Source organism: Primulina tabacum, chromosome 5 (assembly GCF_025594145.1).
Source record: "Primulina tabacum isolate GXHZ01 chromosome 5, ASM2559414v2, whole genome shotgun sequence".
Classification (NCBI taxonomy): domain Eukaryota; kingdom Viridiplantae; phylum Streptophyta; class Magnoliopsida; order Lamiales; family Gesneriaceae; genus Primulina; species Primulina tabacum.
In genome coordinates, this window is record NC_134554.1 from 13,569,550 (window position 1) to 13,638,771 (window position 69,222).

General features: G+C 35.0%; 9 protein-coding genes, 1 long non-coding RNA gene and 2 pseudogenes across 32 annotated transcripts in view; 6 read left to right on the forward strand and 6 right to left on the reverse strand.

Moving 5' to 3' along the window:
- Nucleotides 1-1,802, forward strand: part of LOC142546812 (peroxisome biogenesis protein 16-like) — a 4,112-nt gene extending 2,310 nt beyond the window's left edge. For both annotated transcript variants that reach the window (XM_075654733.1, XM_075654734.1), the window contains 5 exons: nt 26-327; nt 418-674; nt 1,225-1,292; nt 1,390-1,451; nt 1,534-1,802. In XM_075654733.1, the coding sequence (XP_075510848.1) occupies nt 26-327; nt 418-674; nt 1,225-1,292; nt 1,390-1,451; nt 1,534-1,595 (751 nt within the window). In that variant the 3' untranslated portion in view covers nt 1,596-1,802. The remainder of the gene's footprint in view (nt 1-25; nt 328-417; nt 675-1,224; nt 1,293-1,389; nt 1,452-1,533) is intronic.
- Nucleotides 1,803-2,876: 1,074 nt separating this feature from the next.
- Nucleotides 2,877-6,453, reverse strand: LOC142546813 (UTP:RNA uridylyltransferase 1-like). Of its 2 annotated transcripts, none has more exons than XM_075654735.1 (6): nt 5,273-6,453; nt 4,530-4,898; nt 4,187-4,410; nt 4,033-4,096; nt 3,422-3,618; nt 2,877-3,178 (listed from the first exon to the last, which is right to left on the reverse strand). In XM_075654735.1, the coding sequence occupies exons 1-6, from the start codon at nt 6,401-6,403 to the stop codon at nt 2,971-2,973; spliced, it is 2,193 nt and encodes a 730-aa protein (XP_075510850.1). In that variant the 5' UTR covers nt 6,404-6,453; the 3' UTR covers nt 2,877-2,970. The 2 variants fall into 2 exon arrangements, with proteins under 2 accessions (XP_075510850.1, XP_075510851.1); XM_075654736.1 differs by having other exon boundaries at nt 2,985-3,178; nt 3,374-3,618.
- A 5,085-nt stretch (nt 6,454-11,538) lies between these two features.
- On the reverse strand, nt 11,539-12,625 carry LOC142544814 (putative carboxylesterase 9; annotated as a pseudogene).
- A 963-nt stretch (nt 12,626-13,588) lies between these two features.
- On the reverse strand, nt 13,589-15,903 carry LOC142546814 (receptor-like serine/threonine-protein kinase At2g45590). The gene has a single exon (XM_075654737.1). The coding sequence runs from the start codon at nt 15,735-15,737 to the stop codon at nt 13,755-13,757; it is 1,983 nt and encodes a 660-aa protein (XP_075510852.1). The 5' UTR covers nt 15,738-15,903; the 3' UTR covers nt 13,589-13,754.
- A 7,561-nt stretch (nt 15,904-23,464) lies between these two features.
- On the forward strand, nt 23,465-26,961 carry LOC142546815 (uncharacterized). 2 transcript variants are annotated; one of them, XM_075654738.1, is made up of 8 exons: nt 23,465-23,593; nt 24,476-24,729; nt 25,051-25,148; nt 25,228-25,308; nt 25,530-25,605; nt 25,698-25,790; nt 26,045-26,122; nt 26,620-26,961. In XM_075654738.1, exons 2-8 carry the CDS (start codon nt 24,477-24,479, stop codon nt 26,766-26,768), a joined length of 828 nt encoding a protein of 275 aa, XP_075510853.1. In that variant the 5' UTR covers nt 23,465-23,593; nt 24,476; the 3' UTR covers nt 26,769-26,961. The 2 variants fall into 2 exon arrangements, with proteins under 2 accessions (XP_075510853.1, XP_075510854.1); XM_075654739.1 differs by having other exon boundaries at nt 26,629-26,961.
- A 948-nt stretch (nt 26,962-27,909) lies between these two features.
- LOC142546817 (actin-related protein 2-like) lies at nt 27,910-32,678 on the forward strand. Of its 17 annotated transcripts, none has more exons than XR_012820521.1 (12): nt 27,910-28,027; nt 28,147-28,257; nt 28,726-28,860; nt 29,018-29,089; nt 29,180-29,258; nt 29,469-29,518; nt 30,729-30,832; nt 30,934-31,002; nt 31,079-31,142; nt 31,422-31,490; nt 31,726-32,019; nt 32,161-32,678. XR_012820521.1 is itself a non-coding variant. In XM_075654744.1 (11 exons), the coding sequence occupies exons 1-11, from the start codon at nt 27,986-27,988 to the stop codon at nt 32,209-32,211; spliced, it is 897 nt and encodes a 298-aa protein (XP_075510859.1). In that variant the 5' UTR covers nt 27,910-27,985; the 3' UTR covers nt 32,212-32,678. The 17 variants fall into 17 exon arrangements, 13 of the variants coding, with proteins under 13 accessions (XP_075510859.1, XP_075510858.1, XP_075510863.1 ...); XR_012820524.1 differs by lacking the exon at nt 31,726-32,019 and adding an exon at nt 31,278-31,346 and having other exon boundaries at nt 32,161-32,209; XR_012820522.1 differs by lacking the exon at nt 31,079-31,142.
- A 259-nt stretch (nt 32,679-32,937) lies between these two features.
- Nucleotides 32,938-36,198, forward strand: LOC142546816 (uncharacterized). 2 transcript variants are annotated; one of them, XM_075654742.1, is made up of 7 exons: nt 32,938-33,341; nt 33,440-33,562; nt 34,032-34,201; nt 34,595-34,738; nt 35,010-35,227; nt 35,604-35,862; nt 35,987-36,198. In XM_075654742.1, the coding sequence occupies exons 1-7, from the start codon at nt 33,257-33,259 to the stop codon at nt 36,113-36,115; spliced, it is 1,128 nt and encodes a 375-aa protein (XP_075510857.1). In that variant the 5' UTR covers nt 32,938-33,256; the 3' UTR covers nt 36,116-36,198. The 2 variants fall into 2 exon arrangements, with proteins under 2 accessions (XP_075510857.1, XP_075510855.1); XM_075654740.1 differs by having other exon boundaries at nt 32,942-33,341; nt 34,032-34,249.
- Nucleotides 36,199-36,994: 796 nt separating this feature from the next.
- LOC142546819 (putative tRNA N6-adenosine threonylcarbamoyltransferase, mitochondrial) lies at nt 36,995-43,910 on the reverse strand. Of its 2 annotated transcripts, XM_075654757.1 has the most exons (13): nt 43,616-43,910; nt 43,363-43,407; nt 41,148-41,222; nt 40,840-40,936; nt 40,533-40,623; nt 39,743-39,792; nt 39,327-39,517; nt 39,149-39,234; nt 38,333-38,408; nt 38,150-38,233; nt 37,899-38,013; nt 37,660-37,748; nt 36,995-37,303 (listed from the first exon to the last, which is right to left on the reverse strand). In XM_075654757.1, the coding sequence occupies exons 1-13, from the start codon at nt 43,859-43,861 to the stop codon at nt 37,172-37,174; spliced, it is 1,377 nt and encodes a 458-aa protein (XP_075510872.1). In that variant the 5' UTR covers nt 43,862-43,910; the 3' UTR covers nt 36,995-37,171. The 2 variants fall into 2 exon arrangements, with proteins under 2 accessions (XP_075510872.1, XP_075510873.1); XM_075654758.1 differs by lacking the exon at nt 38,150-38,233.
- A 9,354-nt stretch (nt 43,911-53,264) lies between these two features.
- LOC142546821 (protein NRT1/ PTR FAMILY 7.3-like) lies at nt 53,265-56,210 on the forward strand (annotated as a pseudogene).
- Nucleotides 56,211-56,496: 286 nt separating this feature from the next.
- LOC142546820 (uncharacterized) lies at nt 56,497-64,547 on the forward strand. The gene is made up of 3 exons (XM_075654759.1): nt 56,497-58,194; nt 59,425-59,614; nt 64,161-64,547. The coding sequence occupies exons 1-3, from the start codon at nt 56,620-56,622 to the stop codon at nt 64,286-64,288; spliced, it is 1,893 nt and encodes a 630-aa protein (XP_075510874.1). The 5' UTR covers nt 56,497-56,619; the 3' UTR covers nt 64,289-64,547.
- On the reverse strand, nt 59,676-60,355 carry LOC142546822 (uncharacterized). Its single transcript, XR_012820525.1, has 2 exons — nt 60,120-60,355; nt 59,676-59,975 (listed from the first exon to the last, which is right to left on the reverse strand). It is a non-coding gene; the product is annotated as an uncharacterized LOC142546822 (long non-coding RNA).
- Nucleotides 64,548-65,626: 1,079 nt separating the features above from the next.
- Nucleotides 65,627-67,909, reverse strand: LOC142546823 (plasmodesmata-located protein 8). Of its 2 annotated transcripts, XM_075654761.1 has the most exons (3): nt 67,044-67,909; nt 65,995-66,102; nt 65,627-65,780 (listed from the first exon to the last, which is right to left on the reverse strand). In XM_075654761.1, the coding sequence occupies exons 1-3, from the start codon at nt 67,810-67,812 to the stop codon at nt 65,776-65,778; spliced, it is 882 nt and encodes a 293-aa protein (XP_075510876.1). In that variant the 5' UTR covers nt 67,813-67,909; the 3' UTR covers nt 65,627-65,775. The 2 variants fall into 2 exon arrangements, with proteins under 2 accessions (XP_075510876.1, XP_075510875.1); XM_075654760.1 differs by lacking the exon at nt 65,627-65,780 and having other exon boundaries at nt 65,852-66,102.
- Nucleotides 67,910-69,222: the final 1,313 nt, after the last annotated feature.

A 69,222-nucleotide genomic window follows, 5' to 3' on the forward strand; every position in this document is an offset into this window, starting at 1 on the left:
TCTTGATTAATAACATCACTTACAGGGTATTGCTTAGATTGGCTAAATTGCAAAAGAGCGGATATAAAATGCTTCTGCATGGTGGGGAGAGTACGAATGACGGTAGGGATTCTGATGATCTTGATGCCCGCAGAAATGAGTTTGCATCCAAGCCTGGCCAGCACGGGGTTTCTGGTATTTTAAGCAATAATCAGGGGCAGAATCCATATAACCTTGAAGGGAGGGCTTTGTTTGCATTAAATAGATTCGGCGAAAATGCCCGTACGGTTACTGGCTCCTCGTGGTTGCACAGGGTTCCGCACCAGCAGCAGATGTTGGAGCCTCCGAGTAATTTTTTCCCTATACCCCTCGTTTGCGAGATGCAGGCTTAATTTTTTGCTACTTTTAAGCTAGATTTGTGTTTTTATTTCATCTCAGCAGCAGTGCCAGAGACTGCTCTCTACACGACCTTGTCCGATAAGGGTGCTCCTTGCTTGTTTTTTATGGGAGAAGTATTGTTTATCTTAAGACCTCTCATTTATGTACTGTTAATAAGAAAGTATGGGGTGCGATCATGGCTCCCTTGGCTTGCTTCGTTGGTAGTGGACGTCATTGGAAATGGCAGTAGTTCAATGGTATCGGTTTTGTGGCACAATAGCAAGGGTTTTCATTTTTCCAACCTCGAAAATAATGAGGTTAGATTTTCATTTTTGTTGATGTGGTTTTTCTTTTTTCTTTTTTCTTTAGTTTGTCTATCTCTATTATGCGAATAAGTGACCTCATAGAAAAAAGTTTTCCTTGTTTTTCTTTTTCTTAACAATCTAAATGGAAGAGTGAAGAAAGAATGTGCGACTCTAGCGCAAAAGTGAGATTCTTTGGTTGATAAATTTATATAAGTTGTTATTTGTCCCACGCTTTAGCATTCAAGATACATATATAGTAGTCCCCTTCTAATATAAACTGATTTCACATTCCTTTCCAATATGCTATGATTCCAAGCAGACGCTATGGAGCAACTTGTAAGTTTGATGGCTCTCCGAATTGATAGACTAGTCTTTTGAATTTGACTCTTCTCTTGCGTTCAGTTTGGGTTTGTATAAACTAAGACAATTTGCATCATGTTGAGATTAAATGTGATGTGATTTTCCCATGTTTTGAAAATGATATCGAGTGGCTAGAGATGAAATGTACTGCAACCTTTGTAACGAAAAGTGCTAAATTTACTACTTCTGAAAATGGGTGCAGTTGAAAAGGAGGAGGCTGCTATGGGCGCTTTATCTCATGAGAGAACCTTTTTTCACAAAATATACCAGGTAACACGGCGAGCCATGGAATTTTTCTTCGTATTTTCTTTTTCGCCCCGTCTCATTCACCCCCAAAAATTACATTAATGCTCTTTAAATCCTTCAGCCAAAGACTCGCTGGCGCTCAAAAGCTACTAGAACCGGTTCCCATCATTGGCCTTCTTACTGGTATGCTTGGTGATTACAGTTTCTGCAAATGCTGAATTTTTTTAAAAAAAAAACATGGTTTGAATATTTCCTTGACATGCAGAGAAACTTGTTGAACTTCTTGTCGGAGCCCAGACACGATACACTTACATGTCTGGATCATGAGATCAAATTTTCCCCAGAGTTCTTTTCATTTATATACTAGCTGGTTATTATAAGCGTAGGTTAGTGTCTCATCTATCTGGCTGTGGATCCTTTTCGCTATTGATATTCACCAAAATAGTGTATTCGAGCAATGTCTGAACTCATTGCGTTGTATCATCATAAACTTACGATGTAGATTAGTTGAATGTTATATTCTCTGTTGGTTCTTGGGGATCGCGTCGTTATTCTGTTACTACACCTGCATGCAGCAAAGATTGGAGTAAAATAAAAATCTGATTGGGTGATATATGATATATATGAAAACACACTAATGTTTAGTGACATAAGATGATGAATATTTATATCTATAATCTCCGTAAAATTTGAGTAAACGTTGATGGAACAAATATATATAATCATCTTATATCTTTACACTATTATATAAAGAATTTGATACGTAGAAGCCATCGTCTTTATTTTCAAAATCGTAATCATGTCAAATATTGTTAATGCAACTTATTTTCAATATTAACCCTTCAAATTGCACTATGATCCTTCATCTGTATTATTATATAAAGAATTTGGCACTTAAACACCATATTTTGTTTTCAAAATTAATACATACCCAACATTTTTTTCAATATTGTTATTGTAACTTATTTTCAATGTTATCTTTTCAAATTGTTTTATGACCTCTCACTAATTTCTGCCAATTATTATTAAATTAAAGATAAAACTAAACATTAATAAAATTTAAAAAATATTATATAAATACGATTATAATTTTATACATACAGCGTGTGTATAGTTTATTAGTTATTATAGACTTTTTATAATGAGACAGTTGAGTGATTATTTAATAATTGTATAATTTTATTTAATACATAAATAATTAGGTTTTATGTTTTTATACTATTCGTTACTTCTTCATGGATAAAGTACCGACTAAAAAAATAATTCTAGTTATTATGACTTTGTCTTACATATTTCTTTATTATTTTAGTTATAAGTTAATATGACTTTATATTGAAATCAGGAGGAAGAAGCAGTGTTCCACGATTTTCTCTTGAAATCGTGATCGATAGCTAAAAAACATTCCCATTGAGAGAAAATCATGCCCCAAGGAATGATTCCTTACTGGTCAAGTTATTTCTTGATCTTTCATATTATTACTATTTAGTGAATGATTCATGATATTTTTATTATGATGTTCATAACACAGATCACAAAATCCTCTAAATAATTGTGTACTATACTGGCTAAAACTTCCAAATAATCATTAAACAAGAAAACCAAACGACGTAGAGAAACTTTGATACATCATAAGCGAGGAATTTACAAGCTGCGGACGGTTACTATGTAATAATCTAGTACAAACCACATTAGGGAACATTAATTAGCCTACATAAGGCTCAAACAAAGTCACGCATGGATTGGAGTCATACTGCATTATTTGTGCAGCTCGTTCGAACTCTTCCCGCAGTACTCTAATGCTGTACTTGTCCACAACTCTACCAAGATCATGGGATACCTCGAAAGGATCCTCGATACATATCAGGTGGCGGTCATTACCGACCCTTCTAGTCCAGTCTTTAGCTCTCTTGCTGGAAGGTAAAAACACAAATCATGATCAGTTGTTACAACAGACAGAGGGCAGGGTTTCACATGCACGACATTAAGAGTCTGGCCAGATCCGATATCCACCTATTTATCACATATTGAACCAACATATAACTTGGTGAGGCACTTATATTAAGAAGTAACATGTTGCCAAGCAATCAATTCTGCAAGTAAATTACCTCTTTTAACTAAATGGAGTATGTGTAGGTCTAGAAAGTGCTTCTCACCTCAGAGCGCATCCCATGCGGATCGATATAACATCATTTGCATAATCATGGCAATAAGCCCAATAAACGAAAAAGGCCCACACCAACTGCGCAATACTCTCTCCATTCAGGGCCCCGAAATTGGAAAGGTTTTCCACTTTATCAAAGTAAGTATATTCAACATTGTTTACAGTAGCAGAATAAGTAAAATTCATCGCCTGTCAAATTGGAAGAGATGAGAGTTGAGTAAAAAAGGCATATTATGTGCAAGCCATCATCAACACATTGCAGACCGAAAGTCGGGGCATATTTTCAAGCCAAAAGATATGCCATTCACACCTCATGACCAGAATGGCGCCAGTCTGTCAAAATCATACGAGAGAAAAGAACATGCAGATATGTGGCTGCACAAGTACTAACGACAAAATGATTATCTAGAAATTTCCAGATCGCAACTGCATATATTTGTACAAACAAATATCATAGACTACCTTAACAAAATATCAAACATCACGAAAAACCAAATCATCCAGAGTCACATATAAATGGATATCAGAAATTCGAAGGCATGAATAGAAACAAAACACTTCTGAAGGTACAGAGGGATACAACGGCAATCAAAAATCACACACCTGCAAGCACGGGAGGATAGCAGGCCTTCGCTGTTGTAAGAAATGAATGCACATCAACACATACCTGATAAAATATACTCAGGGAATTAGTCAAACACGAAAGGCAGGTGAAGGCAGAAAATGAAGGTTATTGAGGTAGTCAAAGGTGACTCACGCATAACTCGACAGCGTTCCTTGGTATGTTTCATTGACTGCACGTGATTTAGCCCAATGTTTCACAATGAAAGCCAGCTGTCGGAGTCTATCATCTATGTGAGCATAATCTCGAAGCAGCTTCGTGTTAACAACTGCCAGAACGTTGTTCACACAAATGTCACATGAAATACCAGTGTCTGGATCCATCATCTTAACTATAGGGACTCTAGCACGGGTAAGTGCCTGGATATAATACACGGATCGCAAAACTAAGACACTTATCCAAGGATAAGACCCCCATTTACTAGAAAATTGCATCCATAACAAAATCTAAGTAAAATAGAAGGGGGGAGATCATTGACCTGTACATTAAGAAAATGGTCAGACTTCAAAATATCAGCCAATTTCAACAAGATCTCACATTTGTCAACATTCTCGTCTTCCATTGCAAGGCAAATATCAAGATCACTTTTTGAAAATCCAAATGAGTTGGCACATGATCCATAAAGATATAATCGAGCCTCTGGCCATTCCTTACTTACAAGGTACTCCAATACTGTCAACAATTGCTTTTGCTTGACCTTTTCTTCCTCAGCTGGGATTAATGATTCATAAAGAGCTATAAGTGGAACATTCAGCCTGTTTATGTCATTTCGACATGCGGTCAGCCTTTTCTGATTTCTCATTCTCTGAGCCATTATCCACCGTCCTCTCTGGTCAGATCTATAATCCTGATCAATGGGAGAAAAGGTGAGTTAGCAAGAAAGGGAAGTTTCAGCATCTGGGATAGTTCCCCATACTGGCCATACACAACTATAATCTTTGAAAGCTCTAGAAAAAATATCATAGAAACTTATTTCTGCGGTCTCATATAGTAATGAACCTGTTGGGGTTCTGACCAGAAGAAACATTATACACCAACCAAAAAAAAAACTGGCAATAATTGAAATGTTATGGTATAACAAAATTTAATGACAAAAAAATACGTTTGCTTGTGTTTCAGTTATGATTTATGAACACTAGAAACAGCATTCAAAGAAAAGAAAGACAAACCATTGATATCCGTCCATACTCAAAATGTAAGCACAAGCAAATAAAACATTACCTTGTCACGGATGTAAGTTGTTTTGTCACTCTTCTCATCAGACTCATCCCCAAGTCCCAGAGAACTTACAAGCTGATCCTCCAAATCATCCAACTCGCTCCTCCTCTGATCCTTACTCACCTTAACCCACCCACCGTTCCTCGATTCTTCCTGATCATTAGCATCATCTTTATGAAGCCCCATCATTGACTCCTCAATATTAGAAACTGGAACAGAGTGAAAATTGCTTCCAGACGGTAATCCAGGGGAATCAAGTTGATGGCTAAATTTATCATTCTCATTTAAACCACCCAAACTGCCCTTACCCTTAACCCCATTATGGTCAAAAGTGTTATTTCCATGCTCCCAGTTTCTCACATCCCGCACCTTACTCGAAAATCCTTGCGGCTGTGGAGCCGTTGCCCTATAATTTCCATTATAACTTTGCTTCCCCTTGTTATTACCATAATTTCTTCTTTCTTTCTCGAAATCCCTCCATCCATTAGAATTTGCATGTTGCTTCCCATTGGTTTCGACTGAATTTCCAATAAACTCATTTGATCTTCTATCCATCCCAAAACCCTCCATCAAATATGAGTTTCCAAGTTTTCCCCTTTGAGCAAAGCTTTCATTCATAACATTCCCTCCCAAACTGGCACCATTACGTAGGATATGGGGATTTACAGACCCAAAAATTAAATTTTGCTCTGGCTGATAAGCTGAGGCATGTTTTGAATTGCCAATAGTAAACCCTAACCTACTCATATCCTCGCCGTGCAATGAACGATTCAACTGCACACCATGCTGATCCGTAGACTGATTGTCTCTCCGAGTTAGAGACATTAAATCAGGGTTTAAAACAGTGTGTGCGTTAGGGTTTTGTGGGAAGAAATTGTGTGGAGCAAAAGGTGGCGGTGGATTGTTACCCCATGGACGATAGGGGAAATCTCCGCCATACGGCGGCTGAGGTAGCGCAAAGGCCGGTATTGTAGAACCCACAGACGCGACAGCCGGGTCAAGCGAGAAGGCTTGTGAAGACTGCGGAAGCACGTGAGTTGGCGCGTGAGAATTCAATGGCTTACGGAGGAGTTGGAGGAGAAACTCGCCGCCATTCACGGGCTGAGCCGGCGGCGGCGTATCGCCTCTGTTCATGTGGAGAAATAGTATTTTTGGGTTTAGGATTCAATCGTCAGCGTCTATTTAAATTTATTGTCTTTTTACGACTATTATTGCGTTGACCAATGATATATCCAATCAAATTTATATAACAAGTTTAATTTATTAAAAATTCTAAAAAATTTATTTATCAAATCTTATAATATCTTATTTTATTTATAATTTTTGTAGAATCCTAATTGTAATTGAACTAGGATTCTAAATCATGTAGATAATGATAAAAACTTGTGTGAGACGGTCTCACGAGTCGTATTTTGTGAGACGGATCTCTTATTTGGGTCATCCATGAAAAATTATTACTTTTTATGCTAATAATATTATTTTTTATTGTAAATATCAGTAGGGTTAACCCGTCTCACAGATAAAGATTCGTGAGACCGTCTCACAAGAGATCTAATCATAAATAATTGAAATCGATGCTAGGGATTCTTGGATAAAAAACGTAATCTTTAGATATTTATTTGAATTTTCATCGAAATATATTTTTAACGTTGTATATTATGAAATGTGTCTGTTGATGAGTTTTCTATTTGTGTGAATGAAAATTAAGAAATGATGATTTTGTCTCACGTAAGATAATAAAAGTAATATAAGTGAGCTTATATTGAGTTACATTTTATAAAAATATAAGAATTATTGGTCAAAAGATTTTCTCTCGTGCACATGCACATGGATGCAAATCAAGGGCTCGATTTGCAATGAAAAAACTTGACTTGTCTGCAAGCGTATGGACGCAACCTAGTGCGTCGAATGTCAACATTTTCCTATTTATTTTATTTTTTCCAGAAGATAAACCTTTCACATATCCTGTGAGAAGTCTCTCCATTGGTGCTTCACATGGGACTGCCTATATAGAGGTTGGCCCAAACTCTAGAACACATTAGACAAAATTATTAATCTCCCGTTCTTACTTTCTTTTTTTTTGCTCTCGCTCTGCGCAAGTTGCTTGTGGTTTTGTGTGATTAGTTAATAAAATTCAGGTTCTGATTCAGTTCGTCGGCGTATTGATTTATGCTACTGCCGCTATTGCATCTTGGAAAATAAAATTTTGATTACCAAAACACATACCAAAGGAGATATATATGTTTTAAAAGAAGACTATACTTATCATAAGCCTCATTTCGTGTGGGGCTCTTAGCTCCTAATCGTTATTACAATGTAATTTGATTAGGGTTAATTAATTACAGCGGAAAACGAGTTTAAATTTTTTTTATAATGAGCCCAAAATATCTTATTTGAATACTAAAAATAGTATTTCATCTCATATCATAAAACATGCCCACACGTAATCAAAGCCAACCACATACAAACAACTCATATCATCTGGACATGTCCCGGTATATAGATACATATATACACTTGGAAAAACATAAAATCTCAGCTCAACCGTGACTCTGTGGCGCCCCAAACCTCGCCACTTAATCATACAACATGTGACGTCATATGCATAAAAATTTTTTCTTTTCGACGACGTAATAATATAATGCATATACGACAAAATAGTGCAATCACCCCACTATCTACGTCAGTGTAGCAGAAACAGTATAATAAATACACACATACAACTCAAATAAGACAATAAGCTATACTTCTCTATCTACTATCAACTACAAGATTGTTTGACTAGACACACCTAGTCCTTCACCACTATCATGTCTCACGCATAGTCCTGTAACCTGCCCAACAGAAACAGCCCTCAAAGGGTGAGCATATACAACAATCATCATCGTAATACATAACAGTTATATTAACAACATAAAATATAACTGAAATCATAATAGAAATACCCCCTTTGCCGTTTCTGGACAATCAGCCAACAACAATCCTCAACAACATCACAATGCAACAACATCGACGATACGTCGCACCCCAACACCGGCGACAGCAATATCGTCGAACGAACAACAACATCGACGATACGTCGCACCCCAACACCGGCGACAGCAATATCGTCGAACGAATAACAACATCCACGATACGTCGCACCCCAACACCGGCGACAGCAATATCGTTGAACGAACAACATCAACGTGACAACATCAACGAGACAACATCAACGAGACGTCTCCCAACAACGATAACCAACAACATCAACAATAATAAACAACAAATATAATACCAAATCACCAAATCCAGTGATTTATCGTCGTTCAACACAATAGTATTCATCAATACTAAACAATAACAACATATGCTCGTACGTCAACACGTACCTGATAATCGAGTATATATACAATATGGCTATTTCTTTGATCCTGAGGCTTGTGATGTATCTAAATAATTCAACAATAAATATCAGATCATTGTCACCGTATCAACACAGTTATAACAGCCTCAATATATAACATCAAATAGCCCAACAACAATTAATTCAACAAAATATAAAACTCGATTATAAATTCGTATTGTTCAACAATTTAATATTCTAGTGTATTTAATTCACAATATTACCATCAAATACACCCTAATTAATTTAACATCAAATAATAGGCTATTTTACAACATCCGTCAAATTACGAAAACTTTATATCAACGTGTAGCCTATACTTCGTAGACTCCGAATATATAATCAGAATTAATAACAACTGACAAACAACTCTCCAATCTCAATTCAACGATTAAAAATCCCTAATTATAGTAAATTAGGAATAATTCAAAACAACAACACAATAATCTTCTCTACTTCGTTAAAATCATACACTACTCAACAATCTTCAATTTCAGTATGATTTAACAATTTATTGGATTTATTCCAGAAATCGACGAATTTCAAACATCACCAAAAATATAAAATTTATACCTCAAATCGAAGGCCTCGTGTCAACGATCCCAGAACTGAAGTCGGTTCGTCGATTGGATAAACCGATAAATCGCAAGATCGAAAAAGAAAATCACAAACCCTATATTCTTCTCTCTCTTCGATACTGTATCTATTCATTTCTTTTGAACAGTACGGTAATTCCACTGTCTCAATCTTTTTTTTTTTAATATAATATAATATATAATATTTAACATTTTAACACCGGTATATCCATTTGGACCAGTCAAACGATAAAATTTTCCAAAGCTCAAAACATGAAACTTTATATCTTTGTGTTTTCTACGTTATATCCAAATTTAAAATCATTTGGACTTCATATGTACCAAAATATGTCATATTTCATTCTTTAAAAATCATTAATTATTTAGTAATCTCATATTACTAAATCAACAACTTGTGATATTACTTCAGGCATTACAGACTCCCTCCAGAAGCACCCTCTCCGGCCTCCTGATATCCTGGAGTACCTGTCATTGTCCACATATAAAGACAACAACAGCCCCCTCTGGAGTGAGCAAAGCTCAGTCTGAAACAACCACAATTATCTAAACAATGATATATGATATGAAATGCATGTATGTCGTGGAGGTATCAGATCAAATGCTCATCCACTGAGCATATATCAGAATCAATCGAATCGCTATCAAATCAATGCTCGAGCTGGCACACCGACCTCAATTAGGGATGCTCGTATGATAACGTCGACAAAGCGCTATCAAATCTCAAATCTCAATCAATCAACGGGGCCACTAATGACTATGCTTTAAAAGGCCACATAATGCCAAACATAGCACCGTGTTCACAAACCCAGAATCAAATCCAATCATATCAGGGTATCCAAGGATCATAGCTCAACGTGCATGTCATGTATGTCACATAAACTCAACAAATAAGGCATATAGATATGTATTCTCAATCCAATCATTCAAACATATATCATATAATACATATACATGTCGTATGTTACCCGAGTTGCAACATAACTCAATTTTTCGTTCCAGTCGATGTAGCTTGAAGATATCAAATAATAATCTATCTACATCAATAACATATTCATTTCAATCAATAGCATCATTCAAAGTCAACAATACGATTAAAATTCCTTAATTATAATAAATTGGGAATAATTCAAAATGGCATCACTATAATCATCTCTTCTTCGTTAAAATCATACGCTATTCAACAATCTTCAATTTCTGTATGATTTAACAATTTATCGGATTTATTCCAAAAATCGACGAATTTCAAACATCATCAAAATATAAAATTTATACCTAAAATCGAAGACCTCGTGTTAACGATCTCATAATTGAAGTCGGTTCATCGATTGGATAAACCGATAAATCGTAAGATCGAAAAAAAAAATAAAAAATGTATCCCCGTTTTTCTCGTCTCTCACTATCACCTCTCTGTCGAGAGAAGTATGATGTGGTGGAATTGTAAATTCAATTCCACCGCTTCAATGTTCAGTTTTTTCAAAAAAATTATATTATATTATATTAATAAAATAATATAATATAATATAATATATACTATTTAACATTTTAACACCGGTATTTTTTTTTGGACAAGTCAAATGATCAAAATTTTCAAAACTCAAAACATGAAAGTTTTAGTGCTATGTATTAGCTTTCTAATGAAATTGGTCTCATTTCATTTGGACTAATACTCAGATAATTATGCTAAAAACCATAACATGTGTCACTAATTACCATTTTGTCCTTAAAATTAATGCATTATTTTTCAATTTATTTACAAAAATGTCATCAAAATAAATATTCTTACAAAAATGCCATCAAAACTATTTTAAAAATTATCGTACTATTGTTTATTCTCGGTGTCTCACATTTTTTGATTTACTTTTTCTTTGCTTTTATATAAATTATATTTATACTTTCATTAACATATTTTTTGTTTTTGTTTTTTTAGCAAGAGCATATTGTTTGTTTCGTATTTTATCATATACAAAATTGACGTCGTTGACTGTTCTTACTTGTGATGTTTGAGACTTCAATTATCTATGGTAAATATTATTTTTGAGTGTTGGTTTTATTGTTTATTGCTTTTTGTTCAATAAAATAATCGAATCATTTAATCATTATTAGTGGATGGTAGGTAGAATAGAAATGCTCATTTGATGATAATAACTAACATCAGCATACTACTGTCTGATGCAAGATCTAACGACTAATCACATGTAAAAGAAATTTGGCTAAAATATGGACCGTTGATCAAATTAGGATAATCACATAAAAGAGTGTTGTATTATATTTCCAAGAATAATTTTATTTCCAATAAATTAGTGAAATCAAACAAACTCTTTTATACAATTAACAATGGCATTAGCCCGGCGCGTGTCGACCATATCAATCCCATGGAATCCGACGTCGTCGGGACGCGCCTCCACAAGCATCTGCACAAATTTCTGCTGTCGGTCAATCAACGGATCGCCGTCAAACCCTATAATAAGGCACCTCCCCACAGATTTAAGCTTCTCTTTCACTTGAATATCCATGAAAGGATTGCAGAATCGGTGGTTGCGATCCGTCCCCAGCGGCAGCGGCAGCGGCAGCTCCCATATCAATCGCCGGCAACAGAAAGTACTGATCAGTCGCTAGCTTCAGCTCACTCCTCGTCCGCGCCTTCCCACCAAAAAACGGTTGGTTCAGTATGATCTCGACGACAGTCAGCGGCGCGAGGTTTAGATCCTGTATCCGCATCGCGGCATTGAACGCGATGTTGGCGCCACAGCCCAACCCGTAGAGGTAGCATCTCGAGGAGTCGCCATAGTCTCTTATCCACTGGTCGCCATTACTGTCCATCAGCTGGTTTCTCCTTGATCTCATCTTCGTACTGAGCAGGGAGGCGATGCTCCGGCGCTAGATGGAAGTCCACGGCGACAAGGATGGCGGGGACGTCGCTTGAGATCTTGTTGCTCATCTCATGGAGCATGGTATTGGCGAGACTCGTCTGGATCCACCCGCCGGCATGGAAGAACAAGATGATGGGTAGACGGACGACGGTGTTGTCGTTGGATGAGTTTGGAGGGCCGGTAGATTCGCATCCAGGTTATCTTGTGGGTGTCGAGGGTGACGTCTTTGCTCAGCACCAGCGTGCCGGGTATTTGAGGTACTTCGCCGGTGGCGGGGGAGGTGGGGAGCTTCATGTTAACGGGTGAGTGAGCCATTGGGATTGAGTGACACGTTTACATGTTCGTAGGGATCAAATTTGGACATTATTGTTTGTTCTACGTTGTGTTGAGATACGAAGACAAGTGTGATTTGATTGATATTTTAATTTTTTGTTTGACGTTGGAATTGAATTTGATCAATTTTAGGGAAAATATTTTGTGGGCATCCATAAATTTTGATTTTCGAATGTTGAATTTCAGGGAGCATGCCAAAAACTTTTGGTAAGACTGTATTACGGGTCGTATTTTGTGAGACAAATATTTATTTGGGTTATCCATGAAAAAGTATTACTTTTTACTGTAAGAATATTAATTTTTATTGTGAATATCGATAGGATTGACCCGTCTCACAGATAAAGATTCGTGAGATCATCTCACAATGATACGTATTACGAAGAGTATTATTAGTTACCTGCAGATTTTACCAATTGGAACTTTTTTCTTGGTTTAAACACGTCCCCCATTAGCCAACAAGTATACATTATTTAGATGATTAGATGAGACAATGTAAATCATCTTAATAATATTCAGAATATTTAATCTGAAAAAGGTTTAGTTTGGGTTATTAGTAGATCATGGACTCATTTTGGGTTGCTAATTGATAAAATTGAAAATCTAAAGCCAAATAATTTTATGAGTCAAAAGAGTCGTAGCACCCATGTATCCGTACAACATGTATATACTAATCTTTTTCAATATTTGCTATTATTTTGAGTTGGATGTGTAATTTATTTTAATTGAATCTCGGATTCAATATCTCATCTAAAACTTGATATATCAATATCAGAAACTGTGTATAAGTCCTCCGTTTTCCCTACATCATTTGATGCCGTTTTATAATTTTGATGGGTCGTTTAATATGTATCCGATCACCAACATTTGCTAAACACACAAATATGAAGCAATGGCGGCTAATAAAAGTGGTAGACAACACTAAATTTCTTGGTAAGATGGGACCTCAACTTTCTAAAAGTGAGGGCAATGATCAAAGATACTCTGCTTACGCTCATGCATGGGATTTCTATATATCAAAAGCACGTGGGATCACATCATAATCCATTTGAAAAGTTGTGCATCCATCATCATTTCTCAAAAGTAAGTCGAAAGAGAATCAGATTTGAGTCAATTATGTATTGCCTAAAGAAATCATTGTGAAAAATTTGCCCGTCAATCAATTTCTTGAAGCAAATACTACACTAGACATGTATAGTATTCTTATGAAATTGTACTACATAAGAGCTCCACTCTTCCAACATCAGGCGTGGGAGCTTCCTTTCATCTGGCAGGAGTGGGTACACCAAATAAAGAAACTGAGTTCACCTACTCCTTTTTTGGGACTTGAAAGGAAACTTGGATGGTGGGGATGGAGAAAACTCAAATGGCAAGTGTGGCGCCTCTGATCTACCGGATAGCATTTCGACAATCTCTGCCATCGAGGGGCGCTTATTAGGTGATCTTTGCAGGCATAGAAGGGCAACTGTGATGCATAACAATGCCTGTTCTCTATCCAGTGATTGAATACTTGAATCTACAAGATCCAATAGCCTCCCATTCAGGGCAAGCTGCCGAGCCCAAGATATCAAATTTGCTCTTTCGAACTCTGAGATTGGTGAGGCCATTACTTGCAATGGCCTCCGGCCTGAAACTAAAACTAACAACAAAACCCCAAAGCTATAAACGTCGCACTTCTCTGACACCTGTGCACCACCACTATACTCAGGAGCAGCATAACAAACAGTTCCCCTCATACTTGGAGTGCTACTAATACCTCCACTTTTAGGGATTTCTCCACTAGCATAATCTTGGCTATTTCTTCTTCTTCCAATCTTGAAATCTCCACTGAAACCATCAAGCCACCGATCAACACTGGACCGACTACTCTTACTCTTACTCCGTTTTCTATCTTGCACAAGTTCTTCATCCCCTTGCCACCACAAGCCCCCTTCATCACCGGATTTGAGCCCTCTTTTCTTCATTTTCTTGGTCAATTCCTCACAAAACTCCTCCTTCCACCATTCTCTAGGTTTCCTATTCCTTCTATCCTTCCTCATCGTCTCTCTATCCAATGATCCCCACCATTCCAACTTCTTCCCCAGTTTCTTATGCTCAACTTCGGCGCTGTCTTTAATCGAACTTGTGAGCTTAATCTCCTTCGGCTTCTCCTTTTTAATCTCACTACCTATCCACTCCATTACATAGTCCTTCACTCGCCCGGACTCTGATAATCCACTCATATTATCTTGTTTCCACCACCAATCCCTCCCCGAATCACACTTTCCCCTAACCACAACCCCTTTTCTACTCCCACTATCAAAACTCATTCTTTCAAGAAACCCTTCAGAGAAACCAGCCAAATGCTCAGACGGTGACGCGGCACTGGCCTCAGTCCCGCCATCTAAAATCATCACACAAAAACTATCAGGCGACTGATCCACATTCACAACCACGACATCTTCTGTCATCAAGCTCTCGTTTTCCTCGACAATTGATCCACATTCATCGCATTTCCCCTCGATTACTTTCTCCTCTTCTTCCACAAACATATCCAAAATCTCGTCCCCTCTGTTTAGCACCTGGGCCAACCCAAAATCCGATATTTTTGCATTGAAATCAAAATCTAACAATATATTCGATGGCTTAATGTCGCCATGAACAATAGCTGGATCGGAACAGTTATGCAGGTAATCTAGACCCTTTGCAATGGACATTACAATGGCAAACCTCTTACTCCAAAGCATCAACTCCGCACACTTTCGATCTAACAATGCATCTTGCAGACTACCATTTTGCATGTACTCGTAAACGAGAACCAGTCTTCTCCCTCTCCTCTTCCTCCTCCGACTGTAATATCGCATTTTGCGGCTACTGTTAACATCAAATGTAGAAGAAAATCCGAGTATGCAAACAAAATGGGGGCAACACGAAGAATCTATACGCGCAGCAAGAGAGAGTTCATTTTGAAACTCACGTTCGCCTTGAATAGAAGCCTCGCTGGTGAGCTTCACCGCGATTTCCTGGCCAGAAGGAAGGACCCCCTTATAAACCGATCCGAACCCACCTTGCCCAAGGCGATTGGCGGTAGAGAACGAATCAGTGGCGCGGCGTAGGAGGGAGAAGGAGAACCGATGCGACGGCAACGGTGGCTTCAGATCTGCTGGTGCTGTTCTTTTGCGTGATATTTTGCGGTAAATGAAGGCGGAGAGCAGGAAAAAGACCAACGCTATGACAGCTGCGAGGAGGGGAGGAAAGAGAGAGATCAAACGGCGGTGCGACGGTGGCGGAGGTGGAGGCGGCGACATTTTAGCGGAAAAGAGTATGCTCAGATCATGGAAAGAGACTGGTGCGTGTGTGTGTGTTATATTTATCTCTATTCTTCGTCGTCTTCTACAGCTGAGTTCTGCATCTCTCAGCTGTGTTTTGTCAACTGGTGAGTCAAATGCTACAGCTACCGCCTGTGATGCTCGTAAATCCGACAACACGGAAATGTTTTAATGCAAAATTAAATTCAAAGCCAGTTGAAATTATTATATTATTTATGACAAAAGTTTATTTACGTGAGATATTTTCGCGTTATCATATTTTACTAGATGAATTTTTTATTTGGGTCATTCATGAAAAAATATTATTTTTTATACTAAGAGTATTACTTTTATTGTGAATATCGATAAGATTGACCCGTCTCATAAATAAAAATTCGTGAGATCGTCTTACAAAAAACATACTCATCATTTACTATTGAGTAATTTAATTTGTTGTGCATTGATTCAAACTCCAAAAAATATATTGATTTGACATACTAGTATTTTATATTATACCAATTTTTATGATACAACTGACATTATACTAATAGAGGTAAGATGTATGCTACTTTGAAAAATGACTTGTTTTTTGTAAGATGTCACAAAATTTTTTATGCCATCAGATGAATTATTTTGATCTATAATTATTATGAAAAATAATACTTTAACATACGAAGATATATTTTTATAATTTGTGTCGAAGATCCACTATCTCACAAGAATTTTTTTGTTAAAAAATCATATATATTATATTATGATCATTTTTAATTTTAAATTTAATTAATCAACCCAATTTTATTATTAAAAAAGAACTAAGGATATGTTCCTTGTTTTGAAAAATAATACTCATTTCGTCCCAATTACATAGTTCATACTCCATCAATCTTTTAAATTTGGTGACTAATTTAATCTATTGATCATTTAAAATTCATCAAAATAAATTTTTAATAATGCCATGTTATATATAAGATATCATATATCTTGTACAATTATTACACTTTATGTCAACTATGGAACTTATAATTAGTCAAATTTGATTTGAAAGAATTCGTGGGTTTGTTTACGTTAATGAAAAGTCAAATGATTTGGATCAAAATATAGAGGTAAAGGGTAAAAAGTACTGATATTTATTTCATTATATATTGTTCAAAGACAAAATAAAAGGGATATAAGTATGATAAAACAAATATTGATTAGTGTGATAAGATTGACTGAGGGATGATTATTGAGCTACAATAGCTCGATTTTTTAAATATTGAACATTGATTAATTAAATCGAGTTTGATTTTCAAACCAAGCTGAAGACACTCAAAATAATTATTCGTACAAATCGAATAATATTTTGATAAAACATTTAAAATATATGCAAGTTGAATGTGTAAAAATATTTTTGGTTGAAGCATTTTATAAAAAATTTGATATGCAGTATTTTGGTATTTGAAATATACAAAAAATGCTTCAACATTGCATCTTAAAAACAGTAGCAATAACAAGTAAATGCAATAAATTAATGGACACACATTTGTTTATGATGTTCAGATATTGACAACTCTTATGTCACCATTTCCATCCCTCTGGTAAGTTTCACTAGAGGACTTTGATTTAAATAATTCCTTGTACAAATCTATTTCGACTTAGAACTCATCTATTGTCTATTTGAAACTTCTAACACACTCTCGATTATAGGACGTAACCTCACAATATGCATAATATTTAACGTCTCTTATACCAAGACTTCAAATATAATCTTTATTGTTTTTATATGAAGACTCGCTCATCTAAACTTTGAAGTTCAACTATCATGTTTATGTGTGAATATTTTTACAGTGTATGTATATATCAAATGTATCATCACACTGGGGTTTGCTCTCATTCTAGCTCATTTCTTCATGTAAGTTGCTCATGCTTTGAATCCACTTTAAAAACTTGTATTTGATATTCAAAATGTTATATTTATATGCTCCAAGAATAATATATATGTTAGACACAAAAATAAGACCGTTTGAAAAGTTTTGTATTGTTTATGATATTGAAACGATCATTTTTGCCTTGTTGTTCACTTTTTACGAGCCTAACTGATTTTGAGGTCCGGTACGAGTTGGGCTTATAAGCTAGAATGATCATTCAGTTGGGCTCGTCAGCTAGTTTGAATAAACTGACGAGGTCTGCTGAAATCAGCAAAACTGTGCAGAATTAACAGTTTCATCGTCATTGTTAGAAAATTTCATGTTCGTAATATTGATTTTGATGTTAACAAAACTTGTTAGTGTATTTTTAACATATTCACTCACGTGTGAAATTGCAAATAGAAAAGGAAACTGAAACTGAATTTAGCCAAACTGAATTTTCTTGCGAGTTTTGGTGTTTTGATGATATCTCAGCTGGATGATCAGAAAACTTAATTTGGAACAAGTCGTATTTCACGTCAGTTGGGCAAATCTGTAAGGACCCGACGACACAGCCGCGGCCCCACTCACAGGACTCCCCAGTGGTTACCAAGATTCAAGAAACTATGTACTTAGCCTGGAGGTCATAGGTTCGAATCTTGGGGAGGCAAGGACTCCAGTGCAAGGGCTGGGGAGTCCTGTGAGTGGGGCCGCGGCTGTGTCGTCGGGTCCTTACAATAAAAGGCGCCTTTTATTGTAAGGACCCGACGACTCAGCCGCGGCCCCACTCACAGAACTCTCCAGCCCAGGTGCTGGAGTCACTGCCTCCCCAAGAATCGAACCTATGACTCCCTGGCTTAAGTCGCCTTTTATTGTAAGGACCCGACGACTCAGCCACGGGCCTACTCACAGAACTCCCCAGCCCAGGTGCTGGAGTCACTGCCTCCCCAAGAATCGAACCTATGATTCCCTGGCTTAAGTACATAATTCATTAATTCTTGGTAACCACTTGAGCTGGGCTGGGGAGTTCTGTGAGTGGGGCCGCGGCTGAGTCGTCGGGTCATCACACACAATCACTCATACATATACAAGAGAGTTGAACTCCAAATTTTAGTTGAGTGAATCTTCACATAAAGATATTAGAGATTATGTTTGTAGTCTTAGCATAAGAGACGTTAAACATTATGCGAATTGTGAGGTTGCGGCCTACAATTGAGAGTGTGCTAGGAGTTTTAATTAGGCAAGAGATAAGTCCTAAGTTGAAATGAGTTTGTACAAGGTGTTAAATAAATCAAAACCTTCTAGTGGATCATTCCAAAGGGAAAAAAGGGTGATGTAAGGAGCTGTTAATCTCCGAACATCTATAAAAAAATTTGTGTCTATTTATTTATTACATTTACTTATCATTTCCATTGTTTTTAAAGATGTGTTGTTGAAACATTCTATGTGTTTTTCAAATAACAAAATATTGTATATCAAGTGTTTGATAAAATGCTTCAACCAAAATATTTTTACTTATTCAACTTGCATATATTAAATATTTTACAAAATATTTAATTGATTTCTACGAAGAATTATTTTGAGTGTCTTCCACTTGGTTTGAATAACAAACTTGATTTAATTCATCGATATTCAATATTTCAATAAACGAGCTATTGTAGTTCAGTGATGATCCCCCTAATTGATCATGTCAGTCATTTATTAGCATCTTAAACTTTGATTCAAATTTTGTCTTGTGAAGATGATTTGTAAAATCATCGTCTTAGTTTCGTAACTCATACTTAATCGTTTCATTTGGATAATTGAGCAGACCAGACTAACTGCTCATGCCCAACTGATAATTACTAATCATCCAAACTGATGTGCCTTGCTCCCATTAGTTTGCCTAGACGTGGAATACAACTTGTCTCAAATTGTGTTTTCTATTCGGTAGTTTTGGAGGCTGGCCATTTACATCACGAAGTCGCGAGATCATCAAAAACTATAGCTCACCAGATTTTCAGTTTACTAAATTTGAGTTCAACTTTCATATTGAGTTAGCAACTTCACACTTGAATAAATATACTATAAATACAATAACTAGTTTTGTTATCATCAGAATCAAGATTGTTAGAACCCAAACACAATATCTTAATTTTAACAATCAATCTATATTATCAAATGAATTAGATCTTAATTTCCAATAAGTTTTGCGAATTAAAAACCCAACAGCCAAAAAAAACATAGATTCAAAAAATAACTTTTCGGAATGCATCCCACTGGCCACTAGCCCATTTGTTAACCATAACTATACATTTAAGTTTCTCGATATGCGTAATTACATCGGAATTAGTTTGATCACCAAAAACAATGCAAATTTTGAAAAAAGGAATGGTTATATAATTGTCTAATAGTGTGTGTGTGTTTAAAAATATTTTATATAGAACTAAACATAAACCCACCCTCAGATCACACATCTCCATAATAGAGTTATGTTTGATAACAAGTTGTATGACGCAATAGATATCATGAAGAAGATAAAAATTCACACACTCAGTTACACTCAGTTGCATTCTCATTCAATCAGTATTCTTTGATGTAATGCCATATTTGTTCTTAATATTGTTGTAGTACTTGAACTATTTATGATTTCTACTATCTCTGACCAGAGTACTTGTGAATTACACTTTGTATCGTCTTGAATAAAGGGTTCTTCATTAAAAAGAAAAAAAGAACTTATTCCGTATCATGAGGCCTGACCCAAAAACTGGCATAATGTTTGGACATTATAACCGGCCTTAATTAGGCCACAGCCGGACCAGGTTCCGCTCATTTGGAGATCCTCCCTACTCACAAGTATAAAAATTTTAATAGGACTTTATCGTTTTTGAATGGATTAATTACATCTACCTCAACTAAAATTTATCATATTACAAAAATTTCAATTATATTTATATATTACATATATTTCCTTTGAAATTTATGAAAATTAATAAATAAATCTAATAGTTTCTAACATTTCATACACCTCTGTTATGTTTCTATTTTTCTTACATTTAAACCCCTAAAATGTAAGATGATACCCCCGTAAGAGCTTGCATGATGGATTCTTCTGAAGCCGGGCAGGTGCAAGCCCGGGCTCTACTCCCCGAGCAACCAGACGCCCGGGCTCTTATGTAAACTCTCGGGAGGCATTCTACCCGGACTACCTCGATATCTGTACCGCACTCGAGTGATTCAGAAGATAAGATCTTGTCTCGAGAAGCGTACCTGACAGAATCCTATTGATGTGATATGATGGAAAAGTAGGGTGTCGTGACAGGAAGTCAACATCAAAGACTATGAGTGGTAGGTATACGCGCAAATCGAGGTAATCCTTGATTTTTCTTTCTATAAATAGCAGATATGTAATTCATTCGAGGGACTTTGGCTTCCTCTTCTTCTCTGGTTCTGGAGAATGATTCATTCACCAACATATGTTAACACACATATTTACACCAGTAGCCTTTACTTTTATCTAAGCTACACTGGTTATCATCTTCAACCTGCTGACTTAAGCATCGGAGTGGCCACGCCGGACACCCCTCCGGCGCCCATTCACGAGTTCTTTTCTTGTTTACAGGTTACAGCTGAAGCCATATTGCAGAGATATATCTTCATCACAGATATAGTCCTTGCTCAGCTTCCTTCATTATCTTGATAGCAGATCCGGTGGAGCACCCGACCCTGCTCACTCATTTCACCAAGATCGCATCATAAGATAAATATGAACATAAAGAAGTAAAATCTAAGATAAATACCAACTTGATTAAGATATTTGTAATTTTAGAAGCTATTGATTTTCATTTATCATTTTTCACAATTCTTAAAAAAGGTAGATGTAATAGTTGATTTTTTTTTTATTTTTATTTTTTTAACTATGACAAACCCGACACTGTAGTTGTAATTATCCCTTTTTAAATTGCATGCAATGAGTTGAACCTTAGAACTCAAGACTCAAGAGTAGATCTGGCTTATCCCTCAAATTCGAGTTTGTTCAAGCCACTAGATTATCTGCTGATATCCCAATCCACTAACTGTCTGGTATATATATGTAGGCAAAAACTTGTGTGAGACGGTCATCCATGAAAAAGTTTTACCTTTTATGCTAAGAATATTACTTTATTGTGAATATCGGTAGGGTTGACCCGTCGCACAGATAAAGATTCGTGAGACCGTCTCCCAAGAGACCTACTCATGTATGTAAAGATGGCAATTGATCGGAAGATCATATTATCCTATTATTTCTCATTGAAGATTTAAATTTTCCATTCATTAAAAAAAAAGATTGTAATTTTTCAACAGTAATTAAGATGAACTTTCACGAGTGTTCATGAAAATTTTCTAAACTAGTTCAAGAGTTCTGTGCATGCCAGTAGATAACAAAACAATTTCGATAAAAGATGCTGTATGTAAAAAAGAATCCACATTTTAAGACATTTTTAACTGCAAATAGGGTAAAGTAGCACCTAATACTTTCATTCAACTGGACCTTCAGCTTCAGACCCCTTTTCATGCTGCTTCTGCTTCGACCCTCATCTGCCAGAGGACGGTAAGGGGAGAAAAAGTTGGGTGAGATTATCCACGTACACTTGCCAACTCAACTTCATATACAAGCCACGAATTTGGAGGTACATTTTCTCCAGCTCCATGCTTTCCATAACTATACCGCAAAAAGGAAAACTTTCATGTATAAGCATATGGGTTGCGAATTGCGATAATCCAATTTCAGACAAAGATTTTAATGTATAGTGTCTATGGTTTGGAAGATTCAAAACATACCCCATCGATGGTGGGATATCGAGTCTCTTCTTATCCCCACCACGCATGTCTGCGTCTTCACGTAAAATTAAGGTTATGGTCCTAATTTAGCTCGATGAATATAGGATCAGTAATGATCCTATAAACCCGAAATCGACCCATTAAAAATATTCAGATATGGGTTATTTGAACCATACTAAATACCCCGGCTACCCGTCAATTTTCACATGACATGATGGGGTACGGGTCGGCACCCGAACCACCCAACTCGATTGCCCGATCCTAGATGAGTCAACTCAAACTTCACTCAAAATTCATAAAAAACAAGTTTTGTGGGTTGTCACATGTATCACGAACAAACGTCAAAAATCTCGTATTACCCATAGACAACTTTCTGACTCCAAATCATCGTTCATCCGATGAAATAATCTTGATAAAGCAAAAGTGCTTTAAATGTAAAATGAGACCCCTAAAATGCGAAAAATTTGAGTTATTTATAAGATTTTTTAGGAATTGTGTTGTCTTCGGTCTTATATGAACCTAACTCAAATTTTATCCATCCAAAATCTATTATTCGAGTGAGCTATAATAATTATAGCCGGACTATTAATTAGGCCAAAATAATTAAAATTAGACTTTTACTCATCAAGACGATTTAATAATATTTTATCCCAGAGTTTCGAGTGTTAATTGTGTTTAGAAAGTGTCCATCGATATATAGTATAAGATAAAATTAGGAATAAATATCAATGTTAAAAACAAAACAAAAAATAATGTTTCTGAATAACTTCAGCTAGTTTGCGCAATTTTTTTTGGAGTATGTTTTTTGTGAGACAATCTCACGAATATTTATCTGTGAGATGTGTCAACACTACCGATATTCACAATAAAAAGTAATACTTTTTCATGGATGACTCAAATAAGATATTCGTCTCACAAAATACGATCCGTGAGACTGTCTCACACAAGTTTTTGACTTTTTTTTTAAAGTGATGTCAAAATTATTACCCAAAATTTAGGTCAGATTTTTAAAAATGGATTTCATATTTACGAGCCCAGATGTTGTTGGGCCCAACTAACACAAATAACAATATAACAATGTCGGTGCTCTTATCTTCGATACACGGTAGAGAATTGAGAGCACTGGCAGTCACTTGATCGGTTGATTGGTCTCCTTTTCAGTTTCAGGAGGTGATCGATTCATTATTGCTTTCGTTAAATTTTCGTGGGTATTGTCTTATAAATTTACTTGTTTTGTCGGTATAATTTTTTCATGACTTGCTCGAGTAACGAGGAACAATCGAATGATTTTTATGGGCTTTCCTGACCAAATGCTTTATAATCGTACTATCTACTGAGATTGTACTGATTTTTTTGGTCCTCTGCATATTCTATGTTGTGTTTCTTTCTCGTGATAGCTTTGTGACAAGTAATCGAGATTTCTGTAGCATCTTTTATTATGTATTTCTTTTCCCCCTATTGCTCGACTATTTGATACAATTCACCACAAATTTATTGGGTTTAATCCTCGAATTTGGAATAACTTTAGTATACGCGCGCACTCAAGAAAGAGAGCTTTTTGGTGGTTGATGCTTGAATTGTTGGATAATTTATGCTTTACTCTGTATTAGTTGGTCGAAAAGTATGATATTTAGATATCTTACTTAACGCCCCACTTTATTTTTTTTTCCGAAGCTATATATGGCTTGCAAATAGATGTTTATGTGTAGTTGCTCACATATCGGGGACACTGATATTTCATTTAAAAAATATATATGTGATTTTATTTGGGTTTAATGAGATGCTACGGTGGGGGTGGTAATATCCCAATGCAGATCCAATGGTCATCATTGACCCAAACATACGTGCTTTGCCAAACATTAGAAAAAAATTTAGGCAATGGTAGCATTGGATCCACCCTGAGGTTAATACCTTAAGGAAGGTTGAAATCAGCCTTTGGGGCCACTATCCCACTCAATCGCTCCTGATAATGTGACATGTATGTGTGTGTGTGGCAGTATTATTTTGTGTTATTATTTATTTCATTGTTTGGGCTGTTATATAATTTTGTAGGATGTCCAAGTTCTTTGGAGGGAAAGATCCATTTGACCACCCATTTTTTGCTCAGCCATTTGGTGGTTTATTTGGTGCGAGAAGCCCATTTGATGATCCGTTTTTCACTCGCCCATTTGATGTCCATACTGATTCTAGGAAGCAAATCGCCATTGAGGAGCTGAGCCCAGATGATCAAGATGGCAATAATGCTACGCAGAACCAAATGGATAGCGAAGAACTTTCTGTTTGGAACCCGAATGAGTTTCAAACTGGTACATCTTTCACATTACCTCTATGTTTGTCACACACGTTCTATCCCCAATTAACTGGTTTATATGAGTGTGCTATGTGTGAGTTTTTTTGTCAGTGCTTCAATTGACACAATGATGTCTACTCTGCAATTCATTAACTTATCGAACAGTAGCTCTTAAGTGACTTGGTTTTACAATGATGTTACCATTCAGAATAGGTTACCAAAAGATTGCTTTACGGACAACATTTTGGGAAGATCATAGAAGTTGTCCATTGCACAGAGAGTGGAACTATATATCTTTCTTTTCATTTTATTATGCAAAAGTCGATATAAACTGCAGGGATCCAGAGCTTTAGCTTCCAGAAAATTGCATATGGTGGTCCAGATGGACCTTACTACTACACTTCTTCTGTTGGAAGAAGAACTGGGGGTGACGGGGTCAGTAACAATGCCTACCCAAGCGGAATTAACATTTTGTTTATGACATCTATAATTTTTATTTGTATAATTGTCAAAGGTGACTGTGATGGAGATGAAAGAAGAAGATCAATTGGCTGGTGAATCGCTGCATACAATTGCTAAAGGAATCCGTGATAAGGTAATATACTTGATGGAGTGCATGCCTGGTGCCGAAGTTCAAATTTAATATTTTCTATATTGATCGATTTTTTTGTTAGTTACTTGACTTTCATAATTAGTTGAATCTTCATCATGATTGGTAAAGTTCTGAAAAAAAGTAGCGCTTTTTTTTAAATTAACTGAGACCAGCTAAAGCTTTTACTTCTTTTGTCTAATTGCTTTTTACCTGTGATTACCAAGGGACACTCTGTTACGAAGAAAAAAACTTCCGGTGGCCAAGTTGACTCCTTACAAACTCTACACAATTTAAATGAAGGTTTGGTTCCTTCGCACAATATGATAGATGATAGGCTCTTTTCTTTCAAACTGTCCGTACCTGATATTTAGATTCCTTATTATTGGTTTTAGATGAGATTGCTGGTTTTGAAGAGAACTGGAAAACCCACGCTGATAAAGCTTTGCCTGGATGGAGCAATGGCTTCAATTCACTTGAGGATGCAGGTACATTACTTTAATGTCCAGTTTCAAAAGTGTTGTTATTTTTCTTTCTTTTTATTGGCTAGTTTTAGCGAGAATGCGTTTGTTTATCAATATTATCTTATTGTGTGATGAACTTGGTTTACGTATTTGAGATTCTGAATTGTGAATCTAGACGATTTAGAAAAATAATAAAATAAAATAAAGTAAATTGTCGCATTTATTCATCGATAATGCTTGCAATCATGTGGGGATATCACTTTTTATTTATTATGCAGGGACTTATGAAAGTGCGTGGAATAATCTAGCAAATTGGAGCGGTTGGCCTTTTCCTTCTCTGGACCACTATGGAAGTGGTGGAAATTCTTCATTTCTCTATCGTTTCTCAAATTATGCATTCAATGTTTCATTGTTCTGTTGGATTTTCTACAATTTTTTACTCCCAATAAGGATTTTTGATGATGAGATTTTTGAACTATTGCCCTTATTTGACAATCGAAGATTAAAGATTGATCAAATGTCTTACAAACCTTAGTTGTGAACTAGTTGGGGTTAGCAGAAACTTAAACATCATCAAACTGATACCGGGGAAAAAAAGATAACGAGCTTGTTTCCTTTAATGGTTGAAGTAAGTCGGCTCTAAATAATTTACATGTTCATCCCCAAATCCTATAAGTTTATATACAAGACCTTCGGAAAAAAAAACTGAAAATTTGAGCTCTGGTTTACTTTCAACTTGAGCGGTTGCTTTTAGATAGAAACTACAAATACTTTTAGAGTCGAATCCCTTTATGAGTGATCTTTACATATATCTCTAATGCTTTTATTCAGTTATGCATAACCTTCCTCTCAGATCATGCAGGGACTAGCCACTTAGCTAATTGGGGTGGTTGGCCATTTCCTTCTTTGGAGTTCGATGGATATGGTGGAGCTGAAACAAACAGTGAACCCACGGGGACCTCCGCTCGTGGAACCTCAAGAAAAGTAATCCCAATAGAGTAGAGCCTGCTGTTTTGGACTTGCTGGTAGCCGTGAGTCTGCAAGTGTTTGGATGTGTCTTTTGTATCTGGTTTTACTTCATGTTATGTAGTAGTTGCCTATGTGATGATCTCAGTCCTGGACGGTTTGTCTGCAGGTAAATTTATATATGTATGATACTGAAAAGTTATGTATGAGTGGCAGATTATGGCTACAATTGGTATTGTTTTTGGACTTTTTTAAAAAATGCATTTTGGAAAATATATGCATGGACATCGTAAATGACTTTTAAATTTTTCTGGATAATATAAAATAAGTTGAGTTGGTGATACTGCATTTTTTAATATATTTTATCCAGAAAATTAAAATCATGTTTTTTTTAAGACTAGGTATCTTGGGAGGCAGTTTCACTGAATTTTTATATGTGAGACGGGTCAATCCTATCGATATTCATAATAAAAGTTATATTTTTAACATAAAAAGTAATATTTTTTTATGGATGACTCAAATAAGATATATGTCTCACAAAATACGATCCATGAGATCGTTTCAAACAAATTTTTATCTTTTTTTAATCAATGTGGTTGATTAATATAAAGTCGTTTTAAATATTTATTTCAAATATTTCATCGAATCTAGATATAATTTTAGCACTTTGCTACTTGAGACGGGTATATATGTATTAAATATTAATGAAAAGTGTAATTTTATTAAGATAAATCATTATAAAAAATATAATTATGACAGTGTAATTTTTCTAGGTATCATTGAGTTATTTGAAGGAATGATTTGGAATGATTTCACGTTGAGATATTCGAAATTCATTTAATGACTAAGAAAAATTATTTTTGATTTGAAATTTATTTTCAACTGGATTTGTTAAAACAAACCAATAAATGAATAATGTGATTGTTTCAAGAATTAGTAAGTATGAAAGTAAATAACTTCTCATAGTCAAATAAGTCGATTTTGGCTAACCATAGAAAATTGACATGATGATAAATTCATTTCTCTAGGTTGTAATATTCTCAAAAACTTTAAATTATAATAATCTTTATATAATAATCCCATAGTCGCTTATTATTTAACAATAAAATATTGGATTTAGCTTAGTTAAATATGTGTCTTAATTTTTGATTTAATAAATTATTTGTACAAAAGCATTATTTTATAAATGATTTATTTCCCCATAGATTTATTACAGGCCAATTTCCCCGTCAGGGGTGCCAAGACTTGGATCGATGGACCACAGGAACGTCGTCGTATGTGACAATGGCACCGGAGTAATTATTCCCTGCTTTAACTTCCACATTTCAGAGTGATCGGTTCTACAATTATTCGATTTCATCTCTTCATTATCATTTAGTTTGCTTAATTCTGTGTTCTCTTTGATTCTGCTCAGTATGTCAAGTGTGGATTTGCGAGTGAAAATTTCCCCACGTCGGTATTTCCTTGTGTTGTTGGAAGGCCAATGCTTCGCTACGAAGAATCGTTGTTGGAGCAAGAGATCACGGTCAGATTTATTTCTTTCACTTATGGTTCAGATTGGTGTTTATTTACTTGTATATTTCGGAACTATACAAAGAAAATTCATTTCACTGGGAGATTACTCAGCGTACTTCGAAATTTCACAGGCACGATTTGAGCAGGGGAAAAATAACTTTCTTTCATCGATTTTCTTTACTTCACGACGCGTAGCTGAGCTACATAAATTGCATGTCGAAAAGTTATAGTTTTTATACTTGTTTTGTTTAAAATGAAGCCAAATTGATGGTTTTCTTGAAGTTCCACGTACTGGAAATTGGAATTGCATTCTTTGTATTCCGACTCACTTTATCTTGGAACACATTATAGCTCTGTAGTTGTGTTTGTATTTTCCTATACGTCGAGAGATCGTTGCACTTTTTTTAGCTCTTAAGTCAAACGTGGCAAACACTTGTTGCTTTCTACCACTTAATTTTCTTTTTTCGTGTGTCCACAGGATATTCTTGTTGGAGATGCTTGTTTGAAATGGAGGCATCAGTTAGACATATCTTACCCTGTTAACAATGGTATCGTGCAAAATTGGGATGATATGGAACATGTGTGGGATCATGCATTTTTTAGCGAACTAAAGGTTACTTTCCGTAGCTTTTAATCTCCAAATCAATGCAGAAAGTTTCATTTATCCAGTGTATTGTTTGAATTATTGGTACACACACACTCTCTCTCTCTCTCTCTCTCTCTGTTTCAAAGACATGGTTTTACTCTTCATTTCATTTTACTTTCTGAAGGTTGATCCCGCACAATGCAAAATTTTTCTCACTGACCCACCTTTGAATCCATCTAAAAACCGTGAAAAAATGGTAAACTGCCTAGTTCTAGAATTATAGATTTGGATTTCTATTGGTGGAACTAAGATGATATGATCCATATCTTAAATTGTCTGTATCCAGGTTGAAGTCATGTTTGAGAAATACAACTTTGCTGGTGTTTTCATTCAAATCCAAGCTGTTTTGACATTGTACGCTCAAGGTGCTTGTGATGCTAAATTAAAAAATTGTGGTTTCAGTCACTGGTCTGCACACTACTGTTAACAAGCTAGTCACTATGAATATGGTGTCTGCAAAAAACTTTGTCCATCACAGTACAGTTTATTTTATGGTTGTTTCTGTTCACTTTCTCCCTGGACTAGCATTGAATTTTCTATAATGTGCTATCCAACGCCATCTTGAGATGACTCAGGTCTGCTGACGGGACTAGTAATTGATTCTGGCGATGGAGTTACTCACGTGGTAAACTTTCTATCAAGACTTATCTGTGATGTGGATCATGGGTGGTTTGATAACTAGTTGTCATTTTTCTCTTAATCGATAAATTCCCAAACAGTTGTGTTTGTTTGCTAAATGATATTTGATAAGCATTCTGATCTGGAATGTCACACTGATAGAAAGAGAAAATATTTTTAAAGATTAAATTAAAGGGCTTTTTTTTAAAATAATATAAATTAAAAAACTATTTATTAAAATATTGCAAAAATAAAATTCTTATCAAAATAGTACAATCCGGGAGAGATTCTTCCGGATTCTAAATTTTTTTTTTTAAAAAAAGGGGACACAGATTTGAAATGAATCCGTGACATACTGTCACAGATTCAGAATCCGTGACATCTATGTCATTTGCGCAAAATTTTTAAAGGTTTTCACGAATTCTTGTTTTCAGTTGTGTTTTCCGACTACGTTGCGTTGGTTTATCGAGCATCAACAATTTTGAAGTATTTGACATGTATTAATTTATTTTTATTATTATTAAAATAATTTTTTTTATAATGTTATTTTTTTATAAGAATGTTTAACATTGTTAGGTAATAATATATTTCATTCGAACGACTCTTAAAAGGTAACGTTATTATTTTTGTTGATAATATTGAAATTATTTTCCTATTTAGTGTTGTTATTATTATGAGAACAATAAAAAATTTTATTTAGAGAGGTGTTAGTTGTACGAGATAAATTATCATTTTTTGTAGTCAGAAAACACAACCGAAAACAAGAATCTGTGACAACCTTTAAAAATTTTGCGCAAATGACATAGAATCCGTGACATCCTGTCACGGATTCTGAATCCGTGTCACGGATTCATTTCAAAGTTGTGACCTCTTTTTTTTTAAAAAAAAAAAATTAGAATCCGGAAGAATCTCTCCCGGATTGTACTATTTTGATAACATTTTCATTTTTGCAATATTTTAATAAATAGTTTTTAAATTTATATTATTTTTAAAAAAAGCCCTAAATTAAAGGAATAGATCAACCATTGAGTATTTATGTTGCCGGTTTCTTATCAATGCCAAAATTATGTTGCTGGAAATGATAAAAAAAAAGGTTCATCAAATGTTCTATCTTTCATTTATTTAATTGCATTGTCGGTTTTTTCATGTGAGATAATGAGTTTCTACTGTAGAGGAAGCTAGCTTGCTACTTGAAGAATGGTGATATTTATTGTCAGGTTCCAGTTGTTGATGGATACTCATTCCCTCATCTCACAAAGAGGATGAACGTGGCTGGGCGCCACATAACGTCATATCTTGTCGATTTACTTATGAGGAGAGGGTGAGATTTGTTAAAGCTTCTGAAATCATTTGAGAGAGTGTATAATTTTGTCTAAGGATTGATTTATTAATTGTGCCAATGGTTTTGCTTTTTCTGTGAAGGTATGCTATTAATAGAACAGCTGACTTTGAGACTGTCAGGACTATCAAAGAGAAGCTTTGCTATATAAGGTGGGTGAATTAATATTTGTTTTCAACGACTTATAAATTGATACACATGTTTTGACGTCTTTCTTAATTGATGAAGTTATGATTACAAAAGGGAATATCAATTGGGACTTGAAACTACTATCCTTGTTAAGAATTATACTGTAAGTTAATTCTCTGCGAGTTCATATCTTCTCAAGGCTACTGAAATAAAGTAACTACAATTGCTAGAACCAATGTATCTTGCTGTGAACTCGCAACTTAAATATTTTACCGCGGTCCTTACTTTTTCGATGCAGAAGTTTGTTTTAACTTTCATAGAAGAATAGTTAGATTTAACATTTTGCCTCAACATATCTTTTCTATGGGTATATTACCTTGCTATCTTTCAGGCGTGTTGGAAAAAAATTAACAAATTTAAAGTTATTACCTGTAATAAACAGCTGCCAGATGGAAGGGTCATTAAAGTTGGCACCGAACGCTTTCAAGCACCGGAGGCTCTTTTTACTCCAGTAAGCATGAATCTGTGTCCCGTGATTACTATATTAGGCTTTTCAAGTTAATATTAAGCGATCATTTACCTGTTTCTGGATGTTCATTGTCTAATTTATGAAGCACTGTTTGAATGTTTGTCAACATGCTTCGAGTGTATTTTTTGTTATCTATTGTGTCGTTGTCTACCAAAAGATGGATGTTGGTGGAAAAAACTCTAAATATAGAAATAATTTGTCTTTGACTCTCACTCAGGATAAATGCATGGAACATTTGGTTCATGTTGATTTATTGTTCCAATCCTGAGATGTCCGGAATTTTCTATCACCAATAGCTTTGCTTAGTTATATGACTTGTCTGGGAGAAGCGGTGCCTCCCTCACAAAGGGGATCTCGGTGACTAGGCTTGAACGATTGTGTACCAAACACATTTCTCTATAAAAATCATAAGATCATGAGCGGGGTTGTTGCTTGTCAAGTGCCGCGAATGTATGAGCGCTGATGTCTGTATTGGCGACCAAATGACAGGAAAGGGCCGCTGAAGCTCAGTGTAGGGCGGTCATAACTATAACAGTCTTCTTTTTTTTTTAGTTGCATGTTACTGAAGGCTCCTCGATATCATCTTCATTTGCTGTTTCATGCTGTTGTGACTGCTTAGATTCCGTAAATATGAAGTTTTTTACTTTTACAGGAACTCATAGATGTGGAAGGAGATGGAATGGCTGACATGGTATTTCATTAAATGCCTACTTCGATAAAAGTTTGAGCCTTTTGAATTCAAGCAACTCGATGCACATTTGGGTTGAGCTCCAGTGTAATGATTGCTCCTACTATGAGGTTGAGATCAAACAACGGTGATTTAGGTTCAACTGTTTATAAAAGACTTGAAATTCCAAATCTTTATAAACGTTGCAGGAAGCACCAGAGTTTTGGATCAACAGGCAAGATTATTTGGAAGGAGGACTCGCTTGTTTAAGCAAGTGTGGCGGGGCATGAGAACGAGTCTCACCATTTCGTGAACTCGATGCTCGAATTCTTGGCTACCGAAAGAAAGCATTAAAGACGTCAAGCATGCTTGTTTAGTTAGATACAAATAATTCTACAGTGTTAAGTAGTTTGATACTGAATCTTGTGGCCTGCGTAAAATGGATTTGACATGTTGTAGCTATTATTTGTATGCTGTCAAGTAATCAAACAAAATAAGCTGTATTCCCACTCTCTGCGTTTTTTGCTGGTACCAAATGTTTTGATTCATACTTCACAGATGCAACCATGGCAGACCTACGAAAGAAATCGAGGAAGCCATGTTGTTTCATTTTCAAACTTCATATTGTTTTGGGATTTTTTTTTAAAAAAAGGGAAAAAAATGCAAAATAGGTGGAAAATAAAAAGTTCCGTTCAATCTGTAAACACCATGGGCTAGTTTTAACCAACCCAGAAAAATAAAAAGGAGAAGGCGTAATGGGCTCTTTATTTCTAACAAATGGGCTTTCTTGTATTCTTCAGATCTGAGCCCATCATACGTTATGGGCTACGAGGCTCATTAATGCTTATCGCTCTCGATCTATCTAAACAAACGGCCCATCAGCTTCGATCCCCCGATCATTACGATCAGTAATCCAAGATTTACTCGATAAATTTTCTGAAATCAACTTTTAAATCTCCACTCTCCAGTTTCATGGATCAAAGTGCAGGACATTTTTGCGAATGAAATTGCAGTGATGGATTGAGATTCTCTCGTTGCTGGAGTTTTTGGAAGCTTCATTTGGTTTGAAGAGCGGGGTAATATGCAGTGGAAGATGATATGCGTCGGATGGAAGCGTTTGATTTTTTTGCTGCCTGCAGTTGTTATAATTCCTCATATGCTCTCAGGTTCCTAGTCTGATGCTTTCTGATTTCCTCAATCAATTTCTGATGTGTTGTTATTGTTATGTATGTTCAACGAAATGAGAAATGTATGTTCCTTTCAGTTTTGGAGTTCCAGAAGCTGACAAATTCGGGGGATTTGCGCAGTGAAAAGCGTATGAAATTTGATCGTCTTGTTCTTGGACCAGCAGCTGGTGAAGGCCTGCCTGATCGTCTCCATTGCCAAGGTATTTTTAGTTAGTCCCTTTACTTTCTAAGAGAGGAAAAGGATTTACTATTTCATTGTTAGTTCTTAATTTCTCTACTCGCAAATGATTAATATCCATGAATTCTTTTTTGGAACCTTCTTGCTACACTCTTGCTATTTTGCAATTATAGAATCAGATATCTACCTTAAGAAATCTCGCAATATCCACAGTATTTTTTTCCTTATTTATTCTTCATTAGCTACATTTGAGATATAAGCATGTGCAAGTTGTTTTTATCCTATTTTGTTTACGTCTTGATTACTTGTGGGCAAACATGTTGAATCATGCTATTGGCATGTATTTGTGGCGCTGAACTATGTCATTACCTAGTTTATTCTCGATTTCATGAGTTTGGACATTTTGCGATCAAATCAAGGTGCCCATGAAAAAAAAAGTTTTTTGGTATGGTTTGAACTGATTTGCCTAAATTGACAAAATTGTGAATCAGGAACCAAGGCTCTCAACAAGACAAGTTTTGGATTACTTCCTAACGATCCTAACTCTGGGGAACATGTTGCTTTTGTCTCGATGTTTGCTGCCTACGATTCTGCTGCTGATGGACTGGTCTCTGGTAGACCGTCTGACTATGTTACTGTAGGGAATACTTCATACAATAAGGTGGAGAGATCTATGGCAATCTTGAATGTGTTTATAAATTTCATCCAGGTGCATCCAAGTAATATATTATCTTCTCTTTTTTTTTTTGAAATTTTTTACCCATTCACATGATCCCCTAGTGTGACTTGCACTTGAGATTTCAAAAATGAAAAACTGACTGTTCAACAACTGAGATTGTTGGTTGTGATAAATAATATATTTTCTGTTGTGGAATGGCTTCAATCCTCTAAGAATATGTTTTTTTTTTTCATTTTATTTTCTAAACAAACTTATATGTTGAATCATGGGCCATGACATATTTTCCAACAATGTCTGAATTTATATTTGATTCAGCTTGTAAGGATAAGAACGACTAATCTAAACAAGGATAATTCATGTCTTATCAATGTGTAGGTGACTATGCCCAAAAGCAACATCTTCATCCTTACTGATCCAACGTCGGAGCTTCGTTTGCATCGAGACATGGTTACTATACAATCAATACAAGGTGAATATTCGCGAGACAAGTTGATGCTTCAAAGAATCAGGTTTTACATTGTAAGAGCATTAGGCATGCTTGAAAAATGGAGATAATTTTTCTATATATTTCTTATTTTACCTTAGTTCATCGTATATGTTGATGTTTTTTAATGTTTCCTGTGATATAAAATGCAATTGTTTTTATAAATATGTTATTTGACTTGATTTTGTTGGATTAGTACTATTTGGTGCATACTTTGTGTTAGTCCTGTGAGATTTTATTTGTTAATAGTATGTCATGTTTTTTTAAGAATGTAATTGTTTCCTTTTTGCAATGTGTTTTCTCGAGGCTTTTCTAGAAATACAGCTTAAAAAGATGACTCAGAAGCGGGAGCAAGTCAGTCATTTCATTTTTACTGACTCGGATATAGCAGTGGTGAATGACCTGGGACATATATTTACGGAATATCCAAATTTTGATCTGGCTCTTACCTTCCGGAACAACCAAAATCAACCTTTGAATTCAGGATTTATAGCAGTAAGGGGCACTGCTGAGGGAATTCGAAGGTGCACTTTCTATCATTTGTCCTCTACAACCTAACTAGAACTGGGAAAATATATTTAAGAAGTAACCAATCATCAAGGAGACACCTAGAAGAAACTTTTGTGGGCAGAAACTGCTCGATTGAGAGGCAATTTTTTTTGTTTTCGTGTGGTGATGAAGGGACACAAAGCAAGCATGACTTTAACTTGATAAGAAGCCCGAGAGTACTATGAAACTGCACATTGAAAAAACCGACCGTGTTTTCTCCTTTTTTCTGCTGAATCTCTCAATTTGCGAATATTTTTGTTGTAGTTGGTGTTAATATGTTTGAACTTGGAATTTTCGTTACTAAATTGTACTTCCCCCCCCGTGTATTAAGATAATTGTATGTTATTACAGGGGAATGACTTTCTTACATGAAGTGCTGGAAGTTTACAGTTTAAAATTCATGAAAGCTTCCCGGATGCTTGGAGATCAATTAGCGCTTGCATGGATAGTAAAATCTGAGCCTAATTTTAATGGAAGAAGGTTTTCTAGAAGAGAGGCTTTCCTAGATAAAATCAGTGGTGCTTCGGTCCTCTTCTTACCATGTTCTAGTTATAATTGGACACCACCTGAGGGTGCTGGTCAGTTTCATGGAATGCCCTTGGATGTGAAGGTAAGAACATATATATCACTTCTCAATGAATAAACAACTGATTAAAAATAAATTTTTTCTTCCCTTTGAGACGGGCTTCTTGAATAAGATTTACTGTAAAACTTCGTTTTGTTTTTGGTTTCAGGTAGTTCATTTCAAGGGATCACGGAAACGACTCATGCTGGAGGCTTGGAACTTCTGGTCATCATATTCCGACATGTCGGATATGTTGTGCCTAATTTTGAAGAGCGGAAGGACAAAATACGATTTCTAATAACGTACATGCTGAGATTTTGTTGGTTGTGTATCCAATTTGTTACATCATATAGTTTCTCCAATCTGGTGGAGTTATGGTAATTTGGATGCCAAACTTAGTTGATCCCTCTGAGGGGTTTTTTTTCTGTTGTTGCCAATTTGGAATGCTACAGTTTTTCACAGCAATAAAACCGTCATTGATATTTGAAGGAAAAAAAAAAAGCAAGAAAAAATTAGTTTAAAAAGTAATAACTCTATAAAATATTTTTTTGAACAATATAACATATTTTCGAGAAAATTTCTTATTCAGTCGCTCATTTATCATATTTTCCAGTATCGGTCCCTCTTTTTCAATTATCTCGATTTAGTATTTAATTTTATGTTATTTTTTCCTATTTAGTCATTTAACTCCACTGTTAAAAATGACAGAAAGTAAGCATATGATCCATTGATAATTCCCTATTTAATCTTCTATTTTATTGCATTTTCTGATTTAGTCTTTCGACTAAAAGAAGACCTCGCTCCAAGTTATTCAAAAATAGTGGCGTTGAGTTTCTCGGCTCTTTCATCACCTATTATCAGCTAATTTCCATGTTGGTGATTCTCCATTTTTAGACCCAACTCGAAGAAGAGGCTTTAAGACTACAATGAATGCTCACCAAAAAAAGCAAAAAAAAGGGTCTTATTCTCCACTTCTTCGGATTCGGATGCCCGCGAAACCATATGATAATGTAGAGTAGGTATGGAACTAAATAGGAACCTATCCCCATATTTTTCATATCAATAGTTTGTTAAAATCATTGAAGTTCATATGACCATAAACATGCTTGAGCAGTTAATATTAAATATATATATATTTAAGCCCAAACTTTTATGTTTGATAGTTAATGACTATATATGCTTTATAATTTTATGTGCATAACTAAAATTAAATGAATAAGTTAACAAAATGACGTCATAATTCAAACCTTTTCTTGTCACCTCTTGGAAATTAAACTGAGCGTCAGGGAACTTAAATTTGAGATGTCTCGCTAGCTAATTTTTTCCATCTCGTAAAAACCCATGACCGAGACCACTATTGTCGTTCCACAGATGCCTGGATTAAAGAGGTGAGGGATGGATGAATCCTCGCGGTCCTTAACGAACGAGCTTCGCTCCTTCCTTGGACAAATTCCTCCCCCAGCGGCCACCTCGGTCGAAGATCAAGCTGTTTCATTAAAAACACACTTTTCAGAAGTTCCAGATAGACAAAACTCGAGTGAAACTTGAATAATATTCTAGTCGTGAACAGATAATATACACCGTGATTACCAAAAAAACATAATACAGTCTTTGCAGAAACATAACATCTCATTAATCCAATGCCTATATTCAACAGAAATTGCAAACTTATAGCTGGGTTTAAAACATTCAGACTTCGGTTGACGTTTGAACGGGTGGAGGAGACAGACAACGTGAAAATTGTGCCGTTTGAGCGTGAGAGAGTTGGACATGTGAAAAGTGTTCGCAAACCAAATGCAGTCACATTATAAACTTCCAACAACCAAAAAAGAAGTCTCAAACCAAGGCATCCGCAGGTTCGCAGGCAGGTGGTGGAGGATCGTATCTTCCCATTTGAAAATGCTCGATTCCAGTCCAAGCAATCATTACACCTACCATAGATGACAGGTGTTACAACAATTTCGTAAATTTTGAATTTTACAACATAATGTCATATGTCTACTTTTAATCGGGACTATAACTGGCACAACTTAATATTGACATGGCTTACAAAGCGACAAATGCAAACAAGAATTTATCACCATTGTCTGTGCAAAGACTAGGAGGAGGGCAGACAAGTTGCAGACCAGTCCTTCCCACAACCTCGTTGAGCCGAGCTCGAACATGTTGGTTGGATGCAACACCACCAGAGACCACCTATCCAAGGCAAAATAGAGCATGGAGATCACAAACCAGAAAATTTAAGAATGGCCGAGTTACAAAACAAAAGAAAAATAGCTGCATTTTATGTAATGTGGTTGATAAAGAGTGGTTAAAACATATTTTGACAAACCAGATGCTTTATAGAAGGCTCGATCTTCAATGCCCATTCAATTGCTCGTTCACACTTTTCTTCTAAATGCAATACTGCAACTCTCTTCACGAGGCGTATTTAGGAGGTAAACAATTCAAGAAATCCAACTATGACGATAGACATGATAAAGATGTTATAAAGCAAAATCACAGACTTAATTACCTGGAAGGAGGCAGCAATATTGGCCCTGGCCAATTTGTCTTCAGTACTGGCTGAAGAGATTGGGATTCCAGAATCACTGCAGAACATCAATGATATACGAATTATGTGAAAGCTTGTAGATTAATACATGTATACTATCTGCATGAATTCGAGCACAAAATGTAACACGTAGAAAACTTTCATAATACGCCACCTCACATATGCCATATGCAGAATTGAGCATTTCCTGTTGTACCAAAAGTAGAACCCAAATTTTTTTAATCGTACATTAGTCCAAACACTACATTTTGACTGTTATGCCATGTAAACAGCCACATCTATCAGTAAGAGCAATTGCTACTTCCATACATTCCCTTCCTAATAATTGTGCCAATTTGCAATCCATGATAACCTAATAATATAAATTTGACTGAAATTCTAAGTGTAGAGCCGAACATCCACCGCTATACCATTATTAGTGGTGATAATGCAACCAAAATTTTTCCGACTGCACAACTGCTTAAGTACATATTTTAATTGCTATACTACATAGACAACCGCAAAAGACATGGATCCGATCCATAATTCCCAAGACCCAACACCATAAGTATGATAGCTACTACAATGTGTTAGCTTTTTGCTCACTAGGGGGACAATTTCTGAAGCGCTAGATACACCATTATTCTCAATTAAGGATAAAACGAGGACATAGATAGATATACATCATATTTTTGGCAATTAACCCTGGTCTTGAATCTTGATATATAAAAAAACAAAGATAAGAATATATGGTGATAAATGATGTCCAGAGTAAAATTAACGACAAGGATATACTACATGCTTTTGGATTCAATTGCCAGCCTCACTTGAGTCTTTAGACCTGCATAGGAGAAGTTGCAGTCTTTATGCTGTTTCATAGGGACCTGTGGCAGAACAAACTATTATCTTGTTAAAAAAAATAACAAGCACAACATAATAAAAAAAATTTAAGATTGATTTTAGGAAGATAGCTTGCCTTGAATTTAACGGAATTGGGATCACCCTCACGAGCTAGCTCCTCTAGTGCAGGGCCCCCACTCTTCCTCAGATCGAGACCAAGCCATTTTGCTGTCTTGTCATATGCCTCACCAATTGCATCATCAATCGTGGTTCCAAGTTGTATATAATGGCCAAGATCACGAGCAAGAATTAGAAGATTGTGGCCTCCTAAGAGAACACAGACCATACATATATGGTAAACTTCGTAAATTGATGCATACCAAAAGATAGGTGAAAGAGACTAAATGGCTGTCGTCGTAAGCAGTGTCCCATTTGCAGTAATCACCAACAATTTTTTTAAAAATTTGTACGAGTAGTAATGTACGAGAACTAAATTAATTGAAAAATGGAAAGGAAAAAAGAAAAAGAATCTTAGGGATTTAATTATCATACCTGAGATAAGCAAGGCCATGAAAGGAAATTTTAATTCTCTCTCCACCAACCTAGAAGTGAGCAATATGTAAGTTTTCAAATGTTCATAACCTTTTGTTATATTATAAAAACTTATCTCTTACCTATATAATTCATCCAGAATACGGATATTATTCAACAAAAGATTAAGTTCAGTTTGTTTCGATGCTTAAGAGCAAACAAACATACTCTACATTTAGAAATCATATCATATGACTATCATTATTATCAAGGTACATTTACGTAAAGACAAGGAACGAAGCACATTGTTGTTAAGCCTGTAGCATAATAGATTTTGGAAATAGTTAGCAAAATAACACCGGTCAAACTTAAAAAAAAAAAAAAAAACTAACCCTCTATCCAGAGTATTTGAATAAACTCAAATACACTTGAGGGGAGTTATTTTTCAAAAACTGAGTTTGACTAATGTTATTTTTTAAAATTTTCCGTCAAACAAGTTTGAGTTTATGGCATTTGTTAGATAATAGCACGAGGTTTGTGCATACAAGAAATATATCTTGTCATCAAAAGTGAGTCAAACTGAAACAATCACGAGATCACACTATAACCTTCACTGATAGAATCTTACCAAGCAATTTTAAAACTAAATGTTCCTTGGTCAATTGATTTAAGATGGAATAACTGACAAAACACTGATAAAAAGTAAGCATTAGGATTTAAAATAGAATAAGCAAGAGTTCGAAGGATGCTTTGATCCATTAATGCTATTCCTCCAGTGATTATGTGCAACTTTCACACAATCCACGGTTACCTAGCCACCAAAGCATGTGCTTCCATGTGATGGACACCAATGATTGGTAAAACATTAGTGCCAGCAAGTTTCCGAGCTTTCCTCACACCAACTGCATGAAAATCCAGTAAACTCAGGTGCTTCTCTCACCCATATCATTAAACAACCAGATATAATCTTATAAAACCAAACGAAACAATAATGTTTTGACTCTTTTTGTTTATACATTTAAAGAGTCGCATTTCTTAAATGTTTATCGAGAAGGAGAAACAAGGACAGTGTTCAAGATAGGCAGACAAAAGAGACTGAAGGCTTATCATGAAATTACCACGCAGACAAAGGCTTAAACCAGGACCAATAGTCACAGCAACTGCAGAAAGATCTTCCTCATTTAGTTTAGCTAAGTCAAGAGCCTCTTGCACCACCTGAAGTTAAGAAAGAATCATACCAGTCTGGGTGGATTTTATATTATATATATAGACATATAGATAGACAGAGAGAAAGAGAGAGAGCATTAAAATTCCACAATAACGACTTCTGTTACAGGTGTTGTGCTCAGTGTTCGGAAGGCTTTCTCTGGGTTGAGTATTTTGCAACAGATTATGAAAGCAATTATCTAGTAACTAAGTCCTATACCTGATCGATCACTTGAGCATGTGCTTCTTCTGCCATTTTAGGAGCAACTCCTCCATATCGGGCAAGCAGATCTGCCTTGATGAAGTTAAAAGAGGATAAAATTAGCCTGATTGGTAATTAAATTTTTGAAAAAGTAAAATAGGATAAATTTGTGAGACTGATCATCATATATAGAGTACATTGCAGAAAGTGAATGCAGTATAGTAGTATACAACCAGATTTTCCGTAGATGCTGACAATGCAGAGGACTTTTAAGGTTGCTTAAAAGGTAGAATAAAAAATGTAAGCTCCAAGTAAATGAAATATACGAACCCAAAGTCAAGATTGTTACTGAAATTCAAGTATATCCATAGCACCAACAGGAGAAAAATAGAACAAGCACTTAATGGCTCCTCGAGAGTGCGAATGCATGAATTATTGTGAAATCATTTATTTCTTCATGACAAGTTAGACAAGATAATTTTGTGCCCACACAACCAGCACAGTGAGTGATATTAAATGATTAAATCAAGCACAAGCAACCTTATATTGAGATTCAAACACCCATGTCAGACACTGGAAACTGGGACAAAGGTGTGTCACATGGACTATAATTTTAAGTTTAATGTTTTGGTCATGTGCATCAAGAATGTCAATCTGTCAGTAGCCTAAAAAAGTCTTAATTGAAAACAAGGTCAAAACTTACACCAAGTAAACTAATTTCTCCCAATGGTAATGCTTCATCTAGTATCTTCATTTTACCACCAGTTCATAAAAAGCAAATAGTTCTCTGATGAGAAATACTTAGGTCAATTTTTTCAATAAACTCGAAGGATCTGTCTGTCACAGAATAAACAATGCAGAAGTTTAAATTCACTCAATTCAAGTTTATGAATTTCAGAAGTACATATTTTAATCGTACCTAAAGTGTGTTTCATAGATAAAATTTTGGTGTACATGAAAAAACTAAACTCCATAATATTAAAGAATTATTCGCCCTTGAAGAAAACTCACACATAATATGTACCAAGAATGGATGACAGCAATGGGGGAATTAATTTATTATTATTATTTTAATCTGTAAATGTTCTCATCAGTTCATTGTTCTCCAAGGAAGAAGAATTGACGTCGCACTGAGGATATGGATCTATAGAGATGGAATTAATCATGCCATCATGGGTCAAATACATTTGGTCAAAAATCAATCAGACACCCTTCCTTTAATGGTCAAATTTTACAAGGTCTGATTCTGATACATGGGATTTAAGGAATGATATTAAAAAAAAAGGAAATCCTTACATCAAATAAAAATAGAACAATGGTTTTCGTGTTGCCAAAGATTTGAACAACGAAATTAGAAGATGAGCTTTGAGTGTCTGATCCAAGTGGCCAAGTCATATATGAATAAGGTTCAATAATCAGGATTATTATTGAATAAAAAAAACTTTTCTTACATTTAATTAAAATGGTAATGTAATGACCATGAGCTATCCAAATCTTGGGCTCCCTCGGGGGCCTTTTCCTGTCTTGGGTTCCCACTAGGGCCTTTTCACTCACGGGAGCTCAATTGATACCAAGTCTCTTTGAACTATGTACTTATGCCAGGAGTTCATGGATTCGAGAATTCGGGAGGTATAACTCCACCAACCTGGTGTGGAGAGTCCTATGAGTAATGCCGCATGGGAAAGCCCGTGAGGAAAAAGGCTCAGTGGAAACCCAAGACGGAAAAAGGTACCGAAGGAGCCCAAAATCGGAATAGCCTATGGTTATTACAAGTAATGAACAACTAAATGAAGGCAGGATAAGCATTCCACCAAGCTAGGTCACACCACATAATAAGTTTCACTTATCATGTATGGATTATGTGCAACAAGATAACACTTTAAAACAAGCTACTTACACTATCAGAATAATTGCACGATCTTAATTCTCCAACGAGTGAAAAGGTTTGAGTTCTTATATATTCTAAGTTTGTGAATGATGCATCACCTTGACTGTCTGTTGAGCATCTAAAAAGGCAAAGCACAAGCAATCATAACCACCACGCTAGAAAGGCTAAATTAAAATGATGCCAATATCTCTATAAACCATGCCGAAAAGCACAAACAAAATATCATCAAAGATTATCTTTACTCAAGAAAAATATAATTGATTCCCAATATCAGTCTTTCCACCCCAAAAGAAAATGCCAGAGTCCACGCAGATATGCAAGAAAATAATAATAATAAATGCATACCTGAGAAGACACAACTTGGCTGAGAATTTCACCATTGCTTCGAACCTATCATCTCACAAAAGTTCAAAAGAACCAAACTTTCATAATTTTTTCACAAATAACCAATACCCAGAAACAAATTACACAATATATCCAATATGAATAAAAGAATCATTAGAAAAAAAAAACACACGCACACACAATGTGAATATCAACCAAATTATGGGGTGCACTGTTCGTTGACAGCACTCTACTAGCATTAACGTCGTCTTACTATAGCTGCAGCAGTGTCGTCACAGCTAGTTTCAATGCCCAGAACAACTAAATCTTCATCTAGGCCTGATGAGTTTATTGCTTGAGCTTTTGAGAAAGAAGATAAATGGGCCGAAATTGGATTGAAAGAATTGCGGAGAAATGGGTATACGAGTCTGCTAAAGTTTGAGTGGGCATAAAGTGAGGGCTTGCGAAAAAGAGGTAAGCCGGAAACAATGGCAGATAGAGTGGAGACCATTGACGCCATTTCGTGCAGCTATGGATTAAATTATCAATGTTGGATTGATTGACAATTTGAATCTGCACCCCAAACTATACTCAAATATTATTTTTTTAAATCAATAACTTTATTTCTGTTAGAAAAATATATTTAAAATGTGTGTATTGAATATTTGAATGTTGAATATTTGAATGTTGAAAATAAGAGTTGTAAATATTGAAAATTAGTGTGTGATGATGTAGGTAATGATGTATTTTATTTTTGGATTATTTGTAAAGATTTTCTATAAATAGATCTCTCATTTGTGAAGAAAAACACAATTGAGTAGAGAGAAAAATATTATAAAGTGTGTAATTTGGTAAATTTTGAGAGTTTGAGATTTTTACTTTTTACCATAAATTTTTACTTTTTCACAACACGTTATCAGCACGAAGCTCTAAAAGTCCTCCATTCTTTTCCAAGCTCCAAACAGAAGAAAAAGTTAACAAAAGTAATAATATTTATTTTATTGTTATTTATTTATTGTGTATATATTTAATATATAATATAATGTTATTAGAAATAATAAAAATAAATTTTTCAAAAACTTGTTATAAATCCTGGGAGGATGGTAAGACGACATCCCACACTCCCGGTAAGGGATACGACAAGTATAAAAGTCTATAAGATTTTTAAATAAAATATCTTATGACACATCATTATAATAATATGATATGATATACATAATTATTTAAATATGTCTAATATTATATACACCATATTATTACCATAAAATTATACAAATACATACATTTATTTTTTTATACACCAACGGTCATAAACGGTAACAAAACGGCTAGTTTTTGCCCTATAAATATGATCTCATAAACACATTCAATCACTCCAACTTTCTCTTCTTCTCTAAAAATTATTCTTCACTAAATTTTCGAAGAAAAAGAAGATGGTTTTCTCAAGGTTATTTTTAATTATTTTGGTTATCATACTCACGAGTCTTTTATTTATCGGAGAATATCATCCTCGTGTGTTTTCTTTATTTTTACAAATGCTTGTACTTGTTGTTTATCCATTACTTTGTATTGCAATATTCATTAACTAATAAAATGCATCGTAATTTTTTTTAGTACCACCATGTCAAATTTGACAAAGCTCGAATTTGTTGCGCTCGACATCACGGGAAAAAAAATTATATGCCATGGACTCTCGATGTAGAAATGCATCTTGAGTCATTGGGTCTAAGTGAGACAATAAAAGAAAATGGCATATCGACATCACAAGAAAAGACAAAAGCCATTATATTTTTGCGTCGACATCTCGACGAGGGATTGAAATGTGAATGTTTAATTGAAAAAGATCACATGACTTTGTGGAAAGGATTGAAAGAAAGATTTGAACATATAAGGGAAGTTATACTTCCGACCGCCCGTGATGAATTGAATATGTTAAGATTCCAAGATTTTAAGAAAGTCAGCGATTATAATTCAGCGATGTATCGAATAATCTCGCAGCTAAAATTTTGTGGACATGAGGTCACAGAATCGGAAATGCTTGAAAAAACATTTTCCACGTTTCATGCATCAAATATTACTTTGCAGCAACAATATAGAGTACGTGGATTTGCGAGATATTCTGAACTCATCGTCTGTCTTCTTGTGGCGGAAAAAAACAACGATCTATTAATGAGAAATCATCAGTCCCGACCCACTGGATCAACAGCATTTCCAGAAGTAAATGCTGTAAGTAAAAATGAATTTAAACCTGGAAACCAAAATCAAATTCAAAGACAAGGTTTTGGTCGAGGTCGTGGACGTGGACGTGGACGTGGACGTGGACGTGGAATTGGCCGTGGTCGTGGTCGAGGCCGTGGTTTTGAAAACAATAGAGATAGTTATTTTTATAATTCATCTCAAAAGAGCGTCCCAAACCATCCACAGAAAAGGAATCATGAGAATACAAGTGTTAATGAGAATCACTCAAAAAGATATGAAAGTTCTTGTTTCAGATGTGGTACTCCAGGACATTGGTCCAAAATTTGTCGAGCCACTGAACACCTTTGTAAACTTTATAAAGAATCATTAAAGGGGAAAGAAAAGGAGACCAACTTCACTGAACGCAGTGACCATTTGAGTGATTCAACTCATTTTGATGCTGGTGATTTTATGAATGATTTCTCTGGAAATGATCAATATGTTGGTGGGATAGAAATGAACAATATTGATACTGCAGATTTTCTCAATGGTTTCTCTGAAAATGAACAATATAGTGGTAGAATATAAATGTACAATAATTTATTTTTAGTGTATCCATATAATGTTTTATTGTATAATTATGATATGTGTTATATTTAAATATATATTGCCAGTAATTTTATTTCATTGCATATTTTTTTGAAGTTCAAAAAATGGAAAATGCTATGAGCAAAGCTGAAGTTTGCATACCCGATAGTGGTACAACGCACACTATCCTCCGAGATAAAAGATATTTCTTGGAACTAAAACCAACAAAAACAACGGTGAATACAATATCAGGTCCTGTAGACTTGATTAAAGAATGTGATAAAGCACAATTTTTGTTACCTAATGGTACAAAATTTTTGATCAATGATGCTTTATATTCACCACAATCGAAAAGAAATTTGTTGAGTTTTAATGATATATATTCTCATGGGTATAATACTCAAACAATGAATGAAGGGAATAAGAAATATATGTGTCTTATCACATATAAATCAGGAAAGAAATATGTGATTGAAAAACTACCAATGCTCCCTACTGGATTGCATTATACACATATAAGTCCGATTGAACCAAACGTGGTAGTTGATAATTCTTCGATATTAACCAATTGGCATGATCGATTGGGACATCCTGGTTCAACAATGATGTGAAGAATTATAGAAAATACACATGGTCATCCGCTGAAAGACCAGAAGATCTTTCAGAATAATAAGTTTCAATGTAAAGCATGTTCTCTTGGAAAACTTATTATAAGACCATCACCAGCCAAAATCCAAACTGAATCACCAATGTTTCTTGAACGTATTCAGGATGATATTTTTGGACCAATCCATCCACCATGTGGACCATTCAGATACTTTATGGTATTGATTGATGCCTCCAGCAGATGGTCACATGTATGTTTATTGTCAACTCGAAATATTGCATTTGCAAGATTACTTGCTCAAATAATAAAATTGAGGAATCAATTTTCCGATTATACAATCAAGAAAATTAGACTTGATAATGCTGGTGAATTTACTTCCCAAACTTTCAATGATTATTGTATGTCTATGGGAATCATTGTTGAGCATCCTCCTGTTGCTCATGTACATACACAGAATGGATTGGCTGAATCGTTGATTAAACGTCTGCAAATGATTGCTAGACCAATGATTATGAAAACAAAGCTCCCTATTTCTATATGGGGACATGCAATTTTACACGCTGCTTCATTAATTCGCATCAGACCAAGTGCATATCATAAATACTCCCCATTGCAGCTTGCATTTGGTAAAGAACCAGACATTTCTCATCTGAGAATTTTTGGATGTATGATGTGTGTGCCTATTGCACCATCGCAACGAAAGAAAATGGGACCTCAAAGAAAGGTTGGAATTTATATCGGTTATGATAGTCCATCAATCATTCGATATCTTGAACCTCAGACAGGCGACGTGTTCACAGCACGTTTTGCTGATTGTCATTTTAATGAGGAAATCTTCCCAATGTTAGGGGGAGAACAGAAACATACCGAAAAGAAAATTACATGGCATGTATCATCATTGTTACATCTGGATCCAAGAATAAAACAATGTGAAAAAGATGTACAACAAATTGTACACTTGCAAAGAATAGCCAATCAAATACCAGATGCATTTGCTGACACAAAATGGGTAACTAAATCATATATACATGCTGCAAATGCCCCTGCTCGAACTGAAATTCCAAAGAAACAAATTGAAGATACTCATGATGTCATTAAACGCCTGAAGCGTGGAAGGCCAGTCGGTTCCAAGGATAAAAATCCTCGAAAAAGAAAATTTATAGAGAAACACGATGATCACAAAATAAAGAATGATGTTCCTGAAGAAACACATGATGATCACAAAATAGAGAATGATGTTCCTGAAGAAACACATGATGATGAAAATATTCTGTCAGAACCACAAACTGACGAGAATCATGAAATATCTATCAATTACATTAATACTGGAAAAATATGGAACCGAAAAGATATAGAAGAAATTGATGATATATTTTCTTATAATGTGGCAATCGACATCATAAATGATAATGAAGATCATGAACCAAAATCTTTTGGTGAATGTAAAAATCGGCAGGATTGGATAAAATGAAAAGAAGCCATCCAGGTTGAATTGGATTCGCTAAATAAACGTAATGTTTTTGGACCTATAGTCCTTACACCTGAAGGTGTAAAACCTGTTGGATACAAATGGGTTTTTATTCGAAAGCGAAATGAGAAAAATGAAATAGTGAGATATAAAGCTCGACTTGTTGCACAAGGTTTTTCTCAAAGGCCTGGAATTGATTATGAAGAAACGTATTCTCCCGTGATGGATGCAATTACGTTTCGGTATTTGATTAGCTTGGCGGTATCTGAAAATTTAGAAATGCGTCTTATGGATGTTGTTACAGCTTACTTATATGGATCACTTGATAGTAATATATATATGAAAATCCCTGAAGGATTTAAGATGCCTGAAGCACAAAGTTCAAAACCCAGAGAATGTTATTCTGTGAAATTACAAAGATCATTATATGGGTTAAAGCAATCTGGTCGAATGTGGTATAATCGACTAAGTGATCACTTGATGAAAAAGAGATATGTAAATAATTCAATATGCCCATGTGTTTTCATTAAGAAAACAACATCCGGATGCGTAATTATTGCTGTATATGTTGATGATTTAAACATCATTGGAACGAATAAGGAAATTCAAGAAGTTGTGTCATACTTGAAGGAAGAATTTGAAATGAAGGATCTTGGAAAAACCAAGTATTGTCTGGGTTTACAAATTGAACAAAAAGAATGTGGAATGTTTGTTCACCAGAAAAATTATACAGAAAAGATTCTTAAACGTTTTAATATGGATAAATCAAATTCTTTAAGTACTCCAATGGTTGTTAGATCATTAAACATAGAAAAGGATCTATTCCGATCATGTGAAGAAGATGAAGATATTCTTGGTCCAGAAGTACCATATCTAAGTGCTATCGGTGCCCTTATGTATCTTACAAATTGTACAAGGCCTGATATATCTTTTTCCGTAAATTTGTTGGCAAGATTTAGCACATATCCAACAAAGAGACACTGGAACAGAATTAAACATATATTCCGTTATCTACGAGGAACGACAGACTTGGGACTTTTGTATTCAAAATATGCTAATCCAAGTATAATTGGTTATGCCGATGCTGGATACTTATCTGATCCACACAAGGCACGTTCCCAAACTGGATATGTTTTTACTCGTGGAGGCACTGCAATTTCTTGGCGTTCACAGAAACAAACGCTCGTAACAACTTCATCAAATCATGCCGAGATTATTGCACTACATGAAGCAAGTCGTGAATGTGTGTGGTTAAAATCAATGACCCAACATATCCAAATCTCATGCGGATTATCATTCGACGAGAAGCCTGTGATACTATATGAAGATAATGCTGCATGTGTTGCTCAAATGAAAGAAGGATACATAAAAAGCGACATAACTAAACATATTCCTCCTAAGTTCTTCGCATTCACCAAGGAGCTTGAGAAGAATAAATGTATTGATGTTCGTCACATTCAATCAAGTGAAAATTCATCAGATCTCTTCACAAAGGCGCTTCCTACGTCAATATTCAGAAAGCATATATATAATATTGGGATGCGCAATCTACGAAATTTGTGAAGAATTGTTCGTGTCAACATGAGGGGGAGTTTACGTGACTGCACTCTTTTTCCCTTGCTATGGTTTTTATCCCAATGGGTTTTTCCTATTAAGGTTTTTAACGAGGCAGTATAAAAACACGTAATGAAGACAATCATTATGATCATCATCACAAGGGGGAGTGTTGAAAAATATATTTAAAATGTGTGTATTGAATATTTGAATGTTGAATATTTGAATGTTGAAAATAAGAGTTGTAAATATTGAAAATTAGTGTGTGATGATGTAGGTAATGCTGTATTTTATTTTTGGATTATTTGTAAAGATTTTCTATAAATAGATCTCTCATTTGTGAAGAAAATCACAATTGAGTAGAGAGAAAAATATTATAAAGTGTGTAGTTTGGTAAATTTTGAGAGTTTGAGATTTTTACCATAAATTTTTACTTTTTCACAACAATTTCACATATTTTAAAAAAATGAAAATTGAATCAACAATCATATTAAGCTAATATAAAAAAATTGGTGTACATTATATCCGAGTAATAACATCCGAATAATAACACCAAATATTAAAGTGGAGAAAATGTAATAATATAAAAACAAAATAATTCATTTATTTGTATGCAGGATTATCTGATCAACAAATTAATATCATCAAAAAAGAAATATTCAGACCAATATTTTCATAATCGGTCGGTGATCGAACCAACCTATCTTTAAAAAAATCCAATCAAGCAGATTGATTTAACCGGATGATTGCAATATTGTTATATATATAAATATTAATATAATATAATGAATAATATATATTGAAATTTAAAACCTAAAACGTGTATATAATAGACAAAAATATATATTTACCAAAACGTGTAGATATATATATATATATATATATATATATATATATATTCAAAATATCAATTATAAAATTATCATTAGAGTAAATATCTGGTGAGACAGTCTCACGAATCTTTATCTGTGAGACGGGTCAACCCCACTGATATTCACAATAAAAGTAAGAGGGGTGTATTCATTCTATACTTTCAAAGATTTTTAATGACTTTTTTAAATGATGGACTTTTGTGGAGTTGATAGATTTTTATTGACTTTTATGGAAGTCTCATATAATTGTAAAACAAATTTCATAGACTCTTATAGACTTTTTTTCAAGATTTTTGTAAACTTTTGTTAATAAACTTTTTCATAGAATTATGTGAATTTTGTAGTTTATAATTGTGATTTATTTTATTTTTTTATTTATGAATGTAAATGAATTTTACTTACTTAAAAGTTAAATCAATTTAATTTGTGAAAAATGACAAATGAACTATCCAATTTATTGAAATCAAAATTTCAATTCTTTATGTCAATTCAACATATTAATGAATAATATTTTTATAAGTTCATAATAAAATTTTATTAAAAGAACACTCAAAATAATGAGTAGTCCTTTATAAAAAAAATCTAATCATTACTGACAATTTGATCAACATCGTTCTACATTTCCATTGGCTATGATATCCCTCCATGCATTAGCATTTGCTCGTTGTTGTTTTTGAGTATTAAATAACTGATCAAAGTCGTCACCTTCATAAACTTGTGTTGATGAAGACAATCGAGCTTCATTATCTAGTTCAATTTGAAATTCATCAAATTGACACTTCTTTCAAAGAAAATTGTGCCAAAATAATTGATAAATGAATTATTTTTCAAGCTCAAAATTAAATTATGTTTTTTTTTATAAAAAAAACAATTTGGAAATACGATTGCTCTGCTAGACCGTTTGGGGTCTACCGGAAGATTTCACCCTACCTTGTGGGGCAGTGAGAAGATCAAATGCCCAATTTTAATCACGTATATGTGGGGTCCACCAATCAGATCCTATGGAGGACACTGCCCTCACATGTAGCATCGACACTACCAGGTCTACCTAAAACAAATGCACAACATAATCATTTGGTATTTGCATTTACTGCAGCTGGTGAAATCATTTTAATTAACTTTTTTTCCTAATTGTTGTTATCCAACTTTCCGTTTGTTAATTATTATTATTAATTAAGAAATGTAAAACACAATCATATTGCAAAATCTATATGCAATCAATTCATATACATATATATAATAGGAATGAACCCGTGCGATGCACGTAGGTGACTAATAATGAAAAATATAATCACGAGAATTAGATAATGTTTAAAGTCGTTTGAATAACATCATGTTTATAAGTATTTATCAATCTAAATATATCAAAACACAATACATAAAAATACATCATGACAATAAATCATATATATTCACTTATTTATATTACATTTTTCAATCCGCGACATAATATAGCTCTCTTAAATGATAAATCAGCAAAAATATTTTTCATTCAAATATCATTCAAAATGAAAAAAACAATAAAAATAAAATGAACAGAATAGTGAATTTTACGAAAATCAAAACTAAAATTTACTTAAATAGAGTATACATAGACAAACGTCAAATAAAATTCTCTTAATTTACTAAATTATCATAATAATGTTAAAATAAAATCATTAAACTTGTTATTAAGGTAAATATCACTTTTGCTTTTTCTAACTTTTAACACATTCCGGATTTTATTTAATTTGTATGTTTTTTTATAATACATATTATAGATAATTAATTTTATATCAGAATGAATCATTTATAAATTAATATTGATGATTAATAATTTAAGAGAAATAAAATTTTAATATAATACCACTCAAATATATATAGTAAAAAACATATATAAATAAAATAATATGTAATACTCAGTTAAAAAATTTTATATGTAAAATTATAATATATAACAAATTATAATAAATTATCAATATAATTTATATTTATTATAAGGATTATATTAATTAAATTTTTTTTAAAGATTATATCATAAATTTAGTTTAAAATATAGAAAAAAAGAAGAAGAATGTGTATTAATGTCCAAATATATCTAAGATGGACAATGAATCACAAAAATTGACTACGAAATGTAAATAAATAATTTTTTAAATTAAATTTAGAAAATAAAGAAGAATGTGAATTAATGTCCAAATCTATTTAAGATGGATAATGAATCACAAAAAAACCCTTAAAAAACATATTAATTTAATTTGCTAACTTAAATGAACAAGGAAATGTAAAAAAATAATTTTTTTGGCATAAAATTTAAGTAATAAAGAGGAATGTGTATTAATGTCAAAATTCATTTAAGATGAACAATGAATTAACAAAAAAAAACCCTTAAGATGGCCTAATAATTTAATTGGCCAACTTAAATGAACAAGGACATATAAGAAAATTCACAATTAAAGTGATATATTTATATGCATGTTAGATATGTTAGATATATACTTTATCAAGATTTGGTTTTTAAAAAAAATGTATGTTGAGCAGTATAATTATGAGTCGAAGAGGTATATTTCCCACTGTTATGATAAGAGTTTTTGCACTCTCTGTTCACTCACAAACCAACATAATCAAATGCAAGTTTTCCTTTGTCTTTTTTTCTTTCTTAACAAAAGTTGGTTGTAAGCTTGCCACAAAGAAGAAACATGGTAAGTATAGTAACATGTGTATGCAATGTTGTTGATCGAATGATTTAAAGGACGCGACTGAAAAAATAGAGAGAATTTATATTATATTATGTTATAAATTTGAAATTTTTGGATCTTAAATTTCTCTAAAAATTTCCAATCCAAATACATGGAAAGTATATTGACTCAATGTGTATAATCAATGTTTTATTATAATCACGAGTTTCATCTTTATCGAGCTTGATTGATTTGCTACGTTTAGGAAACCAAAGATGGGACAATTGACATGCATGGCAACCCAGCGATGAAAGGGAGGACTGGTGGATGGAAAGCTGGAATGTTGTTGCTCGGTATGTAAGATACACTCGAGATAATCAATTTTAGTATTATTTTTGTATATTGTACTGTTGAACTAACATTTAGTTGCTTTGGATCTAATGCTTGTTCCTCAGTAAGTGAAGGACTTGCTGCACTTGCATTTACTGGAGTTGAAGTGAACATGGTTCTGTTTTCGAAATTGGTTTTGAGGCAGTCGAACACGGATGCAGCCAAGAATTTTAGTACTTGGATGGATACACTTAACATATGCACGCTGTTGGGTGCATTTCTCAGTGACTCATACTTGGGAAGATACTTGACTTGTGTTGTGTTTCAAGGCGTTCTTGTTGTTGAGAGTGACCTCTTCACTCAGACAGATGTTCATGATCTAGCGCTTCTCTTTTTTTTTTTTTGGTACTTGGTGTTCTAATTTTTTGTCACATAAACGAAGTTAAACGTTATCGTTTAAATTTGGGGCACAGGGAAGTAAACAAGGAAATAGATTGATTTTGTTCGAGGACTGTCATTGCTTCTGTTGGTTTGTGAAATATAGGTCGGATATGATGTTTGGTTTGTTAATACAACTGCATATGATTGTTCCTATCTTTGGAATATCACATCATGCTTCACGTTTTGACCACAAGGATTAATCAATGATCATGTGTTGCATGATTTTTTTCTTTGCAATGCTACTGCAGGGATTGGTGCTATTTTCTTTGTCAACTCAAATATTCTTGCTCGAACCAAAGGATTGTGGGACGATGGGAGATCCATGCAACCAAACGTCCCCAGAAAAAATCGCGATTTTCTATATATCAGTATATTTACTAGCTCTAGGAAGTGGGGCTATTGAACCAGCACTTGCAACCCTAGGTGCAGATCAATTTGACGAGGAAGACACTGAAGAAAATAAGTCAAAAACCAAGTTTTTTAGCTATTATTACGTTGCATTGAATCTTGGATCCTTGATTGCGGATAAATATTGGCTTACATCCAAAATATAGGGGAATGGGTGTTGGCATTCTGGGTGTCAACCTCTTGTGGCTTCATGGCACTAATTTTCTTGTTGAGTGGAACATTGAGGTATAGACACACTAGGCCTTCTGGCAACCCCGTATCAAGATTCTCTCAGGTGGTGGTTGCTTTTGTGAGAAAATTGAAAGTAGATTTACCATCATGTGGAAACGAGCTATATGAAGTTCGTGGCATCAATGAAAAGGGCGACGGTAGCAGGAGAATATCACATACCTACGATTTTAAGTAAGTTCATTTAAATCATAAATCCCAGTTCCATAATGCACCTGTTCCGGATGATGCTACCACTGAACATCCTTGTCTATGCTGTTTCTAGTGATGTGTACCCACGAGGTACCGATGTGGGATCGACGAGTTTAACAATAGCCAATGCACCTATGAACTAGTGGTTCCACCCACGTATAGCGCGTAAGCACACACCCGTAGTGACTCCAACCAGTATACGAGTTCTTCAGATAGCTCTGTGTTGAAGTTAAATGATTGGCCAAAGTCTAAATCACACGAAACCACTGCTTTTCCCCATTGATGCTAATGAAACTCTGCTGCTTCTTCTCTCAAAAGGTACCTCGACAAGGCAGCTGTTATAACTCCATCAGACAAGATCTTGCTGCAAAGTAAAGGCTAAACTCCCAATCCATGGCATCTTTGTACGTGACACAAGTTGAGGAAGTAAAATGCGTCCTAAGGCTTCTCCCAATATGGTTCTGCACCATTGTAGCATCAATAGTATTTGTACAAGTCCGTTCTCTCTTCGTCGCGCAAGGGGCAGCAATGAACACACAGATCTTCAATTTCAACATCGGCCCGGCCAGCATGACTGCTTTTGACATTATAAGCACATTGACTTTCATAATCTGCTACGAGAAGGTCATTGCACCATTATACGTCAAGATAACGAAGAAAGATCCAAACCCTCCGAGCGACCTGCAAAGAATTGGTATAGGAATGATAATCTCCATCATTGCCATGATATTTTCTGGCCTCTTAGAGCAATATAGACTGAAATACGCTAACGAAGGAGAAACAAGTTCTTTGAGAATCTTCTGGCAGATTCCACAGTATGTGCTCGTGGGAGTCTCCGAGGCATTCATTTACGTGGCACTATGGGAATTCTTCGCATCTCAAATACCGGACGGGCAGAAGAGCTTAGGAATCGGCTTGTCCATGGCTTCTCCAGCTTTAGGTAGTTTCTTGTGCAGCATAATAGTGACTCTAGTAATGAAGATCACATCAAAAAACGGGAAACCAGGTTGCATCCCCCCGAATTTGAACGAAGGCCATATGGATCGGTTCTTTTTCTTGTCAGCAGCTTTGATAGCCTTAGATCTTGTGCTGTTCGTGGCATGTGCCAACCGGTTCAAGTGTATCATAGTGGAGAAAAGAGAGGGAGCAAAGGAAACAACAGCTCTACCTTGACTCGAGGAAGGGTGAAAAAACCATCTACTTTAGAGTACAGCAAGAGCAGAGATCTTGAAATAAAAAAATCTTTTTTCTTTTCTCTGAGTCATTGAACAGATTGTAACCGAGAGAATGCTTTAGCAGATACTAAGATTACAGAATTTAAAGGCCAAATCTCCGCAGTTCTTTTCTTTCTGGGCTGCTTGTTTTCAAGATTCATGCAATTCTGGGACTTGACACATTAGTCAAAACTAGTGGATCATTGAATTCTACAACTGCATTAATAACCGAATGCTATAGAACAAGAAACAAGTGAAACATCGAAATGAGATGAATCTCTCAACGAGTAGCAAAATATAAATATATTTTTATTATATTCAAAAGATCCTTGGTTTTTGGCGTAGATATTTATTTTTTTCTTTACTGAAAAAATATTTATTTTCCTTTATGTGCCTATATACTTCAGATTTTTTAGTTTTTAGTAAATAAATAAATCTGTATGGTAATTTCTTTGAGAAAAATCTGGAACCCGGAAGGAACAATCGGGACGGGGGGAGGTAGAAAGAATCGATCCCAATTTCCACTGCAATAATCCATCCCATGCCTCTCACACATCACAGTCACAGACTCCCTGTTTGTCTCCGCCACCGCCAATCTTCCACCCTTCTCTCCTCCGCTGCCGCTGCGAAGAAGCTTGTTCCATTTCTCAGCATGTCCACGTCATCCCAGCAAACTCCCGCTGCTACGTCACCTTTGCAGGACAGCGACGAAAAACAAGAGCAAGTTACCCAAGTTTTGAAATACCATAATCAAACAAAGCATTCTTTCAACAACTATGCGCGTGGCCCTCATGGTCTTGACTGGGCTAACCAGCCTAATCCCTTCCGTCGCTACCTTTCCGGTGATCTACTACCCCTGCTGCACCCCCCTGAGAATGAGGTGAATTCCCCTTCTTATTTGTCTGTGTTTAGTTCGTTTCCGAAACCGGAGCCTATCTCGAAAGCTTCGATTTCCCAACTGTTCTATAATTCCCTAGCATTATCTGCGTGGAAAACCACTGGGTTTTCTACCTGGTCGCTGCGCGTGAATCCTAGCAGCGGGAATTTACATCCTACGGAGGCTTATATCATTGCGCCTCCCGTTAATGCTTTATCCGATCACTCTTTCGTGGCGCATTACGCGGCAAAGGAACATGCTTTGGAATTTAGAGCTCAAATCCCATCTGATTTTTTCGCCTGTTTTTTTCCTGAAGGTTCCTTTTTGATTGGGTTTTCGTCTATTTTTTGGCGGGAGGCTTGGAAGTACGGAGAGAGGGCGTTTAGGTATTGTAATCACGATGTTGGGCATGCCGTAGCTGCCGTTTCTATGGCGGCAGCTGGGCTCGGGTGGGATGCAAGGATATTAGATGGGTTAGGCTGTGAGGAATTGAAGAAGTTGATGGGGCTCACAAATTTGTCCGATTTTAGTATTCCCGGAAGGCCCGTTAGAGGGAAGATGCCAGCTATTGAGTTCGAGCATCCTGATTGCGTTCTGTTGGTTTTTCCTAGCGGTAGGGGTGAGTTCGAGGTGGATTATGAGAACTTAAGCATTGCTTTGTCTAGATTTGCGAACCTTGATTGGAAGGGGAAGCCAAATGCTCTTAGTAAAGAGCACTTGTGTTGGGACATTATTTATAGAACGGCCAAGGCCACAGAGAAGGCGTTAATTACCTGTAAAGGACAGGTTGCTGAGCCTGTCAAGAGTAGTAGGACAATTAGTGAGAACTCATATGAAGGGTTTAGCTTAACTGAGGTTGTGAGGAAGCGGAGGAGCGCAGTTGATATGGATGGTGTTACTTCCATGGCAAGAGAAACATTCTATCAGATTTTGTTACATTGCATGCCTTCAGGTTTGGTAGAAGGCGGATCGAAGCAAAGAAGGCAGCTAGCATTGCCATTTCGGGTACTTCCTTGGGATTCTGAGGTTCATGCTGTTTTGTTTGTCCACAGGGTTGTGGGCTTGCCCAATGGTTTATACTTCTTGGTGAGGAATGAGGACCATTTGGATGAGCTTAGGATGGTTACAAGATCCGAGTTTTCGTGGGTGAAGCCAGATGGCTGCCCCGATGATCTTCCTCTCTTTGAACTCTTACAAGGTGATTGTAGGGAACTTTCAAGAAGGCTTTCGTGCCACCAGGTGTGCATGTCTTTATTTTTTGTTATCTATGTCTCGCATAAATTTTCTTTTACTAGTTTTTGGGTTGCGTCTTAATCTATCTTTTATCCTTCTTTAATGCCAAGAGTAGTTTCTGCCGTTGGTAACATGTTAAAGAGCAGACTAATTTGATTCTCAATTTTTCTAGATCATTTATCATTTTATCATTCATTGTGCATTGTTTAATCATTTGGGTGTAATGTGGTCATATTTTTCATAATTTCTCATATCCACGATAACTTCTTTGCATGAATGTTATGAGAAAGCTAAATTTAAATTTGATAAGATGATGAAAATGTCATTGTAATTTTCTGTCTTTTAAGATTAGGTGATGAATATGGATATGAGAATTGAGGATTTCAGACAAGATTGACTCACCTCAATTCGTCTTTTAGGATACGTTTTGGTCTGTGATCCTTTGCTATGGGCTTGCTTTTATATTGACATTGGAATACTAGCTCTTTAAAACTAAAAAATGTTGCATGTATGTTGTTAGGATCTACACTAATTCTGCAAGGAAATATTGACTAATAGAAAAGGAAGACAGATTTATTTAATATGAAATATCATCTGAGAAATATCTCAGCTAAGGATAGAATTCTTTAACAAGAAGACTACACTCGCTCTCCTTGCCCCTAGCACAACCTAGTAAATACCCAAAATGACAAATTATCAGAATGCCTCTAACAAGCTATGACTCCCCATTTTATCTACTTCTCTAACACATCTAGATTCTTCCATGGGCTTGAGACTCTTGGGCCTATGTCCAGTATATTAGGGTCCATAATAATATAGTCCCTAACATATATGTAGTCTTCAAGATTCGTATTCCAACTTTTAATTATGTCCATGCTCTTCGCTGATAGTTGCGGTATATTATCACTTGCACATTGAGCATTGGAATTGTAAATGTACATTTATTGTTTGAACTAAATCCTACTCGACTTGTGTGTGGCAGTTTATGCTGCATATGTACATGACTGTTTTATCTGTGAGCTAACCTAAAACTACTATGGCAATACTTTTCATTGTAGTCCATTTTTTCCTCCAAATTTTTAGTTGAGTTATGAGAGAGATGACTGAATCTTTCCGCCATGTCTTTTAGAAATTGCTGCTAAGAATCTATAAGGTATATATTTGATGTAAAGCATTGTTACATTGCACATGAGTTGTTTTCAAATTTCATCTGAAAGATATAGAAACTCTGTGTAGGACATTGCTAGTGATGGCTGCTTCAGCTTGGGTATGGTGGCTTGTCTTGAACCCAATCTACGTGATATTGGGGCTTGGATGTATCCACGGCTTTTCTGGGAAACTGGAGTTCTTGGTCAAGTCCTGTATCTTGAAGCACATGCAGTTGGCGTTTCTGCTACTGGTATAGGTTGCTTCTTTGATGATCCTGGTATGCAGTCCTCTCCTCAGTATCACTGTCCAATTTCACATCTTGCCGGAACCGGATGCTATAGTTATGTTTTTTATGTGCAGTATTTGTTTCTAATTTAAGATGGTATCACCATGAAAGTTGATTTCTCCTTTTTTCATTTTAAGTACCTTTTATGTTTCCTTGTCTAATCCAAAGCTTAAAAGAGGGACTAACGACGTGTAGGAATTAGAGGACATCTACATTTATAGAAAAGAAATGCAAAGTAGATTTAGGCAGTATTAAGCAGTGTTATAAAATGGGCAAAAAAGCACGGATTAAGAGCAAAGTGTGAAGAAAAAGTTTCGATTCGGGTAAAAGTGTTAGGTCAACCTTAGGTTGACTGTATTAAGTGCGAAAAGGTATGATTAAGCGTTTGCTTTTTAGATAAAATTTTAAGATAAGTTTTATTTTATTTTTTTGAATTTTAAGTGAACTTTTATTATTTTTTGATAAAATTTAATTAACAAAAAAACCCTAAAGACACCTAGATATTTTTAATAGTTGTTTTTCATAGTGATTTTTTTAAAAAATTATACATTCATTCTTAAATTTGCATGTTTATATGTTCTTTGATCTATTGATTGACTTGATATAATTAAATTATACTAGAAACTATAAACTCTTTTTCATGTATTTTTATGTACTAAACCCACTTAAACTTGTAAAGCTTGAAGCTTGACCTTACCGCTTCGCACTTTTTAAAACATTTGTATTGGTATCAGTGTTCTAAAAATCCCCGCCTAGGACCGCCTAGGCGGTGCTTCAGCGCTGGGCGGTCCAAAACCGCCCCGATTTTAGGCTAGTCGAAATTTCTAGGCGCCATCATATTAATCGGCCGCCTAGCGCGAAAGCTGCCTAGACGATTTTACAATTAAAAATATGCCTAGGGCGGTTGTGAGAGAAACTAGGCGGGCCGAGCGCCGCCTAGCGCGGCCCGCCTAGACGATTTTACAATTAAAAATCCGCATAGGCGGTTGTGAGAGAAATTGGAGTACTTTTGAGAGAGTAAGTACTTAATTGATTATTCTATACTTATTATTATATATTTTTATATATGTATTCAATATTAATATTTTTTTAATGTAGATCCATACTAAGAAAAGAAATAGACTAGATACCGGAAGGTTAAACAATTTAGTTTATGTTCAATTAAATGCCAAGATCATCAACAAGAAGAGAAGGCAAGAAGAAAAAGGAGTGGATGTTCTACTTGCTAGTGAAGCAACTATGGCACAAGGATGGATTGTTGATGGTGGAGATGAAGATGTTGAGACAAATGTTGAAAATGTAAGGGAACTTCACGAAGAAGAATTTGTATCGGATGAAGAGGAGGAAGAAGCCATGAATTTTGAGTTTGAATCCGATACAGAAGAAGTATTGGAAAAATACGGAGATGAACTAAAAGAGTTAGATGTTTAGGTTTAATATCAATATATTATGTTGGAAAAAATGTTGAACAAATTTAATTTTCATTGTACAACGGTTGTAGTAAAGTAGTAAACTGATGTGGATGATTCATATATAAAAATTTATTAACATATATTAATTATTACAATTTTAAATTTTATAATAATATATATTTCATATACAAACATAATACTCATGAACCACTTAATGAATTTAAACTTTAAAAAAAAACCGCCTAGACAACTGCCTAGGCTCCTAGTTAAAAAAAACTATAGATTTTCTAATTTAATTAGTATCTCATTGAAATAACATCTGCAGAACGAGAATGACACTACATGACAAACAATAGTTTTCCCAAGTTTGCCAGATCGAGAGTCTCTGTGCCATTTATTTTTTTCTTCATATTGCTAGAAGGCAGGTTGGTAACAGCTGTATACGCCTGAAATATACCATCGAATTCAAGGGAAATAAATTGGCGGCCATACTTGGTTGAGGTCATCAGGAAGTTCACCCTCATTCTCCACAAAGGAGTGAGTAACTTCAGTTGGTTTAGGCTCTGTATCCATGACAAAACCTTTGCTTTCACCTTCAATAAAGAGTTGCCCTTGCTGTTTCTCTTGATAATCTTTCCTGTTTTCAAGTGTTTTTATCTTCTCATCGGCCAACAAAAGCAGACCATTCAACTGTCTTTCATCAAGTTCGTCGATACTTGCACCATTCATGAGTTCATTCATTAGGATTTCCATTTCCTTGTCTTCATTCTCTTTCCGAAGTTTCATTAAACTTTTAATCTCCTCGGCTACTCTCCGCTTTAAGAAATTTTCATGCAAGACCATTTTCTTGAGTCTTTCCTGTTCGGGGAACCTCAAGAACTTTGCAAGTCCTTTTTGAGTTTCGTCCTTGGATGACCACATGATTAAATTTCCATCTGAAGGATTCAGAATCATTATACAGATGTATGCTCCACACAGTATTGATAGTTCTCTGGCTTTTTTAAATAAACTCGCAACCTTTTTTTTGAAAGTTGATTCTCTCTCACGCTCATTGGATATTTTTGTATATTTGGTGCTCTTTCTCGGCATTTTTGTGTTGGTGATTTTTGCTGGCACAAACTGCTGGTATTTATAGGAGCAAACAGAAAATTGGGTGAATTCTGTCATGGCCAAAGTTAATTTGGTTAAGCAATATTAAGTAACCAAGATAGTACGAATTTGGGTTGGATTGTCCAAGATTTATCTATATTGCGAGGTGACTCGTGAATATGTAATTACATTTTTTAAAATGGTCGGGCATGGACAAATATTAATAATATATTCGTTCAATGTAAAAGTTTGCATTAGGAATCAAAAGTGAATGTTTGTTATTAGATTCAGAATAGCATACATCTAGTGTGATATGTGTTATTTATCATTATATGGTAAGACGACTTTTGAGCGTTTTAAATATTCATGGTGAGACGATTGAACGGTTATATGGTAGTACAGCTATTTTTTTTTTATATGGTAATGCAACTAATTTACTTACTTTTTTTTCATTTGGTATGGATAAATGCAATCCAAATGTCAGTTACTGGCCCTCCATAATTTATTTACATGGATCGATGAATGCTTTTTAGAGTTATCATTGACGCTGGATTTCTGTATCATGTGTTTACAGAACTGTAGATTTTTTATGTTGTAGAAGCAAATGACACGAGGTTTTGTTGTTAATAATTCGTCTCGCTGTTTCCTGAAAAAGATGATGATAAAATAAAAATGAAAATGAAAACAATGGCGATATGTAAAGATTAGCTGAGAGTGACAGAGTAATTATTCTTGATTATCTTGCCAAAAGGTCAAATATTACTTATAAGAATGAATTTTATTTAATACAACGCATTGGAATAAATAAACTAATTAAACAATTTCCTTTGTTTCAAATTTAATGCCAAGTCTTTCGGTCATGATTTAGTTATTTGATATTCGACCATACATACTAGTTGGTGGAGCCCAGGGCAAATGGTAAACCTTAGTGGTGATGTAGCAATAGGCTTTAGTCCTTCCTGACTTCAAGATAATCGCCACATTGCTAGGAACATCTTTTCATGGATTGGCACATTTCATCACCAATAATGTTCATGTAATTGGTCAATACTGGCAGCTCATCCCACATATGTAGAATATATTGGTAACTAGTTAAATTTCCCTACTTGCTTCCAATTCTGGTCCCTTCGTTGTTTGTGTAAAACTAGCATGAAAGAGATTGCTTTTGTTCTTCTCGGAATTGTTGTCCCTATTCCCCTTGGTTCGTGGTGGTTCTTGTTTCCTGACTTTTGTTTCTCACAGAAATAGCCTGCATTTTGTATGATGAGTATTGTACTTTTTAGGAATGGCTCGATGTTCTTCTATGTACAAGTTATAGTTACCGGTTAGGGTCTTCCTTGATCACCCATACTGTGTTGCTTTTCTTAAAGAAAAGAAAAAACTAGCATAAAAGAGGTCTTATACTTCAACCTGTATTTTGTTGCACTGGTTTTCCTTTACCTATTTTCATGCTTACTTTCAATAAACTTGAAATGAGGAAGATCAATTGATATTTGTTGCCATTTTATCAATCAATTCCAAAATAATTATTTAATATCCGTGCAATCCAATCTTGTTGGTGATTACCTGGTATTCTGATTGCTATTGTTTGAATACGGAGTTCACAATACAATCCCTTGTTTTGGGATCATACCCATTCACGAACAGCAATCTTTTAAGCTTTACGTGCTATGAGAACTTTGGGGTCTTTGCAACTTTTCTTCCTTGAGATCTTCAGAACAAGAGAGTTCAACTTCTCTAATTTGTTATTAATTCTGAATTGGGTTATGTTGTTGGGATTGAGCTGTAGCGTGACGTACATTTGTCACTCGTATGTGCCACTGAATTTCTGTCTGCTATAAAGCACACGAAATTTGTTCTTTATTATCTTGTGTGGTGGCAAGAATCCTTATATCATCAACTTTCTGAGTGTTGCTAAATTCTTGACTTGATAGAAAAGGAAGAACAAAATGAATGAGATCTTCCTATTCTTGTTTTGTGAGTTTCTGCAATTCTGATTCCAGTTACTAATCCTACTCGTCGGGAATTGTTGACAGTGCATGAGATTCTTGGATTAAAGGGATTGAAGTATCAAAGCCTCTATCATTTCACAGTTGGGAGCCCTGTGCTTGATAAACGTATCATGAGCTTGCCCGCGTACCCTGGACCAGATGTCGAAGCTTGATTTTTGAAGAATAAACAAAAAAATCAACATGGAGATGGGTATATACAGGTGACGATAAAAGAATTGTGAGCAGATTTTGTTGGATGTTGCTGCAAATCTACTTGTGTGAATATATAGGCAGACAAAGATTGAATTTTTAGCTATCATGGGAAAATATCTATCAAAGACGCACATCAAATTCAGCTAAAGTTGTTAAAAGTCGCACTTTACATTGTTTAACATTTCAAACTAGTATACATGTTGAAGTCTCTTTCATCAATTTAGTACTTTTTTTAATGTTTAGTTGGATTTTAGCAATGAATTCGTTGGTACGTACGTGATAAATACAAGTATTTTGAACTTAAAATATTAAATTAAAATTCAATGTTTATATGTTCTTATTTTTATATCAAATCAAACAAATTCTTAAAACCTAATTGATCAAGTTTATATAGATTTTTTAAAAGATAATATCTACAACTAATTAAATTTATTGAAGAACTCTACTTCGGAACTTCATGTGATTAAATGTTAATTTGTTGGTTGACCAAAATCATATTGTCGTTTTATTTCTCATTGAATTCCAAGTTTTTTTTTAAGGTTTATATTTAGAGTTTGAAATTGCTTAATGACTCCGAAAAACTTTGGTTTTCATCTCACTTTGTTTTGAATTAAAGTTTAAAAATATATATAGGAATTTTTAACGAAAATAAAATTTTAAAATATATTATTTTTTTCGTAAACAAAAACTCTATCGTCTCGCATGTTAATATAATATAAACTCGAACAAGTTCTAATACCATGAAATCCGAGCTGTGCTTGGGTTGGTCTCAGTGTTGTTTGATTTATTTCTTTAATCCTGTATGCCGTTCTCAAGTTGAGATTTAAAAACCAGCAAACTATATGAAGTTACCAAACCGAGCTTAAATAAGATACTATTTAACTTAAAGAAGAAGAAAAAACATACAAGGCGTCTCTATTTTGTGTTCTGTATACAATATATGACATATTGAAGCGGTAACATTTACGTTCGATGGAATATGCATGTCTGTGTCATAACTTTTCTCTTTCTCTTTTAAATGATTCGAACGTACAAGTCACTCGTGAAAATTCTCAGTGGTTCACCTTTTGCTTAGTATATTATTGTTACAGTGTATAACAGTATGTGTTCATTGTTCTAATGTCCCAGTAGTCATGAAAATTCTTATAACCAGTCACACTTGTTTCTTTATTTTATCCTACGATTTTGCACGGTTAGGTGAATCGCGTACTGATATCTACACTTTGCTGTTTCACTGCAAGTCATATACATCATATTTGCTGAGGAAATCTCTTGAGATGATCAATATATAACAGCTAGTCTCTGCAGATCGAGGGTGTCTTAATATTCAAGATGTGGAACTTGGCTGCATATATTGTTACATTTAGCACTTTCCAATAGAAAAAGAAAAAAGAAAAAGAAAAATCCAAGATACAAGAATCTCCAATTCAGCCAGATGCTTGGTATATCAACCTGCATTTTCCATCACCAAATATCAATCATCAATCAGGAGGGATGGTTGCAATTTATCAAGAAAATATATAACGATTTTTAGAAAGATTTACCTGTCTACACTAAGGACATTGCTCTAATTCTAAATATTTATTACGTATCACTTTCATGTTGTTCAATGTATCATCCCACATGAAAAATTATACAATTAAAAGGGAGGAATTTAGTTGTTTACCAAAGGTTTTTTTGCAAAATGACAAAAGAACGATGAAAACCGCAACACCAGCCGATACTCCTACAATTATCGCCACTGTTTTTCCAACATCATCCTCGTTGGAAGAATCTACAGGTACATATTGTCACAAAACAAAAACAAAATTTAAGGAAATAACCCCTCACTTAATAATTATAAATTTTAGCTAAAATGCATGAAGTATACCAGAAAACATAACTCAAGAATCAAGATGTATATTTATTTACAATGCATCTCTTGTGACACAGTTTATATTTGTGGGCAAAAACTTGTGTAAGACGATCTCACGGGTCGTATTTTGTGAGACGGATATCTTATTTGGGTCATCCATGAAAAAATATTACTTTTTATGCTAAGAGTATTGTTTTTTATTGTGAATATCGGTATGGTTGACCCGTCTCACAGATAAAGATTCATGAGACCGTCTCACAAGAGACTCACTCATATTTGTGATAGGTGTCTCATATAAAGATGATGATAATTTTTTTTGAAAACATTATGATACGCGTATCATAAATCTAAACCGTATAACAGGAAATATACGTTACAGGCTTGTTACATAAAGAAAATTTTCCAAATGAGAGGGTACAAATTAAAAGGATGGATAAAGAAATGTTAAAATAAATAGATTTTTTTAATAGATTTGAAATAAATAGAATAATGACGGAACAGTTACAATTGCAATTCAGTTCTACTTTATTTTCTAACTTTATAAAAGGATTGGCTGTGGATCCTTTAGGATCACAGAATAATTTTCCTAGTGGGTTCTCTACTTTCCAAGAGAGAAATTGGACCAAGTTCAATTCAATGTCTACCCTCCTATCAGTTTTATATATATAAATATAGACTTTATTTAAGAACGCATTGCAATATGAAATATGAGACATGGATTATGCTTTTGCTTTAAAAAAATAATACGCCCCGAGTATATATATATTTCAAGAACTCGTGCATGTTCCTTTCAAAAGGAATATTAAGAAATACGTTCTGCAAAAAGTAATTATTTCACAGAATTAATTAAGTAAACAAACCTGAAGAAGTATCATAATAACCAGACGCCCAATATCGGACATAACACTGAGACAAGAACACGTCCGCCGCCGCCGCCGACCCGCATAGGCTCCTCACTTTCTCCACTGCATTCCCCAAGCAAGAACTACAATCTTCGCCAGTCAAATCCCCCAAACACTGCGCGTAACCTTCCACAGACCCCACAGAACTCACCCTAAACCCTACTGCTCCCCTCAGATCATCAAGAATATCATCCCTCCTACGTAAAAACTCAGCATCGTTAAGTAACCTCTTACTACACTTCTTGTGCACAAGGTTCGTGTCGGGTTTTTCCAAGAAATCGACGTGCTCGTATCGAACGAAGCATCCGTCAAGCTGTAGTGTTGCTCCATACGTATACGGACAGAGTAAGACTATCTGGTTTACCGAACTAGCTATGCATGTGGAGCAGTCCTTCAAGTTCAAGTCACCTCTACATTGGTACAGGCCATAAACTGATCCCTCAGGCGAGGCGGTCGAGGGGTCCGTGCCGAGACTGAAAGAGTTGTAGAGGGTGGTGTAAGAGGAGCTGGTTATGGAGGAGAGCATGGAGTTGAGGTTTGTTTGGTATGGTGAGTTCGCCTGATACTTTTCTTGGGAGCAGCCCGAGTAGATCAAGGCGTAGGATTTGGTGAAACGGATGTTATTTGTGAGGAAGATGATGAAGAAGAACAATATGGTTGTGGAGAAGAGATTCAGAGGTTTAATTCGCGTTTTAATGGAGTATTTTTGAAGGGTTTGATCAAGCATTGTTCGGGTTTTCTTTCTTATTTTGTCTGTGTAGCTACCACGAGGGTGGAGGCGAGTTTACATTACAATAAAGGGGTCACTTTATCTCCGCTAGCTTTAGAATAAATTTTATATCTTATACTAAAATTCTCAAACTTTTTTTTTCAAAAAAATTCAATTAAATTTAATTTTAACGTTGTTAGAGCTAAGAAGGTTTGGTTATGATTTTTAGTAAGCCAATCGGTGGTGTTCTTAAGCCTAATTGACTTCTTAATTCCCTTTTATTTTGTCCCCACGTTTTGAGTATTAATCTCCTTATTCCACCTAAAATTGAATAGTCCATGAGAAATCTAGTAACTTTAGTTGAAAATATTTAATACGGATAACTTTGCAATAAAATATTACAATTGACATGATGTGGTGGGATTCATACGATGGTATCCACTATATATGCTTCTTCTTCTTTCTTTCTTTCTTTCTTTCTTTTTTTTTTTTTTAACAAAAGACACAATTTTTATGATAAGATGTTCATAAAAGCATACCAAAGTTTATTTAGTGATGGATTCGGAAATTTTTATAATGGATACAATGACTCAAAAAGTAAAACAATAACAATTTCGCAACAATTATGCATCAAATTTTAGAGTTATTTCAGTTTGAGAAGAAAAAAATACCTTTGGGGACTTCAGATTCTCTATATATGTTTTGAATATGAAAGTAGAATATATTCCCACGTGATTAGGTTCAATGGATTTGTTCTTTGTCAAAATTCCCTTGCCCGTGGAATTGGTCACCAAGTAGAATATCTCTTTTTTCACTTTCTTAGAAATATTTGTTCTCCTTTGATTGCAAATGTAAAAAAGGTGGATCTTAATGTTTGCGAGTAGTGTGTGTGAGAGAGGCCTCGGACCATTAAAGCCCACAAGGTGAAATTTGAATCCGGCCCATTTGATGAAATGAAAACAAGGAAACGGGTTTCAGTTGAGCAGCTAATTGGTTGGGTCTTAGCACGGTTAAAAAGTGGGGTGCTCCAGTTCGTATTTTGGGGTCGCAAAATTGCTCACTCTATTTTGTATTGACTTTGGCTAGGTGGGACGGCTTACAACCTACCATTAGATGGGATCGGGCAGGTCGATCAACATTTTAGCATGTTGAAATATTACCAACTTAATTACCTATTTTATATGGTGAGATTGTGCTAGGATCGGGTTAGCGTTTATATGAGGTGAATAAACTATTTTTAATTTTCTTTAATAGATCGATTCTTTAAATATTGAATATCGATAAATTAAATCGAGTTTGGTTTCACAATCAAACGGAATTTCAAAATAAATCTATCTAAAAATCGAGTCAAAAACTTGTGTAAGACGGTCTCACGGGTCGTATTTTGTGAGATGGATCTCTTATTTGAATCATCCATGAAAAATATTA

Excerpts from the sequence above, each read along its gene's own strand:
- LOC142546813 (XM_075654735.1), bottom strand. The coding sequence starts at position 6,403 with ATGAACAGAGGCGATACGCCGCCGCCGGCTCAGCCCGTGAATGGCGGC. Across the intron at positions 4,899-5,272 it reads CAACTTACATCCGTGACAAG|GATTATAGATCTGACCAGAG; the intron begins GTAATGTTTTAT and ends CCCATTGATCAG. Across the intron at positions 4,097-4,186 it reads GGAACGCTGTCGAGTTATGC|GTATGTGTTGATGTGCATTC; the intron begins GTGAGTCACCTT and ends ATATTTTATCAG.
- LOC142546814 (XM_075654737.1), bottom strand. The coding sequence starts at position 15,737 with ATGTCGCCGCCTCCACCTCCGCCACCGTCGCACCGCCGTTTGATCTCT.
- LOC142546815 (XM_075654738.1), top strand. The coding sequence starts at position 24,477 with ATGTCCAAGTTCTTTGGAGGGAAAGATCCATTTGACCACCCATTTTTT. Across the intron at positions 25,791-26,044 it reads CAATTCACTTGAGGATGCAG|GGACTTATGAAAGTGCGTGG; the intron begins GTACATTACTTT and ends TTTATTATGCAG. Across the intron at positions 26,123-26,619 it reads TCTGGACCACTATGGAAGTG|ATCATGCAGGGACTAGCCAC; the intron begins GTGGAAATTCTT and ends CCTTCCTCTCAG.
- LOC142546817 (XM_075654743.1), top strand. The coding sequence starts at position 27,986 with ATGGACCACAGGAACGTCGTCGTATGTGACAATGGCACCGGA. Across the intron at positions 28,258-28,725 it reads TGTTGGAGCAAGAGATCACG|GATATTCTTGTTGGAGATGC; the intron begins GTCAGATTTATT and ends GTGTGTCCACAG. Across the intron at positions 31,491-32,384 it reads CGGAGGCTCTTTTTACTCCA|GAAGCACCAGAGTTTTGGAT; the intron begins GTAAGCATGAAT and ends TAAACGTTGCAG.
- LOC142546816 (XM_075654740.1), top strand. The coding sequence starts at position 33,257 with ATGCAGTGGAAGATGATATGCGTCGGATGGAAGCGTTTGATTTTTTTG. Across the intron at positions 33,342-33,439 it reads AATTCCTCATATGCTCTCAG|TTTTGGAGTTCCAGAAGCTG; the intron begins GTTCCTAGTCTG and ends TGTTCCTTTCAG. Across the intron at positions 34,250-34,594 it reads TGTTTATAAATTTCATCCAG|GTGACTATGCCCAAAAGCAA; the intron begins GTGCATCCAAGT and ends ATCAATGTGTAG.
- LOC142546819 (XM_075654757.1), bottom strand. The coding sequence starts at position 43,861 with ATGGCGTCAATGGTCTCCACTCTATCTGCCATTGTTTCCGGCTTACCT. Across the intron at positions 40,624-40,839 it reads TTTAAGCCTTTGTCTGCGTG|TTGGTGTGAGGAAAGCTCGG; the intron begins GTAATTTCATGA and ends ATTTTCATGCAG. Across the intron at positions 37,749-37,898 it reads TAGTCTTTGCACAGACAATG|GTGTAATGATTGCTTGGACT; the intron begins GTGATAAATTCT and ends CATCTATGGTAG.
- LOC142546820 (XM_075654759.1), top strand. The coding sequence starts at position 56,620 with ATGCCTCTCACACATCACAGTCACAGACTCCCTGTTTGTCTCCGCCAC. Across the intron at positions 58,195-59,424 it reads GAAGGCTTTCGTGCCACCAG|GACATTGCTAGTGATGGCTG; the intron begins GTGTGCATGTCT and ends AACTCTGTGTAG. Across the intron at positions 59,615-64,160 it reads TTGCTTCTTTGATGATCCTG|TGCATGAGATTCTTGGATTA; the intron begins GTATGCAGTCCT and ends AATTGTTGACAG.
- LOC142546823 (XM_075654760.1), bottom strand. The coding sequence starts at position 67,812 with ATGCTTGATCAAACCCTTCAAAAATACTCCATTAAAACGCGAATTAAA. Across the intron at positions 66,103-67,043 it reads TTATTATGATACTTCTTCAG|ATTCTTCCAACGAGGATGAT; the intron begins GTTTGTTTACTT and ends ATGTACCTGTAG.